Source organism: Lathyrus oleraceus, chromosome 4 (assembly GCF_024323335.1).
Source record: "Lathyrus oleraceus cultivar Zhongwan6 chromosome 4, CAAS_Psat_ZW6_1.0, whole genome shotgun sequence".
NCBI classification, from domain to species: Eukaryota; Viridiplantae; Streptophyta; class Magnoliopsida; order Fabales; family Fabaceae; genus Lathyrus; species Lathyrus oleraceus.
In genome coordinates this window covers 104,198,311-104,270,399 of record NC_066582.1, presented here as the reverse complement: position 1 = coordinate 104,270,399, position 72,089 = coordinate 104,198,311, and the positions used below count along the sequence as shown (strand labels likewise).

Genomic DNA, 72,089 nt, shown 5'->3' with positions numbered 1-72,089 from the left:
AGACGAGGTTTGCATGACTGATATCTTTTAAATGCTAAGTGCCATTTTATAGTTGTGTTATCTTTTACTTGGAATTTTTTATTGCTACAAAATATATTTTCTTTAATTAAATATAATTGAATTGAAATTTAATATGATCCAACTTGAAGCTTTTGAATAAAGTTGATCACCATAAGATATGCTTGTTTATTGTTATTGAATCTTATATTACTGATGTTGGTGATGCTACTCTGTTTGTTCCTAATTACATATCCATCTTTCTTTGGACAATTTTTAATTTTAATTGACATAAGCAGTGTAAACTTGCATATTACAAATTAGTTTGTTTAGTTACAACTTAGAGTTGTGAAGGACTTGCATCTAAAGGGTATGAACATTAGTTTTCTACACTGATTATTTCCTTTTATGTTTACTCGATTATATATTGCGTTGCAAATGATTTACAACTGACTAGGCTTTGAGCGCAGGGTAGAACATATGAATACACCTCTTTTATTTTAAGAGGTGGAAATGAAAATTTACTTTGTTGGCTCGAGGCTGACTGAGTAGGAAGGAAGGGCTGTTAATGATATTTAATCATATCGCTAGCTTGAGAGAATAATGACCAAGTTATAGACTTATAGATTAACTATGCATATTTTATATGTTTGCCGTGCTTGTGTACATTTTTGCCCCAAATAATTTCAGTTAAACTAGCATATATTTATCCATCTAGTACTATCAAAGTCTACATAATTATTCTTTTTACTTTACAGGAAAAGCTTGCATCAAGAAGGTGCTGCTTAGCAATTGTCTTCAGGAATTAATGGAGCTTCACCAGGTAGGTTATATAAAAACTTTTATGTAATCTTTTAAACCAAGCAGCACAGTATATAGCTCTCCCTCTCTTGTTGGTTGGTTCCTCTTGTCTAGGTCCTCCTGTTGCTCATATTTCACAATTGCTTTGGTTTGTTTTAATCATAACCATGGACTATATATTGTTCTATCTCCTAAGCTTTACTTTGAAGCACTATGTTGAGTATGGTGTTATGTGTTTCAGGAAAGTGAAGAAGAAGTAACAGACACAGAACAAGCCGAAAACTGGTTCTCTTTGACTTCTGCCCAACGTATATGTGGTGGGTATCTTACATTGGTTGAGATTTCATGATTTATTTACCTCCAGCTTGAGTGTAGTAATAATACCAATCTGAGGGATTTATTCTTATTTAAATGTTACTAAACATATTTTGTCACTTAACAAAGAGCAAGATGGCTAATTGGCCATGATTAGGTGTATTCAACTGCCAGATAATTGGACATTAATCGTAGCTAATTCCCATAGTGAATCTGCAACTAATTTATAGTTAAGTACAGTGTAGTGAACCTGTGGCTAATTGGTAGTTAAAATTCCGTAGGGAATCTGTAGTTATTATTGGAACATATCATTATCATCCATAGATCACATGTCAGCGCTATAATCACCCAAATATAAGCGGATAGTTGGTAGAATAGAAAGGCAAAAAAGATGTTAGGAGAATGACTTGGAGTGTTTAGGGCCTCGAATGTCCATGTCACACTTGTTTATTTTTTCAATCAAATTATTGTAAATCTGTTTACACTTCACACCATTGCAATTATCACACTGATTTGAGTAGTTGCTGTGATACTATGGGTTCTCCTTATCTTTCTGTATTTACTGATCATGTCTCTACCAATTTACTTTGTTAAATTTCATGATGATTTGAATTCTGATGTTGTATCTATGTGTCCATTTTTCTGCAGACATGTTTCTTGCTCTTGATAAAGATTCAAATGGATCATTGAGCAAGCAAGAGCTGCGAGAATATGCAGATGGGACCCTGACTGAGATTTTTATTGAGAGAGGTAGAAACTATTACTACCATTCTTCAATTCTGGGGTAAATTTTTGTTGAGTAATTGCTAGTAATAGGCCGCCATGGTAAATGCTGTTGTCTGTCGTTCTTTCGTTTTGTATGTGCTATTATTTTCCACTGCTGGATTGCAAACATATTTCAAGCTAGGGTAGCAACACGCGTTGTCTTTCCAAAATCAAAGATTTAAATAAATAAATGCTCTTCCTGTAGTGTACGATGAACATATTCGCCGTGGAAAGAGTGGTGGTGGAAATGTCCGGGAGATGGATTTTGATAGTTTCTTGGACTTTGTTCTGGCTTTAGAAAACAAAGACACTCCAGAAGGCTTGACATACTTGTTTCGTTGCCTTGATCTTCAAGGGAGGGGTTACCTTACTACAGCGGATATTCACTCTCTTTTCAGGTAGACTGTCATGCTGTTGGTACTCATCTATTTTCGTATTTACCTGAATTATTGCATTAGTCTTTGCTTTCTAGACAATTATTGAATATTTTACTACGACTCATGGAAGAATAGAAGGGGAGCATCCATATGTCGAGATGTTGCCTGATACAATCTTCCTATAGAAAAAAACTGCTGTTTCCTGCTTGTAGTGCTTGAGCATGTCCTGCAAGTCTCAAATAAACAGTGACAATTAATTAAATTAAAAGATGGGAGACTGAAACTTCCAATGACTCATTAAATCAACTATCGTAGTAATTCTAGAGCTAATACGTGCAACAAACCCCGACTTTTGAAAGGGATCTATTTATTAGATAAAGGTCGACGCAGGCTCCGCCTGTTGCTTAGATGATTCGTGATAACTTGGATCGCACGGCCCTTGTGCTGGTGACACATCATTCAAATTTCTGCGCCATCAACTTTCGATGGAAGGATAGTAGCCTACCATAGTTGTAGGTTGGACCTTGGGTTAGGTCGAACGGGTCCGTCTCTGGTGTGGGATGCTGGGAATTTTCCACATCCCTTAACTGATAATGTGGTTATATAATTTAATATTACTACTTTTACTTCTCAGTTCTCACGTAAGGTTTTATTGTTACAAATAAACAAACAGAGACGTCCACCATAAATGGATTGAAGGTGGCAACTATGAACTTTGCATTGAGGATGTACGAGATGAAATCTGGGATATGGTTAAGCCAGGAGATCCTCTGAAGATAACATTGGCTGATCTATTAGGCTGCAAACAGGGAGGAACTGTAGCAAGCATGCTCATAGATGTGCGTGGTTTCTGGGCTCATGACAACAGAGAAAATCTTCTACAGGAAGAAGAAGAACCAGAAGAAGAATAACTCTGATCCGGTTCACGCAAACAGAGAGCATCTGCTGTCTTAAATTTAATGCATTTCAACCTAGGATTCTCACATGATGTTGTAACCCTCATTAGATGTGGAATTAGTTGTGTTCATCTAAATATTAACTGTAAAAACACCATAAAGTAGTGTATCTAGTGAAAACTTGTACTTCTTATTGTACCAAAATGTTTTTGTTATTATTGAATATAAACTAATAATATTGGTTTGTATGGTGTACCATATTTTCTCAGTTTGTCTATTAACGTTGAATATTAATGGACGAGAAGATTGTAAAATATATCATAGTCAGAAACATATCTAAATTTGATTTAGTTGTCATAATTACTTTTTACGGCATTTTATTGATGTTGACAAAATTCTATTTGAACTTTATGAATGCTTCAATCTTAATCTAAATTTTTGTGAAAAATTGAACTCTTTGGAAATTAAAATTCGAGCATTGATTTAAGTTTGTGAGAGAAACTTTTGTTTCTATTCTGATCCCGAAGCATTTCAACTATGTTGGCATCTAATTTTTTTTTTTTTGCATTTCTAAAATGATTTTTATAAAAACTTTGTAAAAAATGGTAGAAGTTATTTTAGACTTTTAATTTTAATAAAAAGATTAAATTTGATATTTGATATCATAAATATTTATTACTCTATTCTAAAATAAATGTCATTAAAAAAGTGTGATAATTGAAAGAGAATAATAATTTTATAAGATTATTCTTATTTGTGATTGATGTATGCTGAGTATTAATTAAAGGATATATTTAAAAGATAAAAATTAATATTGTATTGAAAATTAAAAGTGACACTTAATTTTGAATAAAATAATTTTATAAAAAATTAAAGATAACCAAAGTTACATAATTTTATAAAAAAACATATTTTAAAAACAATTTTATAAGGTTTAATTATAATTTTTGTCGTATATATTACTCATTCACATAATTAATTAGTGTTGGTGCAAGGTAGAATAAATGATGAACGGAAATATTCTATTAAGAGAATGACGGCTACAAAACATGATAAAAGTTACAATGATTGCCACCCTATTTATAAGCTAAAACTAGGGTTATTAGAATAGGATAAAATACTAAAATACCCTCTAACAAACTTAGGGGCTAAGAAAATAGTACAACTAATAAATATGAATTACTTCTAATATCATCCCTTAATTCATATTCCACCAAAACTTGTAACACCAATTCCATCCCTTAATTTGAGAAATTGATCAGTCTTGATAGCTTTCGTCAGAACATCTGCCAACTGTTTCTGAGTGTTGCAGTGTACAACTTCTAACACTCCCCTCTGAACTTGATGTCTCAGAAAATGATACTTGGTCTCAATGTGCTTGCTTCTCCCATGCAACACTGGGTTTCTGGCAAGATTGATTGCAGACTTGTTGTCAATCATCAGCTTCAGAGGTTTGTTTACTTTAATCTTCAGATCCTGCAATAAATTCAGAATCCACACAACTTGGCATGCAGTAACAGCTCCTGCAATGTATTCAGCTTCACAAGTTGACAACGCCACAACAGGTTGCTTCTTGGAACACCAAGAAATGGGACCTCCCAGAAATTTGAATAAGTACCCAGACGTACTTCTTCTGTCAACTCTGTCTCCACACCAATCAGAATCTGAATAACTCAGAAGTTCTGACTCATCCTTTCTTCCAGAAGGAAATAATACTCCATACTTCAGAGTTCCCTTGATATACCTCAGAATCCTGACAGCAGCTTGGTAATGGGACCACTTAGGTTTACTCATGAACCTACTAACCATCCCAACTGAATAGCAAATATCAGGTCTGGTATTGCACAAATACCTCAGAGAACCAACCAACTGTTTGAAGGTTGTAGCGTTCACATCCTTTCCATCAGAGTCATAATCCAGTTTCTGATTTGTATCAGAAGGTGTGGCAGCAATCTTACAACTCTTCAGATTAAATCTCTTCAGAAGTTCTAATTCATACTTGAGCTGATGCAAAATAATACCTTTCTCAAAGTATCTGAACTCCATCCCTAGAAAGTATGTCATTTTGCCTAAATCAGTCATTTCGAATTCATTCATCAGAACTTTCTTGAACTTGGCTATCTCCTGTTCAGAACTTCCAGTCAGCAGTATATCATCAACATATAAACATACCAGAGTCATATTTCCTTCAGAAATATGCTGAACATAGACACCGTACTCCATCTCACATTTCTGAAAGCCTTGCTTCTTGAAAAATGAATCAATCTTCTGATTCCAAGTTCTGGGCGCTTGTTTCAATCCATATAGAGCTTTGTATAATCTGTACACCATCCATTCCTGATTCTTTTTCACAAATCCAGGAGATTGTGACACGTAAACTTCTTCTTCTAATGGACCGTTCAGAAATGCAGATTTTACATCTAAATGCATCAGATGCCAATTCCTGTTAGCAGCTATTGCAATCACCATTCTGATTGTTTCGTGTCTTGCTACAGGTGCAAAAACTTCAGAGTAATCCATCCCAGGTTTCTGTAGAAATCCTCTGGCTACCAACCTTGCTTTGTGTTTGCCAATTGAACCATCTGGCTTTAACTTCTGCTTGAAAACCCATCTGACGCTGATGGCTTTCTTGTCTTTTGGAAGTTCTGTCAGCTTCCAAGTCTTGTTTCTCTCTATAGCATCAAGTTCTTCTTTCATGGCCTTCAGCCAGAGCTTCTGCTTAAGAGCCTCTTCTGTACTTATGGGTTCAGAGTCTACTAACATGGCACACTAAATAACTTCTCCTTCAGAGTCTACTTCAGTGTCTTGCAGCATGTCATATTCTGCATATCTTCTGGGGATGTTTCTGATTCTTTGTGGTCTCTGAACTTGTTCAGAGTCTTGAGCTTCAGAGTTTCTAGCTTCAGATGGTTGACTTCCTCCAGAGCTTTGACCATCTTCAGGGGCTGACATATTTCCAGAGTCTGAATTGCCACCAGAATCTGGATTACCATCAGAATTTGGGTCATCAGAGTCTGGATCATCAAAGTCACCTTTATTTTCTGAGTTTTCTCCAGAGTCAGAATCACTATCAGAATCAGAATCAACGTCAGAGTTTACTCCAACTTCAGAAATTCTTAACTCTGACCTTTCTTCATAAGTTCTAACATCAGAATCAGATTGAGACTTATCCCAATTCCAAAATTCTGATTCCTTCACAATCACATCTCTGCTGAATTCAATTTTGTTGGTTTCTGGATAATAGAGCTTGTATGCACCTGTACTGTGGTACCCTATCAGAATCATCACTTTGCTTCTATCATCCAGCTTCTGTCTTCTGGCTTCTGGAACATGTTTATAACAAACAGAACCAAACACCTTCAGATGACTAACACTTTGCTTATCTTCAGTCCACTTCTGTATTGGAACTATTTCCTTCAACTTCTTCGTAGGACATCGGTTGAGTACATACGTTGCAGTGGCAACAGCTTCTCCCAGAGCTTCTGAGGAAGCTTCTTCTCCTTTAGCATGCTTCTCACCATATCAAGCAAAGTGCGGTTTCTTCTTTCAGCAAGACCATTGTGTTGAGGGGTATAAGGAGCAGTAACCCCATGCTCAATTCCATTCTCCTCACAGAACTTCTGGAACTCTTTGGAGTTATACTCACCTCCACCGTCAGTTCTAAGAATCTTCAACTTCTGACCACTCTGATTCTCAGCCTTCATTCTGAACTTCTTGAATTCATCAAACATCTCGTGTTTAAACTTAATAAGGGATACCCATGTCATTCTTGTGAATTCATCAACAAATAACACAAAGTATTTATTCCCTCCAATCGATGCTACTGGAAATGGACCACACACATCATAATGTACAACTCCCAAGGCATGTTTTGCTCTTGGAGCAGTTTCTGACGCAAATGGCAATCGTGGTTGTTTTCTTTCCATGCAAACTTTGCATGACTTTTCAGGCTTCTTAATTGCAGGAATTCCATGTACCAACTTCTTTGAATTCAGATGTTTTAAGCTTCTGAAATTCAAATGACCAAATCTTCTGTGCCACAACTCACTCTCCTTCTCAGCACTTGTTGCACTAAGACATTCTGAGTCTGCAGTTCTGACATTCAGCTTGAATGTTCTATTCCTTCCCTGTTCTGACTCCATAATCAACTTCTGGTTGCAGTCATACAACTTCAGAAGATTGTCCTTCATGGTAACTGAAAAACCTTTCTCAATTAATTGTCCCACACTCATCAGATTGCTTCTGATGCCAGGTACATACCACACGTTCTGAATCAATACTGTTTTTCCATTGTTCAGAATCACTCTGACATTTCCCATACCTTCTGCATTAAGATATTTGTCATCAGCACATATGATCTTTGTCCTCTTTTCAGAGTCAAAGTCAACCAACCATTTCTTGTTTCCAGTAAGATGATTTGAACAACCAGTGTCCATATACCACCAGTCTATCAGATCCATATCATCAGATTCAGAGGCCATCAATAACACAGATTCGTCATCAGAACTTCTGGCTATATTTGCTTCTTCTGATTTTTTCTCCTTGTTTGACCAACAGTCTCTAGCAAAGTGACCAAACTTCTTACAACAGTAACATTGGATCTTCTTCTTGTCATACTTCTCTTTTCCCTTATGAGCATTCTTTTGTCTATCAGAGGTTGAGCTTTCTGACTTCTGACCACCATCAGATCTTCTCCTGGCTTCTGACTGCTTCTGATACCTCATATCAGAAGTTGCTTTCAGAGCCTGCTGCTCTACTTCCCTTTCAGAAGTTCTTTCAGTCAAACGCAACTCTTGCGCTTCTACACTGCTCTGCAGCTCTTCAATTCTCATGGTGCTCAGATCTTTGGAATGTTCTATTGCTACCACAATGTAATCAAATTGAGAGGTAAGGGATCTCAATACCTTCTCCATGATTGTTTCTTCAGAAAGAGTTTCTCCACACGCTTTCATCTCATTAGTGATCAGGATCACTCTGGAGATGTATTTAGAAACTTTCTCATTATTCTTCATGTTGAGATTCTCATATTGCTTTCTCAAGGACTGAAGCTTCACCTTCTTCACTGATGCGTCACCACCATAACATCTAACCAGTGTGTCCCACGCAACCTTTGCTGTCGTTGAATCTGCAATCTTTTCAAACACATTTACATCAACACATTGATGAATGAAGAACAATGCTTTCTGATCCTTCTTCCTTACTTCCTTCTGTGCGTTTTTCTGTTCATCCGTCGCATCTGCTGCTACCGGAACATAACCATCAGTGACAAGATCTAGAACATCTTGAGCACCGAACAGTACACGCATTTGGATCATCCAACGATTCCAGTTTTTACCGTCAAATACTGGAAGTTTGGTGTTCATGTTGCCGTTTCCGTTCATCTCTCTACCTTGCACAGTACACTCAGATTTCTCACAGTGTTTCCCAACCCACATAATTAAAATTCTGATCAGATTTTGTTCAAGATTCAACATGAATCTAAGAATCAAAATCAAAATCAAACACACAAGACCTCACGTTCACTCGTGTTTCCCGTGTTTCCCAATGAATCTGAACCGGAGCTCTGATACCAATTGTTGGTGCAAGGTAGAATAAATGATGAACAGAAATATTCTATTAAGAGAATGACGGCTACAAAACATGATAAAAGTTACAATGATTGTCACCCTATTTATAAGCTAAAACTAGGGTTATTAGAATAGGATAAAATACTAAAATACCCTCTAACAAACTTAGGGACTAAGAAAATAGTACAACTAATAAATATGAATTACTTCTAATAATTAGCTTATTTTAAATTCAAACAATTTTTACCTTACATCTCTTATTCTCTTATTGAAAATTGATAACGTGTGATTTCTTAATATTGTGTAACATATTTTTTATCTTTAAAATTTCTCAAAGGTTGTTTTAAACCATTATATATTTTTGTATTGAAAGACACTTTAAAGTTTTTAATAAGACGTAACTTATATGATAAATTATCATGTTTAACACATAATTTAAAAATGAATACATGATAAATTGTTTGACGTAGAGAGACTAATTCATAAATAAATAAAAAAGAAGAAGAATCAAAATTTTAACTAAAATCATTATATAAAAAATTATTTAAAATAGTCTCAAATAAAAATCATTTAAAAAAAAAAAAAACTGAATCAAACCAATCCTAATATGTTAATATAAAAATCTACCTACTAGTTCAATTCACAAATATACTCTAAGTTAAATACAATCACCCAACTTTAAATTCGATTAATGGTTAAAAGGAAATACCGTATAATTGTTTCACCTCACAATGATGAGTTTGTAGCCGGTATTATTATTTCATATAAAAATGAAAAAACAGACATTGATTCACTGCACAGTCAAAGGACAATGCACTCACGCTTTCAAGCCGTGATAATCATCCCATTAAAATTGGACGGTTATAATTTAAAAATAATAATTTTAAGATTATAAAATAAATTTGTGTTTTGCATGTTTCATTTGTGCTATCAATTTGCGACATCTTAACCATAGATTTTCCTAGTTGTATTTCAAAACTTTAAGAATAATTTCAGCACCCGACAACCGTTCACTTCAACTACGGAATAGTTATTGGAAAAAGAAATAAACTTTAATAGAGAAAAGGATAAGAAATAGACAAAAATTTAATTACATAAAACTAAGAAAGAAGTTAAAATTGACCGAACAAAATAAAAGAAGGAAATAATAGACATCCAAGAAAAATAACAGGAGAAAATATAACCTTTGATATCATATTTAAGAGAGAAATTTTGCATTTTAACATAAAACAGTAATTTTGTAAGCATAATTAAAATTATAAGAGAATATTTTCCCTTTCATCCAAATCTTTCAATTTGATGGATAATAAAAGTGATTTTGTAAGAATTTTGATCTTCTACCCTACACTCAAGCCGCTCTTCTAAAAAAAATCAAACGGATATAACTTAAAAATTCCTTCCCACCACCTTACTAACAAAATAGGTCAGTGATAATCATGACAAAAATTAAAATACTTGCATTAAGAAAAAAATGTTGCAATTAATTTTTCTAACTAAAATCCATTACAATAAAATTTATGGGTGTTATTCACTGTATTCTATATATTCGATAAAGTGGTCACACACCTTATTAAAATTCTAAAATGCTATTTTATATATTTTTTATTTCAAAATTTAAATGCGGTCATTCTACAACAAACATTTTATTTTTATCAAATTTTGGTTAGAATTCTAATCTCTAAATTAATCATATTTATATGTTTTTTATTTTTTCTTAAAATCAAAGTTTTAAATTTTAGTCTTCGAATTAACTTCATGACAAAATTTTACACCCTTTGACATTAAGTTAGAAGAAATTTTTTATTTTTCAATAAACTTATAATTATTAGTCATTTATAATTCAAAGTTTTGGATTCGAATATCTGAATTAACCTCATTTGCGTATTTTCTATTTTTCCTTAAAATTAAGGTTTTGGATTTTAATCTCCGAATTAACACTATGACAGTATTTTACACCATTTGACACATTTAATTTTGTTGTTGCTATTTTTCAATAAACTTACATTATAAGTTATTTATAAATCAATCCCACAATAAATCATACACATTTGACATTCAATAATAATATCAAAATAAAAGAACTTCTACATATATATGAATGCCAAAATGTTAAAATGAAAAATATAAAATGTAAAAATATCATAATAAATCTCAATAAAAACCATAATACAAAATTTTCAAAATATACAAAATAAATTATCACTCCCGCGTATATCTAACGCCATTGTTCCTCCTCTGTTGCTGGTACTGCAACACATGTCGCGCCTCTCCTAAAATAACATGTAGTGTGACCATTTGAGGATTGTGTTCCTCAAACTCGCTCCGAGTTATGGTCTCTGCCAATAGCCACAATGCGGTGACATATCAGTAACACATATCAACAACATGGTTTGTCGTTGCTTGCTCATTCTCTAAGATCTTATGATGAGTTGTCCTCAGAGGATATCCTTCTGCACATGATCTCATGTATGAATGTGACACCTTATAAAACCATTTGATTGCATTTATATACCGTACTCCATGGACAAGGAGTTGGAACACGCCCTACATCCTCTTAAACCAAATAATCATAACATGCTGCAAAAATCTTATCAACATCTCTGTAAAGGACAAGTGATAGAAGCAACAATGGTGGGGTATCTGGGTATACCCTCCATATACTTGAATTGAGGCAAGACTCACTTAGGTAAATATGTGTACATGAGTCGAGACTCACGTACCATCCATCCAAAGTAGAATATTATCACCTCCAAGGTTCGTGTCTCACGGTGATAAGCATACAACATAAAACATATATCATCTGACACGATGTGGTCAAGAGCATCTCCGAATGGCTCGGTCTCCTGATTCCCGCTTAGTAGTATCATTGAGCACACGTGTGGGAAAGCCTTAGAGTAATCTTCCACATATGCCCAACTAGCGAGACGTGGAAAATACCGGTGGATTCATGCCTAAAAATGAAAAAAGATGAAATATTAGTAACTGTGTAACACATGTATTATGACGTTAATATTGGTAAAAATGTAAAAGAAATTATCATAAATATGTAGTTATTTCCTGTCAACTGTCGAGTCTTCTATAAACTACTCCCATCTAGTTTGGATGGAGTAGAGGTAATACTGATAAAAAAGCTCAATTGTACGTGTGAATCCTCTCTAAATCAATAAAGTATATAAGATAGATAACATTGACATAGATCACACTTTTGTCTATAGAAATGGATATGTCGATCAAAACCAATAAGCATTACATCAATGCACAAGCTCCGTGGTATCCAACTAGTGCGTCATCACCATCACCATCCACAGTTGCAGCCAGGTGGTGTCCATATTGATCCACCAAAAATGAAATCCTAGTATGACATCCCATAGTGTCATCTATCTCCTATTATGTTTTTCCTGGGTCAACTCCTAAATATGTCACCATCATCTTCAATGCCTCATGTATGTTGATTCTTAAGTAGTTGAATAATTTTCCTGTGATCGGAAGATATATGAGGCATGACACATCCTCAAGTGTGACGAACATCTCACTGATCAGAAGATGAAATGACGACGTTTTTGCATGTCATCTTTCCACAAAATCAAATAATAAGTCATGATTAATATAACCATATTTAGTCCTGCATAAATCTATAATGGATATAAGCTCTACAACCTAAAACCGCGACTCATCAGGTTGCATTAGTTTTACAACCTTCCTATCGTGGATGATACATTTTAGTGTATCATAATACTGCAAAAAAATAAATACATCGTCAGACAATTCATATATTATAACACAAGTGTTTAAAAGAGGGATTAAAATATTTATGTTATCTTTGTTGGGAGGAAATCCACAATGCAACAAAATATCTCAACAACACAATCTCTCCCAAATAACAAATTCAACGACAATCAACAAACACACACCAAACAACACAACACAATTTTTAGCATGGAAAAACCTCTGTTAATTAGGAGTAAAGAACCACAGACCCATAGGAGGGATAGCCCAACAATCTCCTCCGACCGACTAGTTGGAGGGCAACACCAATCCGGCTACCGTGCCAATTAACAAAATGGAAAAACCTTAGAAAAGGACTCTTCATAAAGAAATAGAATGCTCTGAATCCGATCTCCACCGTTTAAAATGTACTTCTATGAGTGGCGAACATTCTTTCAAAATTTTAGGATGATCAAACGATTGGATTGTGAGAAAACTCCGATCTCGTGGGACTGATATGTGCTGAATTAGGGTTGCAAAAATTTCACTCTTCTCTTAATTTTCTTTTGTTGTTTCTCACCTTATGAATTCTTGACCTAATTCACTTTGTTAAATAATAACAAAGACTTACACAAACATGAACTACAACCCACATTCATTTGGGTCACTCCAAATAGGAGGGATAGCCCAACAAACTCCTCCGACCGACTAGTTGGAGGGAAACACCAATCCGACTACCGTGCTATAAAACTTAAAGTTTCCCATAGGCAACATCTTCTTCAACATATCTGAATCATTGTCATCGGTGTGAATCTTTTCAAGCTCCATCAACTTGGAATCTAATGCATTATGAATCCAATGATAACGAACATCAATATGATTCGACCTCGAGTGAAAGGAGGAATTCTTTGATAAGTGAATGACACTTTGATTATCCCAAAATAAGATATACTTTCCTTGTTTCACACCAAGTTCCATTGAAAATCTCCTCAACCATAACAACTCTTTTGACGCTTCCACAACTGCTATAAACTCAGCTTCGGTAGCAGAGTGAAACACACTTTTGCAACTTTGATTGCCAAGCCACGACTCCGCCGACAAAAGTCACCATATACCCCCAAGTAGATTTTCAATCATCTAAGCTTCTGGATAGATCTGAATCCATACACCCAACCAACATAGGCTTCTTGCATCTCAAGGTTAGCTTTAAATTCTACGAGCCACACAAATATCTCATCACCCACTTCACGGACTCCCAATGATCTTTTCACAGATTTGAGAGATAACAACTCACCATTCCCACGACATGAGCAATAGCGAGTCTTGTACAAACCATAGCATACATTAAACTACCAACGGACGATGAGTACGGAATGTTCTTCATACTCAACTTTTTTTCATCCGTAAATGGACATAGTTTATGACTAAGCTTGAAATGAGAAGCAAGTGGAATGCTCGATGCTTTAGCCTTATCCATACTAAAATGCCGAAGGACTTTCTCCACATACATTTCTTGTGACAAGTATTACTTTTTCTCATTTCTATCTCGAACAATTTCGATACCAAGAATTTTCCTAGCCTTTCTTAAATCCTTCGTAGCAAAAGGTTCACTCAAAGTGTTCTTCAAGTCTTTAATTCTTGAAATATTCTTTCCAACAATTAGCATATCATCCACATAAAGCAAGAGAACAATGAAATCACCTTCATAGAAATTCCGGAAAAACACATAATGATCGGCCTTGGTCATCTTGTACCCATGTTCAATCATCACCGAGTTGAACTTTTTATACCATTGGCGAGGTGCTTGTTTCAAACCATAAAGACTCTTTACCAATTTGCAAACATAGTCTTCTTTGCCCTTATTTTGAAATCCATTTGATTACTCCATGTAAATTTCTTCATGTAGATCAACGTGAAGAAAAGCCGTCTTCACGTCCATTTGCTCTACTTCCAAATTAAGACTAGTGGCTAGCCCAAGAACCACTAGAATAGATTGCATATTCACAACTGAAGAAAAAATCTTGTCAAAGTCAACACCTTTCCGTTGTTTAAAAGCTTTTACCACCAAGCGAGCCTTGTATCTTCTTTGAGAATTAACCTCATCTTGCTTAATTAGATAAACCCATTTATTCTTCAATTTCATCTTACCCTTTGGCAACTTCACTAACTCAAAGGTGTTATTCTCACAAAGTGATTGCATTTTATCCATCCTCTCCTTTTTGTTATCATCCTCCAAAACTTCTTCAAAGCTTTCGGGTTCTCCAACATCGGTAAGAAAACCATACTCGTTCGAGGGGGTATCGAACGAAAGGCCTTTTATCACGAGTAGACCGCCTCAACTTATTAGAAGCAACCAGTTGCTCAACACTTTCAACCTCTTGATCAACCTCATTTTTAACAACGTCTTTCGTAACACATTCATCAACAATATCATTAGGATTTAAAGCATTGTCAACATTCAAATCCATACCTTAATTTTCAATTGGAACATCTTTGAAAGTGACATGGGGAGGAATAATAGTAGTTAATTATGTATCAACCATTTCTTCATCTTCCAAAATCAGATCTTTATTCTCAACTTTGTCGATGTCCTCAATGGTATAATCCTCAATGAACACGACATCACAACTACGAATAAGCTTCTGTTGAACCGAATCAAAGAATCAATACCCAGACTTATCAAGACCATACCCAACAAACACCCATTTCTTCAACTTCTCATCCAATTTTGACCTCTCACCCTTTGGAATATGCATATAAGCCATGCACCCAAACACCCGAAGATGGTCGTAGGTGTTGGTGTAAGCCCTAGAGGCCAATACTTTTGGTACTTGTATCGAATTATTTATTAATAATAAAAAGGCATTTTCTTTATTATGGTTGATTAATAAAGTCCCTGGAATAGATAGTCCGTTTAATGTATTAAGTGTGACTTAATCATGAGAGCACATTAAACATAAGGACACTATTCTTAAAGTATCCGTAGTCGAGCTTTAATGTGAAGTGGGATAACATTAAAGCATTAAGACTATTATGTTTGTAGACTGATGATCACATCTCATGGATCATGGATAAAGAGTTATCAAGTCTTAAACATAGGTATGAATATTAGGAGTAATATTTATACCGGATTGACCCGCTATGAGAATACTATATAGAAAGTTATGCAAAGTGTCATAAGTTATTCTCATGGTGATAATAGTGTATACCACTCTTCGACCTGAAACCACTATGGATCCTAGATGTAGAGTCGAGTGCTTTATTGTTGATCCAACATTGTCCGTAACTGGATAACCATAAAGACAGTTGATGGGTACTCCACGAAGCATGCTGAGGGACATGAGTGTCCTAGATGGAATTTTCCAATCCTGCGTAATAGGATAAATGTCTATGGGCCCAATATTGAACTGGACAAGGGTGACACGGTCTATACCTTGTGTTCAATATAGACATAAGGGCAAAGGGGTAATTATACACATAATTATTATCACAGGAGGTTTTGTCAGATCACATGACATTTTCGTGACTTGGGTAGCAGTGATGTGTTGCTAGATACCGCTCACTGTTTATTATGTTAAATGTGTGATTTAATATAATTGCCAATGTCGCGAAAACCTATAGGGTCACACACAAAGGACGGATTGATGAGAAATAGAGTAACTAAGGAACACCGTAAGGTACAGTGCACTTAAGTGGAAACGAAATATGGTAAGGTACCAAATACTTAAGTGATTTTGGCATATTATGAGATATGGGCAAAATACACTTAAGTGGGCTTTTTAGCTTGAAGCCCACACAAGTGGTTCTATAAATAGAACCCCTTGGGTAGAAGCATTGTCACTCCAATCCACTCATACAGAAATTCAAGTAGAGACTTGGAATTTTGTTTCCCTCTTTCTCTCACTCAAAGCCTTCATTCATAACAGCTAGCACTGCGATTGAAGGAATCCGTTCGTATGGACTGAGTAGAGACGTTGTCATCGTTCAACGTTCGTGATCGCCCCGTGGATCTGTATCAAAGGTTTTGATCATTATCAGAGATCTGCACCAAAGGTTTGAATCGCCACAAGAGGTGACGATTCTATCACTGATCATGCCCATTCGTAAGGATCACTAAATGGAGAAATTTTTAAATTCCGATGCACCTTGGATGGCAATTCTCCAACAGTAGGAAACATCTTTACCACTCCAAACACGATTTGGAACATAAACTTTCAACGAAACACATGGAGTGAGGTTTAAAAGATGTACAAATGTTCTCAATGCCTCTCCCCAAAAGTATTTTGGCAACTTTGATTGAGAAAGTAAACATCTCACCCTTTCCACCAAAGTTTTATTCATTCTTTTGGCTAACCCATTCAATTGTGGTGCCTTTGGAGGAGGCTTTTAATGACGTATACCTTGATCTTGACAGTACTTGTCAAAAGGTCCAACATACTCTCCTCCATTATCAGTTCGAATATACTTGAGCTTTTCCCCCGTTTCGCTTTCAATTGATGCTTGAAACGACTTGAAGGTATCTAACACTTGATCTTTCATCTTCAAGGTATAATCCCGTGTTTTTCGAGAATAATCATCAACGAAAGTCACAAAGTAATATGAATCATTAAGAGATCATGTCTTCATCGGACCACACACATCGGAATATACTAAATCCAAAACTTTTGATTTCCTCTTTGGTTTGGGTGACATAAAGGAAACTCATCTTTGCTAACCTGCCAAACAATGCAAACTCTCTTTCAACTTTACCTCAGAAACACCATACAATACATTCTTCTTTTCCAAAATTCTCAAACCTTTTTCACTCATATGACCAAAACGTTGTGCCATAATCCGGATGAGTTATCATTGTCACAAGTGTTGATGTAGCACTTTTAAACTCCAAGTTGAACGATATACAAGTTTTAATTCTTTTTTCCTTTAGAAACCACCATTGATCCTTTCTTTAACTTCCATTCATTGGCGAGAAAGAAATATCATATCCTTCATTATCCAACTTTCTAACGGATACAAGATTAAGTTGAAGTTCCAGAATATGTTTCATTCTTTTGAGAACAAGATTAGTCCCAGTGCTAGTTTTGACACAAATATCTCATATTCTAATGACATTAGCTTGTCCATTATTTCTCATACGAACAACCCCAAAGTCATCGGTCTCGTAAGTTGAAAAATGATCACGTTTTGAGGTTGCATGAGTAGAAGCACCAATATCAACCACCCAATCCATCTCATCACCTGATAGATTGACATTCTCTATACAACTATCACAAACAATAAAGAAATCATCAACAATATCAATATTTTCATTAGTGTTACCTTTCTTTTTGTCATTGTTGTAGTTCTTCTTTATGTTTTCCCTTTTCAATTTCCAAAAATACCTTTTTATGTGTCCCTTTCCCCGCAATAATGGCACTCAATATTATAGAATCTATTATAACCTTCTTGTGATTTACCACACGACGTCCCATGATTACTCGAACCTCTATTTTGATGTCTCCCCCTCGATTCGGTAACCAACACCTCGGAATATGAAGAAGAACCTTGTGACTTACGCCTTAACTCCTCATTCAACATACTACTTTTATCCAAGTCCACCGATATGATACCATTCAGAGATGACTTATACAATGATGTCCTAAAAGTCTCCCAAGAATTAGGTAAAGTACCAAGAAGCCACAAACCTTGAATTTCATCATCAAAAGTAAGATTCATCACCGACAATTGATTTAGAATCCCTTGAAAAGTGTTCAAGTGACTGTTGATTGGTGAACCATCACTATACTTCAATGCAATCAATTGCTTGAACAAGAACAACTTATTGTTCCTCGTCTTTGTTGCACATAACTCCTCAAGTTTGGTCCAAAGAGAGCGAGCATGAGTCACTCAGTTCACATGATTCAAAATATTATCCACCCATTAATGAATGTAACCACAAACTTGTCTATACAACAAAGCCCATTCTTAGTCACTTTTTCCATCGGGTTTTTCGCTAGATAAAACCGGAAAGTGAAAGCCTTTAACATGAAGCAAACCTTGCATCTTCCATTTCCAAATATTATAGTTGGATCCATTCAAACTTACCATCCTAGATGTATTCGTCTCCATCATTACACAAATCAAACCATTGCTCTAGATACCACTTGTTGGGAGGAAATCCACAATGCAATGAAATAACTCAATAATGCAACCTCTTCCAAATACCAAATGCAACGATAATTAACAAAACACACCTGTCACACCCCAAAATTTGCCTGTTAAATTTTATGATAAATTGATTCATGCATGACATTCATTTCACATTTGCATTCATTCATTAGCATACATTCTCATATAAATTATAAATTTTAATTTATTTATTATGTGATACAAATATAAAAAATAATAATAATTTTGGTTATCTGTATGATATAAATAAATTATATATATATAAATAAAATAGTTTTAATTTAATGATAAATAAAAATAGATTTGAATTTTAATTGTATAATTAAAATTTTCAATTAATTTTATTTGTTAAAGCTCATTAAATTATAATAACTATTTTTTATAATTTAGTGACTCATGTTTCATTTATTCATTATTTATAAATAGTATTTATTTAGTAATTCACGTTTTTTACTTAATAAAATTTATTTATAAGAGTAACATTTTTTTAAAAGACCATAAATTATAAAATAATTTTGGTTGATATAAGTAAGAATAATTTTGATTTTTTTTTAAATGATGAAAGTAAAAATAGAAATAGGTTTAAATTTTAATTCAATTATGTAACTAAAATTTAAATTAATTTTTATTTGTTAAAAGTCATTTAAATTATTCATTATTTATAATAATATTTGTATTTAATAAATATTTAGCAAGGTTAAACCCTAACTCTCCTAAAGTATAGGAAGGGATCCAAATATTTAGCAAGGTTAAACCCTAAAGTATAGGAAGGGATCCAAATATTTAGCAAGATTAAACCCTAAAGTATAGGAAGGGATCCAAATATTTAGCAAGGTTAAACCCTAATCCACACCATTATAAATACTTCATATGGCTGCAGCGAGAGGAAAAAAGAGGGAAAAAAGGAGATACAGCGGAAGAAGATACACAAGGCAAGGCAGAAGCAAGAAGATTCACGGGCAGGGAAAAGAGAAGCAACCATAAAGCACTCGTAGCCTGAATAAGAACAACACACATACAGTGAGCAAGCTAGAAGAATCAAATCCCCAGTTTGTTATATTCACATGAAAGAAACAGCATGAGAAAAAATAAAGTAGCTTGCCGTAAGAGAGAAAGCTGTAACATGCATGGTGGTGTTGTGTCAAAATGGAAAAATCTATGTAGAATTAATATATATTTTAATGAAGGCGAATAAATAACGAATGGACCAACATGGCTTGTTGGTAGCTCCCCCCTCACTATTTTTTAGCTTTTCAGTTTTTTTACTATGTTTACTCCCTTTTCACTATAATTAATTCACCACTATTTTTCTATTATTAAACTAAAACCCATTAATTAATTTTCTAATTAATATATTATATTGGTTATTTAAACTAGGATATAATTTAATCTAGTTTATTAATTAAATTTTCATATATCACTTAATTAATTAAAATGGACTATTTTGAATAATAAAAATCTAATTATATTTTTTTTTCTCTTTTCTTTTAAAATTTCTATCAATTTAGTCTAAGTTTTTTCATAAATTCATAAAAAAAAGTTTCGATTATTATAGACTAAAAATATTCTTAATTCATTCTTAAATTTAGTTTATTTATTTCATTTGTCATGAACTTTCTATGCCCTTTTAATTTTATACTCGTTAATTAAGATTCAGATATTTTATATCCCCTTTTAAATTATGTACCCCCCATCCCGAAGCCATGTAATAGCGTAGTCTTATTTTTCGCACTTTAATTTTTCCATACTGTGAATATAACTGTCTAGATGTATGCTAATAGGATTGCATGGAAAGATAAATAATCGAACTTAGATAAATTAATTCAAGATAATATATCCGAATCCAATCATTTCCACACTTGCACCTCTAGGGTAACCCTCTCTTTGTTGCCTTACGATATTACGGTCATGTCCCGCGAATGTGGGGATACCCTTAGCAAAGACCCTTTCGATTAAATCATCATCATCCCTAAACAGATAAGTCATAGTCCTTTCGATCAAAAGGTCAATGTCCTGATCGCGACTTTATGAGTCTATTGGGGTATTAACTGCAAGTGCACAGTTCTATCGCGTAGTTTTAAAAGATATCGATCCTACAGGGACTTATGAATCGATATACCGTTTTTCTAAGGTTACTTCGTAAAGCTAAGGCGGGTGATACTTTGTTGATTATGGGGAAAGGCAAAACTAAAATAAGATCTAGATTAAATATCAAATATAGCGGATATCGGTATGTAGTTCGTCGTAATTAGGGAATCAAATCTTCGTTAGTTTCTTAGTTTTAAAATAAATCTTTTCAGTAGACGATATTAATTAAAAGTCTTTTCTCAAACTCTCGCTCTGTTGAATAAACTATGACTTTATATTAACGTGCGCTGTCACTAATTAGTTAAGTCCAAAATCACTTTTTGAAAACAATAGAATCTATAGAAACTCCTTTTAAGAAAATACTAACCATTTAAACACCCTTATCTCAAACTCTCGCTCTATTGACTTAGATTATATAATTAAACTTAAATGCTTAACTCTCGTCCTCACATTTAACCTTTAAAAATACTTTTTGAAAATGATTAGAATTTAATTAGCTCTAAAAATTGCTTTCGCCCTGATTTAAAATTAATGTCCAATTTACACTGTCCAGTTAAAAGCTCAAACTTTCGTTCTGTTGATTTTAACTTCTTTATGTCTTTTACTCTCGTACAAAAACTTTAGGATTAATTCTGTAAATTGAGACCATAAAAAGAGTGATTGTATTTTTAAACAAATTTAAACCAACTTAGTTTTGATTCCTTCATTCCGCTTACTTTACATACCGATATCTAAGTTTATTTAGCCAGACATACTAAACAAGCCTAAACAATAATTATGCTTACATACAGCCATATCAGACAGATAGTATAAATAAATAACAGTGCAGAGCATATATAAATTAAAACAATAAATTAAAGAACCTGTAAAAATAATAGAAATCTTGATTGTTCTCTAACTTCGATGTTTGAACACTCCACCACAAGCCGGTTGGATTTGTTCTTCACAATCTTCGATCAGACAGTAAAATAAAGGCGAAGGAATAAAATACTATGATCTAACGTAAGGTTAGACCCAGTAAAAATTACACAATAGTTTCTGGTGTAGAAACTATTGTGAGAAAATTAATTTAATGCTTGAAAGATTGACTGGAAAAGAAAAGAAATAAAAATTGCTAGGAAAGTAAAGTGCTGAAAGAATTAAGAAGGCAGTAAAATAAATGCAGTGCCGAAAACTGGAAAATTGAGAGAAATCCGAGAGAGCTGCAGGGTTGGATTTGTTGGCTATATTTATATTACTCCTATTTGTAACCGTTTCCCTTTGGTAGGTTTCTCACTTCAATTGGTCGAGCGAAGAAAGAGGAGGAACGTGCTTCCGTTGCTTCTGTTACGCGTCAAACCCAAAAATATAGGAATGGGGTGTGACGCTCGTCACACCTTGTGTTACGCTCGTAACACTTAGCAGGGGGCGTGATGCTCGTCACACCTTGTGTGGCGATCGTCACAGCTTCAGCGCTTCTGTCTTGTAATTGTGGGCTGGGCTTTAGTGGAATTTGCTTTCATCATCTTTTTGCACCCCCTTTTCTTCCTTTTTCACTTATGCTTCAAATAAGTTACCTGAGACAAATAGAAGGGAAAATACCACGTAATATCGAATAATATGAAATAAATTGAAACAAATAATAATATAATTTAATTAAATCGAGTCCAAAAATGTGATATTATTTCATGTTATCATGTCCCTACAAGATAAATCATAGTCCCTCGAACGTTGCCTTCGAATATATGACTTTGTCCCTCGAACGTTGCCTTTGAATATATGACTTTGTCCCTCGATGACCCTTCGTTGTAGCTTACGATTAAATGATGATCGTCCCTTAGAATGCTAAGGTATCCTTACAAATGTTGCCTTCAGTGACCAATCGACGACCCCCCGATGTCCCTTTACATCCAAAGGATAAGACTACTTACTTCTCAATAGTAAGGATAGTTTTACCCTCATAAGGATAGGAAATACCTATAAAAACCTTGGTTAGGTATAACTCTTAAATGCTTGCTCACAGCTTAAAATACTTTTCACACCTCACACTTTTCAAAACATCTTTTAGAAAATCACCACTTGGTATACATTCGCACCAGAATCATCGCCGAGTTATATTTTTCTAAACATCTTTCAAAATCAAACGAGATAAACACTTTGTATACATTCGTACAAGAATCATTACAAAGTTAAACTCTCCTTTCAAAATATTTTGTAAACACACCACATTTCTCAAACACTTTCTCAAACAAGGAAAACATAAGTGAGTTAAGCAATTAAGAGCCTATGGATAACCATGGATACAAAGGGTGCTAACATCTTCCCTTTGTATAATGTACCTCCCGAACTCAAAATCTAATCAAGGTCTTTCCTGTTCTTTTCCGCCTTTCCTTATTGGATAAAAGAAAAGTCGATGGCGACTCTTGCTATCCGCAACATTGCTTTTCAAAGCAAAAACACAAAGTCAGTTCACCGTATCACAGAACTGGCGACTCTGCTGGGGAATCTTAAAAAGAGAGGTTACCTTAAAGATAAGATCACTTATGTTTTCGAATTGTTTCTTTGTCTGATTTACTTTTAAGGGATTGTTTGGGTATTCTATGCTTGAGTGAAAGATCCTACACCCGGATCTAGTGTACCTTAGGTAAGTAGCAAGAGATCATCGCGACTGTCCGGCGTATACTGGAATGGTTTAAATGATGGCTACGGTTAATGTGTCACTTTGGATGTCCTGATGTTCCTCATGTTTACTTGAGGAAAATTTTGGCATCTGCGTGGTGTCATCAAAGCATTAACCAGACCTTTAGAACCCTAATTGACTCATCCTAGCCATTAGAAAGTAGTGAGATAACTGACTTCGGTTCCGACTGGGGTTGGTTGATACTCGATACTACACTCTTTGAGATTAGACTTTAGGAAAATTTTGGTCAACCGCTTGGTGTTGCACTGAAGTGGACTTAAGGAAAGGTCAATGATTTGAGATCCTTCTAGAACCCGGTTACTATTCTAGGACAGGTTGAACCAACCAAACTTTAGTGGGGAGGGTACTTACCTATGGAACTCATGCAAGCCTTAAAACCTAGTAATGATTGTGGTGTGACTTGTTTGTGCTTGTTACTTACTTGACATCATAACATCATGACATCATGGCATTGTACTAACCATTTCGAGGACTTAGGGATTTAACTTTGCTCTGTTTTGTAGGGCTATGGCTTCCAGGAAGACCATCCGGATCAATTTTGTAGCGACCTCTCCTCAACTCAAGGATTTAGTGTCAGAACTTCACGATCATGCTCAGTTCATCAAGAAACATGGTTATCTCCTCAATTTAGTTACCACCGGTTTCAAGGAAGATATGATGAGAGTTCTATTCCAGTTCTTCGATCCTAAACATCATTGCTTCACCTTCCCAGATTATCAGTTGGTACCCACATTAGAAGAATTTTCTAGGTTGCTTGGGATACCTATCCTTGATCAAACACCTTTCAGTGGTTTAGAAAAGATTCCGAGGTCTGAAGAGGTTGCCGCGGCTTTACACATGACAAAGTCCAACATTGAAACTAATTGGGTAACAAGAAATGAAGTTAAGGGTTTACTTGCCAAATTTCTGATAAATAAGGCCCGAGAATTCCTAAAAGCTATGAGTGTCCACGCTTTCGAAGATGTTCTAGCATTACTAATCTATGGTTTGGTGTTATTTCCTAATCCGGATCAATTCATAGACATGAATGCTGTTAAGATATTTCTCACTCATAACCCTGTGCCCACCTTTCTTGGAGACATTTTGTATTCCCTTCACACTCGTAGTAAGAGGAGGTATTACTTATAATCCTGCTTTAGCCCTACGTCAGTTTGGTTATGCTCGAAGAGATGGTCCACATGAAATAATTATCCAAGGCACTGTGTTTGACTATGACAACGATTCTCAAGGTCTCCATCAAAGGTTTGTACGAGCTTGTGGCATGGTGAAAAGAAGTACTTTAGGACAGAAAAACTCTATTCCTATGGAACCTTATCTCAGATGGGTACGCGCCAGAGCTCGTGAGCTTATCATGCCATATCTTGCAATCGGACCTCTGATTGTTGAACCAAAAGTTGAAGGGGGTACTCCTCAGATCATTCCTTATCCAGATATGCCTACCAATGTTGAAGACTTGAAGAAATCTTGGATCCAGTTGAGAGAGGAAAGGGATACTTTTGAAGCTCAGTTCTGTGCTGAAAGGAAGAAAGTATTAGAGCTCACCAGCCAGCTTAATGAGGAACGAAGCCTCAATGCATATCTCCGCCCAAAAAGAAGCCGTCCCTGGGAGACTTGAGCTTTCATTTTTTCTTGTAATGAACATTGATTAAAGAAATTATTAATAAAAGTTCCCCTTTTTGGTGGTTTACGCAAAGTTAAATTTCAAAAGTCCTTGAAAACATTTCATACATTGCATTGCATAACATAACATTGCATAACAGGTACGCTAAAGGATCAATGTTCTTACGGTCTTCCTCTCAAACAGAAAAATGGCCCTCGAACAAACTGTCAAGGATCTCCAGGCTCAGAATGCTCAATTCCAGGAGATGATCTTGAACTTATCCAAGGGGCAGGAGGAACTGAAGACTCTATTGCTCGAGAAGAAGAAAGACAAGAAATCTGTGAGTTACATTAACCCGGGAAGAAGGCTTAAAGGACAGGCTCGAGGAGTCAAGATTGGAATTCCGAAGGATAAAGAAGATGAGGCAGAAAATGATTCGGAAGATGAGAATGCTGATCCCTTCAACCCTGAGGACGACTATGAAAATTATGAAAATGAACAGTACTCTCCGAAAGATGATAAGTATAAGTTGCTGGAAGAACGTATGCTAGCTATGAAGGGTTAGAAGGCGCCCGGTCTGGATTTCGAAAGCTTAGGTATGGTCTCTGATGTGGTCATTCCTCGCAAATTCAAGGTCCCCTCTTTCACTAAGTATGATGGTGCGTCTTGTCCTCAGATGCATCTGAGAGCTTATGTGAGAAAGATCCAGCTGTATACCACTGATAGGAAGCTATGGATCCATTTCTTCCAGGAGAGTCTGTCTGGCACACAGTTAGAGTGGTATTATCAGCTCGAGAGCTCTAACATCCGCACCTGGACTGATTTAGCGACAACTTTCTACAAGCACTACCAGTATAATTCTGAATTAGCGCCTACTCGACTACAGCTGCAGAATATGACTATGGGCTCTAAAGAAAGCTTCAAAGAATATGCTCAAAAATGGAGAGATTTGGCTGGCAGAGTCAAACCCCCTATGACTGATCGAGAATTAGTGGACATGTTCATGGGTGCACTGACTGGCCCATTCTACAGCCATCTATTGGGAAGTTCCTCATCGGGTTTCACTGAACTTATATTGACAGGTGAACGTGTTGAAAGCGGCATTCGAAGTGGAAAGATACAGGCGGCTACCTCTGCAAGCACCAAAAAGTCCTATCAGGGGAAGAATGAATCAAATGTTGTGTACGGTCAAAGGGGTCATAACAAGAAAAATCGTGACCATACTGTTGGAGCAGTTACGATTCCAACACCGCCATCTCAAAACTTCCAACACAGACAAGACAGGACAAGAAGGCAGTTTATCAAGATCAATATGACTTTAGCACAAGCACTGCAGGGTATGCTAAAAGAAAATTTAATTACCCTCAGAGATCCTCCTGCAAATCCCAACACTACTTCTCCTCATTATAATCCCAATGCCAGGTGTGCATATCACTCTGATAGCCCCGGGCATGATACAAACGATTGTTGGTTGTTGAAGAATAAGATTCAGGATATGATCGACGCTGGAGAAATTGAATTTGATCCTCCGGAGACTCCTAATGTCATCACTGCTCCTATGCCTAATCATGACAAGACTGTTAATGTTGTGGATGACAATTCTCACATTACTAATGTAGCTGACTTAGCATCTCCTCTCCTGATCATCAAGAAGAATTTATTGCAAGCTGGTTTATTTCCAGGTTGTGCTGAAAATTGCGATCTCTGTATACTCCGACCCAATGATTGCTTGAAGTTGAGGAATGGTATTCAACGGCTGATGGATGATCATACAATTCTCTTTGAAAAGATTCCTAAGGTGGAAAACCCTATTGAAGAACTATCTGTGATTGCTAGGTCCAAAGTTCCAGTGAAGATTACCGCTACTAGAGTGCCTGTGAAGATTACTGCTGAGCCCAAGGTAGCTCCCCTAATTATTACTGCACCTGGCCCAGTACCGTATTCCTCAAGCAAAGCCATTACGTGGAATTACGGAGGTGATGTTTACATCCATGGCATAAAGCAAGATGATAATTCTGCTAATCCTAATGACGTTGACATTGTTGGGACTAGTAAAATTACTCGAAGTGGAAGGATCTTCTCTCCAAAAATCTCACCTCCCGCCCCTAAAACACGAGGAAAGGGACCAGTAATCAATCCTTCTCAGTCAAAGACACCAGTCGAAGTTACTACCGAAGATGTCGCCAAGCAGGAAATGGAAGAAATGTTGAAAATCATCCGTAAGAGTGATTTTGATGTGGTAGAACAGCTGGGGCATACTCCGTCTAAAATTTCGATGTTATCCTTGTTGTTATCTTCTGAATCTCATGCCAGTGCGTTGATAAAATTCTTGAAGACCGCTCATGTACCTCAGGAGACATCTGTCGATCAGTTAGAAAATTATGTTGCTAACTTGGTTGTTGATAATGGCATAGGCTTTTCTGATGTTGACCTGACACCAGCAGGAAATAATCACAATAAAGCTCTGCATATCTCCATTGAGTGTAAGGGGATCACCTTGTCTCATGTGTTGATCGACAATGGCTCTTCTTTGAATGTGCTACCGAAAGTTGTGCTTGATAAGCTTGACTGTAAAAGCATTGAACTGAAACCTAGTGACGTTGTGGTGCGTGCTTACGATGGTGCGAAGAGTGTTGTCCATGGTGAAGTGGTTCTCCCTATCAAGATAGGACCTCAAGTCTTCAACACTACCTGTTACATAATGAACATTCGTCCTTCCTATTCCTGCTTGCTGGGACGCCCTTGGATCCATGGGGCAAGTGTTGTAGCTTCGTCTCTCCATCAAAAGCTGAGGTATCCAATAAAGGGCAAGATTGTCACTGTGTGTGGAGAAGAAGAGTATATTGTCAGTAGTGTGCATACCTTCAGATACGTCGAGATGGATGCTGAATTCTTTGAGACTCCTTCTCAGTCATTTGAAGTAGTTCCTCCGACCAGTCCTGTCCTTAAGCCAACTTCCCGTGTGCCCAAGGTTATTCGTGCTCCTCCTGCTATGATTTCTCTGAAAGATGCTCAAGTCGTGGTTGAAGATGGTGGTCGTATTGGCTGGGGTCAACTGATCGAGGTACCGTACAAGTCTGATAAATTTGGCCTGGGGTTTAGCTCTAAAAAGATAGTCAAAGATCAGATTAATGTTGTAGAAGATGCTGATAGCGATTGCGACTTGGATAGCTGGATTTTCCCAACAATTGGTGACGGACTCAATAATTGGAAGGCTGAAGACACTATCCCAATTTCCTTTAGTCGGGAGTAATTGTTATTGCTTATTTTAGTGTTTCAAATTTTGTAATTTTTATTATGAACAATTGAACTTCTTAAAGCATTGTGTCTATGCCCGGGGCACAATAGCTAATTTGTTAAGGGTTTTGTCATTTTCATAAGCATATTCACATTCAATAAATCAATGGACTTTTTGCATTCAAATATTGCGCTCTTTATCTTTCCTGTCATCTTTCAAATAAGCTATGTTTTCTTACACACACTCACGTAACAAATTGCAGATCCATATCCACTATGGATCCTGTTGATAATAATTCTGCTACTGTTAATTATGGCTTTAAAAATCCGATCTACCAAGCCGAGGATGGAAGTGAGGAAGATTGCAAAGTTCCTGGAGAGATTGCCAGACTGTTACTGCAAGAAGAAAAGACTATACAGCCGCATGAGGAATCAATTGAAATCATAAATCTGGGTACTGAAGTAGACAAGAAAGAAGTCAAAATAGGAGCAGGCTTGGAAAACAGTGTCAAAGAAAGATTGATTCAGATGTTACATGACTATGTAGAGATTTTTGCTTGGTCTTATGAAGACATGCCAGGACTGGATACTGATATAGTAGTACATCGTTTGCCGATGAAGGAAGATTGTCATCCTGTTAAGCAAAAGGTTCGTCGCATGCGTCCTGAAATGTCTGAGAAAATCAAAGTCGAGGTTATGAAACAATTTAATGCAGGTTTTCTAGCTATTACTTCTTATCCTCAATGGGTTGCTAATGTGGTACCAGTGCCAAAGAAGGATGGTAAGGTGAGAATGTGTGTAGATTACAGAGATTTGAATAAAGCAAGTCCCAAAGATGACTTTCCACTTCAGCACATTGATGTTCTGGTAGATAACACCGCTCAACACAAGGTATTCTCATTCATGGATGGATTCTCAGGTTATAACCAAATTAAGATGGAACCTGAAGACATGGAGAAAACTACGTTTGTGACGCAATGGGGCACTTTCTGTTACAAAGTAATGTCATTCGGTTTAAAGAATGCAGGGGCAACATACCAGCGTGCTATGGTGGTTTTGTTCCATGATATGATCCATCATGAAATAGAGGTATATGTGGATGACATGATAGCCAGATCTCATACTGAAGAAGAACATCTCGATCATTTATACAAACTGTTTGAGAGGTTGAAGAAATACAAGTTGAGATTGAACCCGAACAAATGCACCTTTGGAGTAAGATCCGGTAAACTCTTGGGCTTTATTGTCAGTGTTAAAGGAATTGAGGTTGACCCGGCTAAGGTGAGAGCTATTCAAGAAATGCCAGTTCCCCGTACAGATAAAGAAGTCAGAGGTTTCTTGGGACGCTTGAATTACATTGCCCGATTTATCTCCCATTTGACTGCTACTTGCAAACTCATCTTCAAATTACTGAGGAAAAATCAAGAGATAATATGGAATGATGAATGTCAAGAAGCTTTTGACAAAATCAAGAAGTATCTCCAAGAACCTCCAATTCTGATGCCACCAGTTGAAGGAAGACCTCTAATCATGTATTTGACCGTGTTAGAAAATTCAATGGGGTGTGTGCTGGGGTAACATGACAAGTCTGGTCGAAAAGAGCATGCAATATACTACCTTAGCAAAAAGTTTACCGACTGTGAAACAAGATACTTGACGCATCCGCGAAAAACAACCGGCGGGCTAAAACAAAACAACACAGAGCCGCCACCGTGCATTATTTATCCCAAAGAGGGAAAGGAAAAGCTCGAAGTAAACCTGGAAAAAGCATGGTCTCGCGACCAAAGAGAATGGGATCGGGAGTCGGTTATGCGAAGGGAAGGTATTAGCACCCCTATGCATCCGTCGTACTCGACGGGATCCACGCTCTAAAGAAAGAATAAGGTTGCTAAAACAAACATCACACACACACTGAAGACAACACAGGTGGAGGAAAAGGGGAGAGGGCTCGCTAGGATATCGCATCCTATGCCTACGTATCTCGTCTGGAACGAGAATCAGAGCTGCCGTAGTTCGGCTCACGCACGCCAAACAAGACACACACAAACACGGGCAAACATGGAACCCGAACGCCAATCGCTGGACTGACATCAGCTTCCGAACCAAACAAACCCACACTGGAAACCAGATGCCACTTGCTGGACTTATACCGGACTCCAAGCACACAACAAGAGGATACGGAATGCCAATTGCTGGGCTTACATCCATCTCCTACACACACAAGAACAAACAAGCAACACACACAAAAAGAAAAAAAGTGCCCGGAGAGACCTCGCACGGTCTCCTGCCTACGTACCTCATCTGGTATGAGGATCAGGGCGACGTAGTTCCCCTGAACGGGAAAGAAATTCTAACCAGATACAAAGGGAGACACACTACTAGGGAGCTGTACTCGAGCCTAGATGTTATCATGCATCATTGCCCTATGTTATGGTTTCTATCCTAACTTGCACAGGCAGCAAGCTAAACCTAAAGCACAGGCAATAGTAAAGCAAACAATTACAGATAGCACACACTATATACACATCAAGTGGGGCTCAAACAAAGGTGAGGCTGCAAGAGCAAGCCAACTGGAAGGGTAATGTTAGCTCTTAACCTTGACATTGAGAGTCAAGGTGAAGCCAGATGAAAGGTGAGTGAAGATTAGACTTCACAGCTCTTATCCCGGGCCTGGGAGAGCTTTCAGACAAAGGAGTGTGGGTTCAGAAAGTGGGAACCCTTCTACACTCATGACTCTGACTCAACTGATCTTGGGTTTTTACTCACTATGCATCAACACATGTGGTGTGAGCAAGGTGAGTGACTCACAGAATAGTAGGAGATAGGCTACATATGTCTTTTGTCTACCAATTGCCTCATACGAGGTCTTTTCCTGCTTGGGGACAAAGTAAACAATCACAAACATCGCCTCTTAAGGAGGACTTCAGACAGGTGCCTGGCCAAGTAACAGGCCAGGTCTTCCAGACTACATGGAGTTAGTGATTCTACCTTAATGCTTAAGCAGAGCAAAGCCAAGCAATAGCAAGTTCTCAAAGGAACTAAAGCGAATATGGTACCTGAAATCAATCAAATACAGTCAGTATACCAATCACAAAGTCAAAACAACCAGATAAGAACCAACAGACAACACAATCAGACAATGCACTATGCAAAGCACAATCAACTCAAGTGAGCCAAGCATCCTACAAAATAAACCAAGTTAGTTCATAACAAGCATATAAACCAAACTCAATCAACTTGCATTAATCTCCTTAAAGCATTTGCTTCTTCAACCTGAAAATCACATTCAAACGTGAGAAACAAGACCACTAGGCCAAGCCTAGGGTCCAAAGGAGATGAAAAATTTAAAACAGCAAGTGAAACTTAACAAGAATCAAGATAAATCACTCCAGAATAAAGTCCAATTGGTCTCATGTCATAACTATGCACCGAATCCATTTCATACACAAAACATGTCAAACTATGCATTTTGGAACCACATTGGAGCAAACAGAATGATCACAATCAAATCAATATCAAAACAGCTCAATAAATTCCACAAAAATTCAAGCCTAAACAGAACACACTGAATGAGTAGCATATCAAATTTCATGTTATTTGGACAAGTGGAAGTAGGGAAATTAAAATCAGGAAGTCATGGTATGCAAATACAAGCTCAAACAAGGTCATAAAAGGTGCATCAACCTCAAGCAAGTGTAAAACAGTGGAAACAAATGATAAATGGATGGGACCAAAGCCAAAGTGAATTTAAACATGTTAAGAACCACTCCACCAAGTTTCAGCTTCATGTGACAAGGTATGAGAAGTTTACAAGGCATGTAAGTAGACCACTCAAGAAAAACCTAAAAATGACTAAACAGCAAACAAAAATCCCAATCAAATAGGAAATTGATCAACAAATCCTACAAAAAAATCATGGTGAAACTAGACATACAGATGGAATCACATGCAAAAATCCAGGGCAAATGGCATTCAATCAGCATGGAAACAAAATTCAAGAAATGGACATAACATAGTGTGACACACATTGTCACACTCAACTTGATCACATCATATCTATCAAACCAGAAACTCAAAATTAGCAAACTATACATCAAAATCACCAGGAAAGAATCAAGAACATGCATGTAAAATTTCAAGCATTTTGGATAAGGCATCATTGTTTCATGATCAATATGGCAAAACATACACACAAATGACACATTCAAACAATCCCTAGGCATTCTATTTTTCCACACGTGCACAAAAATATTAAAAATCACCATAAAAAACTACACATCACAAGGAGGATGGTGAAAAAAGTCTCATCAAATTTGGATAAAAAATGAAGAACTTATGAATTTTTAAACATGGAGAGAAAAATAAAAAAAAATGAAACAAAGGTGAATACATGTGGACATGTGAGTGGAAAACCTTTGAACAAAATGATACAAGGGGGAATCGAATCCCAGCCATCTCAATGAAGCGCGTTTCACCACTGAAACGCAGCGTTCTCATTAATAGAGTGGCGCTATCTGATTGGCCTATGGAAGCGGGAAACACCAAATTCGAAACAAAGCCCTGCCTAATGGATCAAACACATATCCCAGCGCGTTCTTGAAGCATTCATCAGCAGAATTTCCAAAAAATCAATATGAACAAATCTCAACCAAAATGAGCAAACGATATATCAATGGAATCATCATTCAATGTACATCATGGATATGAACTCAACTGGACCTAATTCTAACTACACAGCATGAATCGACCAAAACAACATTTGAACATCAAACTTTAATTCCAGATTTCTTCCTTAATACTCAACCAAATTCAACGATTCAAAGTTCATGCTACTCTACGTTGAGAGATCTATCAAAGCCATATCATGATTTTGAGAATTATGGAAATCGAGTTCTAACCTCTTGATGATGACAGCTGTTGAATCGTGAGCTTCAAGGTCTCTAAATGCCAAAACAGATGCAGTTTAATGATGTAGAAGTTGATTGGAATGGATGTCTCAGCTCAATTATGCACCAGCTTTGAGAATGATCAAGAAGCCATGGATGAACTTGATGATGACAGTTCCAAATCTCCAATGCTTTGCCACCATTTCGTTGAAACAGATCTTCTATAAGTCCTGCAGAAGAAGGATCAAGCAAGAAACAGCAAGAAGATTGATGAATTGCAATGAAAAATGATGAAAAAGTGTGACAAGATTTGGAGAAAATTGAGAGGTTTTTGGAGGGAAAGTTTGTTAGATCTGAAATTGTGAAATGTGATTATTCATTTTCTGTTATGATTAATGTTTTATACCACATGCTAATCCAAGTGCTAATCACAATTAACAAAATCCAAGTGAAATTAGCAAAGTGAGTTTTATGCATAATTGGCCAAAATGCCCTTTTCTAGATGCATCCAATGTAACAGTAGAAAACCAGTGCAAACAAGTCATATTGGATATTTGGAATGTGTTGGAATTGGTCTTGTATGGAAATCACATGTATTTTGGAAATTCACTATTTTTCCCACCAATTTTCAAATGGTTCACTTGAAAAATGGACTTTTGCTATGATGATTTTTGATGAAATATGATGATGCATCATGAAAGTACATGTCAAATGTGGTTTTCTCAAAGAAAGATCACCCAATTTGGCCATTCCATTCAAAAGTTATGCCACTTTGAAAATCAACTTTTTTTGAAAATGATTTGATCATAACTTGCCAACCACACATGAGAAATGAGTGTTCTTGGACTTTTTGGAAAGATGAGAGCAAGATCTACAACTTTCATGTTGAACAAAATTTCATTTGAAGCATTTTTGGACACGTAATTTTGAGGTGAAAAAGTTTCCATTTTTGGCAGTTTCCAATTACAGGTCACCTGCTACTTTTGGAAACTTTTCATCTGACTTTATTTTCTTCATTCTTGATGTTTGAAATGTCAAATGAAACTTGTCTAGACATGAAAGAAGTGTCTCTAACCCTCTCCCACCTCCAAATCCATCAATTCAGGCACAGTTGACCACAGTTGACTTTTCTGACTGATAGATGAATTTGGCTATGCACCGATCAAGTTGAGCTTCAAACTCCTGATGAAATGGCTCCAAAATGAAACCCTAGCTTCCATAAGCTCAATATAATCATGTGAAGATCCCCATATCCATTGTAGACCCCATCTCCTTGCCAAGCCCTGATTGACCCAATGCAGATGATTAGGGTTGACCAGAGGTCAAAACCCTAATCTCAAGGTATCTGATCAATCTCTTGAATCTCTGGGATGATGACAAAACCATGATGATGATGATGTATCATTTCAACCAATATGAAGATCAATCTCCTGGAGAACCAAGAAACCCTAATTCGTAGCACAATCCTCAGATGGCTAGTGATCAATTCAATGAAACCTTCAGCTTGAATCTCAACCTCTTATCTCCTGACCAAGACCTAGGAGGAAGACTTGCTTGATGTAGCCACATGATATGCAATATGCAATGACTAATGACCTACAAAATGATATGCCATATGTTAAGCTAGTCCCAAGAGAGGAGGGCAAATTTTGAGGTGTTACAATACTCACTGCTTGAGAAAACTTGCTGTGTTTTGGCTTGGGCTGCTCGCCGACTAAGACACTATATGTTGAATCATACCACTTTATTGATTTCTAAGATGGATCCTATCAAATATATATTTGAGAAACCTGCTCTCTCCGGAAGAATAGCAAGATGGCAGATGATTTTAACAGAGTATGATATCCAATATACTACCCAGAAAGAAATCAAAGGAAGCGTGTTAGCTGATCATTTGGCTCATCAAGCAGTTGATGATTACCAATCTATGAATTTTGAGTTCCCTGATGCGGATGTTATGCTTGTTACTGATTATGAAGAACCTGGACCGGATGAAGGACCCGAACTGGGATCCCGATGGACTATGGTTTTTGATGGATCTTCTAATGCATTGGGCAATGGTGTTGGTGTTGTAATTATTTCTCCCAAGGGTTGTCATATGCCTTTCACTGCTAGACTATGTTTTGATTGTACCAATAATATGGCTGAGTATGAAGCATGTATTTTGGGACTCAGAGCTGCTATAGACCTGAGAATCAAGTTTTTGAGTGTGTACGGAGACTCAGCCTTAGTAATCAGTCAGATCAAAGGAGAATGGGACACTAAACATCCGAATCTCATCCCTTATCGAGAGCGGGTGTTGACATTAATCCCATACTTTGAAGAGGTTACATTCGAACATATTCCACGAGAAGAGAATCAGTTGGCAGACGCATTGGCTACCATGTCATTTATGTTCAAAGTCAGATGGGACAATGAAGCTCCCATGATCACCATTGAATGATTAGATGAACCAGCATATTGTTATGAACTTAATGCTGATGAAGTAGAAGAGAAACCTTGGTTCCACGAAGTAAGAAGATATTTAGATACTCAGGAATACCCTGAAGGGGCATCCATCAATGACAGAAAATTTCTGAGGAAGTTCTCCGCTAAATTCTTTTTGAGTAATGGAGTATTATACAATCGTAATCATGATTCGACCTTGCTTCGCTGCGTGGATAAAAAGGAAGCAGAAAAGATTATGGAAGACATGCATGACGGTATTTTTGGGACTCATTCTAGTGGACATACGATGGCCAAGAAGATTCTGAGATCAGGGTATTATTGGTCTACCATGGAAGCTGATTGCCACCATCACTCCAGAACTTGTCACAAGTGCCAGATCTATGCGGAGAAAGTACATGTACCTCCTGCTCCATTGAACGTATTGACAGCCCCTTGGCCCTTTGCAATGTGGGGCATTGATATGATTAGAGAGATTAAACCTACTGCTTCTAATGGACATCGTTTCATTCTTGTTGCTATTGATTACTTTACGAAGTGGGTAGAGGCAGCCTCATTTGCTTCTGTCACCAAGAATGTGGTGGCACGGTTCATCAAGAATGGTCTTATTTGTCGGTATGGCATCCCTGAAAGAGTTATCACTGATAATGGTACTAATTTGAACAACAAGATGATTACTGAACTCTGCACGCAATTCAAAATAAACACCATAACTCTTCTCCGTACCGGCCAAAGATGAATGGCGTCGTAGAAGCTGCTAATAAGAATATTAAGAAGATTATACAAAAGATGACAGTAACATACAAAGACTGGCATGAGATGTTACCATTTGCTCTTCATGGTTATCGCACTTCAGTACGCACTTCGACAGGGGCAACTTCTTTCTCTTTAGTCTACGGAATGGAAATCGTTTTACCAGTGGAAGTTCATATTCCCTCTCTAAGAATTATGAAAGATGCAGGCTTAGATGAAGATGAATGGATTCAGACTCGACTCGATCAGATAAATTTGATTGATGAAAAGAGACTTGCGGCTGTTTGTCATGGGCAGATATATCAGAAGCGCATGACCCAAGCATTTAATAAAAAAGTCAAGAGACAGGTGTATCAAATTGGCGACTTGGTGATAAAGCGTGTCATTCTACCACAAGGTGATCCTAGAGGCAAATGGACTCCCACATACGAAGGGCCATTTGTAGTTAAGAAGGTATTCTCTGGTGGAGCCATGATGCTTGCTACAATGGATGGCGAAGATTTCTCGCATCCCGTGAACACGGACATAGTTAAAAAATACTACGCATAAAAGAGACCCGCTAGGTCGACATATCTAGGCAAAATTAAGGGCATCCCGGCGAACCAAAAGGGTTCGGGCAAAAATTAGGGATAAACATATAAAAATGTACACCCGACAAGTCGAAAATCTGAAAAGGCGGCTTGGGCAAAAAAGGGTATCCTGGTGGACTGAAAACCTGAAAAGGCGGTCCAGGCAAAAATTAGGGATTAAAGCGTATGACTATGTCCCGTTCTCGGTCAGCTTCACCAAAGTCAAAGAGACTGAACAAGCCAATCACTTCTATCCGACAGCAAGAGATGAGATGCTTGAAGACATAATAGCAGTAGTAGAATTAAAATCAATAGGACTTTTTTTTTCATAGCTGTTTTTTCTTTGCTTTCTTGACAATTTCCTCTTACTATGATTTCTGTCTCCTTGTACTAAAATTGCTTGTTTATAGGCCCTCTTTCAAAATCAATACAATTTTATTTCCAAAAAGATACTTTTGTTTTACTTTCTCCGTTTTGTTTGCATAAACGTCCATTGATTTAATTCGAATTAATATATGCATTTGAATATGATTGATGTTTACCGAAAATACATGCATAAAATAGAAATAGAAATTACTAAAAGACTTTAGGATCAAGGATAAGGTTTAACCATGCGTTCTAACAAATCCGGTTGCAAATCCTATTCCCCAGCAAAACCAGTTATTCCCAGAAGAAATTGGCACTACTAGACAGACTGGTCATCTCTTTTATCCCCAGTCAGGTTTTGTTGAATATTTCTACCATCAGACAGAAATCAAATATCCCCAGCTAAGAAAGGGTCATCAATACAAATATCTCCAACCAGAATATCGGGATTTATTTTCCTATGGCAAAAATTTTCAGACGCATAATTCATTCATGCATCATTTCACAGCATATACATGCAGGCAATGTTCGCATGTATTTTCAAGAGCATAAAACATCTCATGCATCATGACATGGCATGAGGCTAACTCTTTTTTTTCCAGGTTAATTATCCTCCTGATACAGTCAAAATAAAGATTCATTCAGACGGATATCTTTATCGATTACATTCAAGATTCAGATACATCTTTCAGATATAATCCATATGAATATTCATTCTGACAAGCATTCTGATATCCTCTTAATGATGGCATCTTTAAGCCCATCCCACACCTTTATTGCAAATACAACATATACAAATATTATCAAATATAGCCCAACGTACGACTCATTCTGATTCAGCCTAACGTATGGTTCCTTCAACTGTTCCAATACGGTCTAGCGTACGACCCATTTGGATATTCATCCCCTCAGATACCACCTAGCGTACGGTACATTCTGAAATATAGTCTAGCGTATGACTACCACTTTTATCATCAGATACAGCCTAATGGACGGCTCATTCTGCTAATCAGATACGATCTAGCGTATGATCCATTCTGATCTTTTATCCTCAGATACAGCCTAATGGACGGCTCATTCTGCAACTCAGATACGGTCTAGTGTATGACCCAGTCTGGCTCTTCTCATCAAATACTACCTAGCGTACGGTACATTCTGAAATGTAGTCTAGCGTACGACTACTTTTTATCGCCAGATACAGCCTAACGGACGGCTCATTCTACTACTCAGATACGATCTAGCGTACGATCCATTCTGATCTCTATTTCTCCAAATACAGCCTAACGGACGGCTCATTCTACTACTCAGATACGATCTAGCGTACGATCCATTTTGATCTTTATTTCTCCAGATACAGCCTAACGGACGGCTCACTCTGCTACTCAGATACGGTCTAGCGTATGACCCATTCTGATCCTTATCTCATCAGGTTCAGCTCACCCTAATATCACCTAATAGATGACTCATTATACGGCCTAGCGTACGACCCAGTGTGACACCCATGTCTTCAGATATGCTCTAATGTACGACGCACTCTGAAGCTCTCATCATCAAACTTTCTGGATGGCATCTTTAAGCCCATCTCCATCAAGACTATCTTTTAATTAACAAGTGCAAATTTTTGGGGCATTCTAAGTGTTCAATAATCTTCCACCTCCAGATCACGAATGGCGTACATACCATTCTAATTCTCTCAGTTTAAGAATATTGAACAGGGGCAGCTGTCACACCCCAAAATTTGCTTGTTAAATTTTATGATAAATTGATTCATGCATGGCATTCATTTCACATTTGCATTCATTCATTAGCATACATTCTCATATAAATTATAAATTTTAATTTATTTATTATGTGATACAAATATAAAAAATAATAATAATTTTGGTTATCTGTATGATATAAATAAATTATATATATATAAATAAAATAGTTTTAATTTAATGATAAATAAAAATAGATTTGAATTTTAATTGTATAATTAAAATTTTAAATTAATTTTATTTGTTAAAGCTCATTAAATTATAATAACTATTTTTTATAATTTAGTGACTCATGTTTCATTTATTCATTATTTATAAATAGTATTTATTTAGTAATTCACGTTTTTTACTTAATAAAATTTATTTATAAGAGTAATATTTTTTTAAAAGCCCATAAATTATAAAATAATTTTGGTTGATATAAGTAAGAATAATTTTGATTTTTTTTTAAATGATGAAAGTAAAAATAGAAATAGGTTTAAATTTTAATTCAATTATGTAACTAAAATTTAAATTAATTTTTATTTGTTAAAAGTCATTTAAATTATTCATTATTTATAATAATATTTGTATTTAATAAATATTTAGCAAGGTTAAACCCTAACTCTCCTAAAGTATAGGAAGGGATCCAAATATTTAGCAAGGTTAAACCCTAAAGTATATGAAGGGATCCAAATATTTAGCAAGGTTAAACCCTAATCCACACCATTATAAATACTTCATATGGCTGCAGCGAGAGGAAAAAAAGAGGGAAAAGAGGAGATACAGCAGAAGAAGATACATAAGGCAAGGCAGAAGCAAGAAGATTCACGGGCAGGGAAAAGAGAAGCAACCATAAAGCACTCATAGCCTGAATAAGAACAACACACATACAGTGAGCAAGCTAGAAGAATCAAATCCCCAGTTTGTTATATTCACATGAAAGAAACAGTATGAGAAAAAATAAAGTAGCTTGCCGTAAGAGAGAAAGCTGTAACATGCATGGTGGTGTTGTGTCAAAATGGAAAAATCCATGTAGAATTAATATATATTTTAATGAAGGCAAATAAATAACGAATAGACCAACATGGCTTGTTGGTAGCTCCCCTCTCACTACAACGTAGAGGTCTTGGGTTTGAGCCCTTATGATCTATTTTTTAGCTTTTCAGTTTTTTTACTATGTTTACTCCCTTTTCACTATAATTAATTCACCACTATTTTTCTATTATTAAAATAAAACTCATTAATTAATTTTCTAATTAATATATTATATTAGTTATTTAAACTAGGATATAATTTAATCTAGTTTATTAATTAATTTTTCATATATCACTTAATTAATTAAAATGGGCTATTTTGAAAAAATCTAATTATATTTTTTTTTCTCTTTTCTTTTAAAATTTCTATCAATTTAGTCTAAGTTTTAAATTTAGTTTATTTATTTCATTTGTCATGAACTTTCTATGCCCTTTTAATTTTGTACTCGTTAATTAAGATTCAGATATTTTATATCCCTTTTAAATTATGTACCCTCATCCCGAAGCCATGTAATAGCGTAGTCTTATTTTTCGCACTTTAATTTTTCCATACTGTGAATATAACTGTCTAGATGTATGCTAATAGGATTGCATGGAAAGATAAATAATCGAACTTAGATAAATTAATTCAAGATAATATATCTGAATCCAATCATTTCCACACTTGCACCTCTAGGGTAACCCTCTCTTTGTTGCCTTACGATATTACGGTCATGTCCCGCGAATGTGGGGATACCCTTAGCAAAGACCCTTTCGATTAAATCATCATCATCCCTAAACAGATAAGTCATAGTCCCTTCGATCAAAAGGTCAATGTCCCTACAAGATAAATCATAGTCCCTCGAACGTTGCCTTCGAATATATGACTTTGTCCCTCGAACGTTGCCTTCGAATATATGACTTTGTCCCTCGATGACCCTTCGTTGTAGCCTACGATTAAATGATGATCGTCCCTTCGAATGCTAAGTTATCCTTACAAATGTTGCCTTCAATGACCAATCGACGACCCCCCGATGCCCCTTTACATCCAAAGGATAAGACTACTTACTTCTCAATAGTAAGGACAGTTTTACCCTCCTAAGGATAAGAAATACCTATAAAAACCTTGGTTAGGTATAACTCTTAAATGCTTGCTCACAACTTAAAATACTTTTCACACCTCACACTTTTAAAAACATCTTTTAGAAAATCACCACTTGGTATACATTCGCACCAGAATCATCGCCGAGTTATATTTTTCTAAACATCTTTCAAAATCAAACGAGATAAACACTTTGTATACATTCGTACAAGAATCATTACAAAGTTAAACTCTCCTTTCAAAATATTTTCTAAACACACCACATTTCTCAAACACTTTCTCAAACAAGGAAAACATAAGTGAGTTAAGCAATTAAGAGCCCATGGATAACCATGGATACAAAGGGTGCTAACACCTTCCCTTTGTATAATGTACCTCCCGAACTCAAAATCTAATCAAGGTCTTTCCTGTTCTTTTCCGCCTTTCCTTATTGGATAAAAGAAAAGTCGGTGACGACTCTTGCTATCCGCAACATTGCTTTTCAAAGCAAAAACACAAAGTCAGTTCACCGTATCACAACACCGAACAACACAACACAATTTTTAGCGCGGAAAAACCTTTGTTAATTAGAAGTAAAAACCACGGGACCCGTAGGCCACTTAAATCTCTACTATAATCAAATAATGGATACAATCAGGGTTCTCTCTAACATTAATTAGAGGTATACATCAACGTCATCAAGATCTACAATCAATCTTGGAATACAACAAGAAACAAGAGATACAATCAACCAAAACAACCACAAAAATCACACCTTAGAAAATGACTTATCAGACAAAATTAAAGTGCTCAGAATCTGATCTCTACCGTTCAGAATGCACTCTTGTGAGTGACGAACATTCTATCAAAATTTTAGGACGGTCCAATGGTTGGATTGTGAGAAAACTCGGATCTCGTCAAAATTTCACTCTTCTCTCAATTTTTCTTTTGTTGTTTCTCACCTTGTGAATTATTGACCTAATTCTCTTTTTTAAATAATAACAAAGGCTTACACAACATGGGCTACTAACCCACATTCATTTGGGTCACTCCAAATAGGAGAGATAGCCCAACAACCCCTTCTTCCCACATGTGCCTAGCAGCATGGTCTGGATGCAAAGAAAGCAATGAAAGATCTGAAGGGCCTTCTGCGAAACCCTCAAGGGCATCTGGAGTAGCAGTGGCTTCTGAGACATAAGGGGACACATGAATCCAGAAAAAGGATGTCAGAGAGGCATGAATCTGGAAAGAAAATCCATCGCCAGGAAAAGAAGTATCCCCAACTGTAGGTCGCAAACGTCTAGCTTTCTCCTTATGAATGGAAGGATGTCGGGTCAGTCAATCATGTCTCAATATTTCCTAGTTGTCAGACTTATTTTGCAATCAAACAAGCACAACAGAGAGATGTCATAACATGAAAACATAAACAAGTACAAATAGAAACAAACCAAAAATTAGATAACAAACTATTCTTTATTTCAATCTTCAGACTAAGGGTCTGGATTCCAATCTTCGAATTGCACTGAAACAGAAAAATGAACCAGAGAATAGAGCATGCACGAACCCTAAGCTCTTGTGTTCAAAATCTCAAAATAATGCAGTTCAGGACAAACACAAATGACATATTTATTGCATCTAAGGCTAAATTTTATATACCTATAAACTATTCACGGAATGCATGCATGTGAAATTAAAAAAGAAAAGTAAAAGAGCAACTTGTCAAATCTATGGAGTAGAATTTCATATTCGTGTAATGCAGGAGAATAAGGATGTGATAAACTTCAATGCAATGGATAAAAGTTCTAAAAATGCTTGAAAATGAAGAGAACATATTCGATTAACACAAATGATCTATGTTTCTATATTTGTGCTCTTTTGTATAAATGACAATGAAAAAGGAGAGAAAGGCACACATTTACTAAAATGGAAAATTGAGATTCCAATCTCCGTAAAGAAAAAAATTAGACTTTAAAATTCATAGTAGTTTTAAATTGTGTGATCTTAAAGTTGGTCATGGGTGAGACATATTAAGCGCCTTCGGAGTTCAATTTTCATAATTTACTATAAAGATTTCAAAGTTCAATTTTTTAATATCTGACTTTGACATCCAAAAATGAGTATTTTAAAATTCATATTCAAAAGTTATTTTTAAAATTGTGCCAGTTTGTGGATACCTCATGATTTGTTTCGAACAATCGACTAATTCATTTTTAATTTGTAGGAGAAAAGGGGAGATTACAATTAACATGCTTTCAATTTTTTACTCAACACTTTTCTTTATCTAGTGCATATATTTTAATTTATACCGGACATTACAATTAACATGTTTTCAATTTTTTACTAAACACATTTTTTTGGTCTATTTCCTAATTAAAACCCGGCATTATAATGAGTTTTTATTTCGAAATGAAAATATACTGCGAAAGAAAGATTGTTCTCTAACCCTATTCTAATGTCAACAAATACCACAAGTGCCCCTACAAATTGTGTGAAATTTAAATAGAATCATCAAGAAATTTAGTTTAAGTAGCTCGTTAATGTTTTCTAAAGCTAATATACCAATTCAAGTGGGCGTTTGCTTCGGTAAGATCAAATAAAAGTAAAGACCAATCAATTGATTTCATTTTACATTCATTAAAAAAGTAATAAATTTCTAGAAATAAATATTTCATCACCAACCTATAGCATCTATTCTGTGAAGAAAATCACCTAAGACCAAGTTGACCCTGGCAATTTTGAATATTGCTTTTAAATTACTTCTGCATGCATGTTCCGTATACAAAAAATTCTATAGTTACATAAAACTGAATAAAACCAAGATGGATAGGGAGAAAAATAAACTCCCAATGGCAGACCAAATTGACTACATCTTCTTGTCGAAATCAGTTCCAAGAGCCTATTAATTTCAGAAGCAAGCTGCTTTGCATTGTTACAACCTTGGAGTACAGCATAAATCTAATCGCAAAAAACAAAAACAGGTTTCTCCGAAGCCACCATGGTTTTCGCTGGCGTAGTTCCAACTATTCTTTCCAGCTGAAATGTAATCCCCAAAATGAAAAGAAAGGAGAAATAATGAGGGAAGAAAATCAAAAGGAACACAAGATTACTAGAATTACAAAGATAAATTTAATTAACAGGCACTGCAAAAGACTACTACCATCCATCCAATAATGTAAGAAAATAAATCAGAAGGACAAGTTACCAAATAATTACTGTATGTTTGGATGAGAAGTAGGTTTGACAAAATTAGGGTGATACCGTGATTTTGCTAAAGCCACAAAGTGTAGCTTATGGCAAAATCACTATGGCTCAATGTAATTCTGACAATCCCTCTCTTGAATCAATCACCTTTCTATTCAAATATTAACATAAATCCGCATGCATTGCATTCTATTAAGTAGCATAATACTGAAGGGACATCAAAGAGAGTGAATCATTACCCGAAACTTGTCGAGGGGCGAAAAAAGAACGGTACACGCAGTGTTTTCAGACCCATCAAGCACATTTACAATCTGCAATGGAAATGATGAATGTCAGTGGAAAGAATAAGACCTGAGATTTAAGAATTTGTTTACACTGTCTCATTCCTAAGGGTAAAAATGAGAAAAAAATAGTACAAAGCAAATCAACAGAAAAAAAAGAATCCCTAAATTTAATTTTCTTCATTAATATAGGCTATATAAACAGAATAAAAAGAATAAAGTGCTTTTGGTTGTAATTTCTTAAGAGTAGATCAAAGAATTAGGCTGAGGTAATTCCAAGACTTTCACAACCATGAGAAATATACTATTTTATTACAAGCCTGCTTACCTCAGGATAAAGCTCCTTCCTCTCTGGGAGAGAATACATGATTAAATTCTTAACCCCGCGAATCTGCGATGAAGAAGTAAACTAAATTTGTCAATTTTGCATCAATATAAGGGTTGAGTAAGAGGAAAGTAAGAGCATTTAAGAATAATTTTAAAACCACCAAAACATACCACTATTAAATACTAAAGAAACTAAATATAAGAAAGGGAGGGAGAAAAAAAACTATATCACTGTACACAACCTTATATCTGTGGTAAAAATGAGATCTCTCTGTGTAAAGCATGATTTTTCTTTTCCCTTCAAAGAACCAAAGACGTGCACGAGAAATATCCTTTTGGGTTGAATATCTAAATCAAAAAGATCCACAAATAAATTACAATGGAACATGGGAACTATATTTTAAGAATTTGCCAAGAATGCATTATGAAGTTATGATTAAATAAAAATCACACTGATAAAATTAAAGCTATAATGGCACAATAAAAGAAATGGCTCCTTACTCCCCAAGCAGACAGAAGGAGGCATCCTGCGACTTTAAAAAATTTCGGATTCGAATAAATTCGAAGTAAGAACTGATAAATAGCATGGTCCCTCCCTGCATCAAAGATTTCATTAAAAAATCATTAAATATCTTTATATAAATTTAAATTATCACATGCATGCGCAATAGAAAAAAAATGAAGCTTATTAAAAACCTAACCTCATCAGAATCTTTTATTTTTGGGAAAACCTGCAAGAATGATTCACATAATATATCAGTACAATTTAATGTGTCATAAATTTTAACTAACAAGCACATAATCATCATTTATTTAAGCCTTCTGAACCATCACTTATTCAATTTGATTTGCATGTTATCGCTTATGGAATTTCAGTCTAAAATGGTACAAAATCATGTCTATTTACTTCAAACTTGAGCAATTACTCGACAAAGACTAGTAGCGATGACTGCAAATTGCAAAAAAGAAAGAATGGGCAACTAAATTACTTGAACACAACATAATTTTCAAAAGCATGATTCTAGAATGCATACCTTCTTCACAAAATAATCAAAACGGTTGTCATCAGCCTCTACTATTGAGTCTATATTAAACCGTACATAAACCTACAAGATAAGATATAGAATAAGTATTATCTGAATAGAATAAAGAGAATGACCTACAGAGATATATCTGAATAAATATTGATAAAACAGGACAAAGAAAAATAAAAAGCCTGAACTCTATTAAATAAAATTTAACAAAGACGGAACATTAGTATATTAAACAAATTAATTATGACAAGAATGAACATTCAGCCAACATAGCATAATTATATGATGTGTTATCAAAAAACAGTCATTGTCCAGTTATATGTCAGGTTTAACTACAAGCCACAACCAACAAACCAATTAATTCCCCATGGACTTATAAAGACTTTGCGAGTACCCCTCGACAGACCCCCATTATGAACAAAAGACAAATAAATCATGCAAGTAATAACAATATGCAATAATTTAAAAGTTATGTGTAATTTAACAGAACGAAACTTTGATCTTTAAGTTTAGGATTATTTATTCTCCATCGGATGGGCACTGTTTAATGCATAACACCATGGTTTAGGGTGGTGAACATTACAAAGGGATACATTAGCAAGTCTAAAAGTATTTTAAGCTCCTAACTGTTTTCAAATCACAATAATTACCCCGTAATCTCTACCCAAACCTGATCACAGCTGTAACAAAGACAAAAACCTATCCCAGCATCATGAACCCATGCCGCGATCATTCAACCCCAGCCACCTCCTTTTGACCCTGATTGCCGCTACACGTCTGGTACACTCCCTGTGCAGCAACAACAGCACCCTCCTCCAACATCCATCTGTCCACATTTAGTTGTTATCGGGCCACCCATATTTGTCCACACGCTAAATGTCAAGCCCAAGGCAAAAGGGTGCTGTTACAGGATCAACCGTAAGACCCCAACTTTTAACATTATACTACTAAGTTATTTGATTAATGCAAACCTTGTATTGTTTTTTGGCTAATGATGTGTCTGCGTAAGTGGTAAGTGCATATTTAGGCTGGAATAGCTTTGGAAAGGGCAGCTGTACTTTGGTGAGTAAGAAACCATATTTTTTAGGATTTTTTTTCCGATGAGAATCAATTTATGAAGACGATGGCGGAATAATTATTTCGTGATTTTCAAGAAATCCTTACCTTTTAAGCTAGCTTTTGGGCGTGAGTTAGGCTTAGACCACTAATGACCATTTTTTAATGAAAAATCAAGTAATAATACAACATTGAAAATAATTTTACATGAGATCAAAGGAAATTGAGGTGTAATAATATTGCCTACTAGATTAGTGAAACAAACCTAGACCCCTAAACCCTAAACCCTAAATTTGCTTCCTTCCAATATGAAATGCATAACATGTATCAAATAGAACTTCAGTGCATTGCAATAGCAAAAAAGCACCAAATGCATATTACTTTCACAAATAGCAAGCATTTTTAAGAAAGCATACCTGTTGAATTTTAGGGAGCACTTTGTGTAGAACACCTTTATATTCACACATCAACTTCACCTGCAAATAACAATTAAAAAGACTAATTACATTAAGATATAAAAAGCAGAAATATAATTATTTTAATTGGTCCAATTGCTTCAAACCATACACTATATTTGCAATGTTCTCTATGCATAACAAGCCATATCAACTATGCCCTTGAGTTGAATTGTATATATAATATAAGAATAAAATAACACATAAGAAAAGACCAGGAAAACATTGGGATATTTTGATGTGGTGAGAACTTCTCAGCCTTGACATATCTTAATCATCCTGGATTGAAACCTTGAACTCAATAAAATAAATAGAAAATGCAACCAAATATGCTACATACCTTCCCTTCATAATTAGAACATTGATGATTGAATGAAGCGTTTATATCTACAAATAAATATGGAGGTTATAATATGTTAGGCCATGTTTCCATAATGCAAGTAGAAAAGGACTCTAGCAATACTAACAATGAATTAGTCCATGTATAACTTGGTTAAATAAACCACAGGTTAACCGACAATCCCCCTCAAGGTGGCAATTTTGCAATCAAAATTGAAGACAAAATAAAAACAAAAGATTTTCTCTAGCCAAACAGGCCCCCAAAAACATTAACAATATATAATTGGAAATAGACTATCATGATGATTGTTGTGTAAATTCAAATGGATGAAACGAATCTTACAAAAAATAACATATGGATGAATCACCATGTGTAGAAAAGAAATATTCATTTTTCAATCATATTAACATCTACCACAGTTATTCAAAAGCCTAATTAAATAAGAATGGGAAGACCCTTGCCCAGGATAACAGTTGCATGGTTTTCTCCAAAGAAGGAAAAAACAGGAAAAATGTGAATTGTTCTTTAAATATTTGCCAACAAGAAGGAAAATTCATCACCTGGATTCGAGAAAAAACCCAGAATTATTGTTTGCCTGTAAAATCTGGCATGCTCATCAAGATACCTAAACAAGGAATAGAAAGTTATGTATCTCAATATTTTTAAGGGAATGTATTTCAATTTTCACTTCAGACCCCATCATCTATAACAATCTGAGTGTATCATGCAGTTCATGCAATACATAAGCAAAGTATTGAAATTACGAGTTTCTGATAAAAGAATAAGAAGAAGAAATAGGATTATCGTGTAATATGATAGATTATAAATTAGATACACAAGACTAAACACTGACCCGTATTTAATATATATAGGCATACAAGACTCCTAAATTCCTAATCCTAAATAAATAGAGAAATCAAGAAACAAACCATGATAATAATAAATAGAAAATTAATCCTAGGAGATAAACTAAGATACTCTAACATGATATCCAAGGTATCATGAGATATTTCAGATAGTCCAACACAATGAATTAAAAAAAAAAGGGCAGTCCTTTATGTGCCACCCAACTGAGTAGAAATCATAGAGAGAATACAAATAGCATGCATAACAACGGGCATGAGATCTTTTGTACTAACCCAGCTTCAGCCAAAATAAATTTTTCACTTAAACTAAATTGCATTCTTTTGACCCATAGTGGCATATACACTGCATACTTGTAGCTTTCCAATTCCCAGAGCTTGTGACACATCTACACGAGTGCGTGAGTGCAAGTCTTGTCTCTTGGGAAAAAATAATACCGAGATAACACACAAATAGTGTTTGTTTTTTACTACAGACTTGTGTTTCAAAGCAGTTCTAATAAAAGCAAAAAAAAATTGTGGACTTGATAGACACCCGACCACTTAATATGCCAACACGAACACCCTATAGTGTTTAAGGTCACCCATTCATCCCACTGTTGGGGATTGATAAACACTTACTATAACACTTTTCGTTTATTTTATGTGTAGAAGGATATCTTATCCTCCTCCCTTATTTTAACTTTTTTGTTTTAGCTGTAAGATGATTTATTGTTTTTATAAAAGAAAAAAATAAATAACTGGTCTCACAATTTTAGTCAGTGACAATAATTTTGCCATATGCCAAATTTAAATAACAATGCAAAACAAGCATGCATTTATATTGATCAAGGAGGAAGTGGGAAACACAAAAAAAAACAGTTTCAATGAAGAAAAGCTAAAATAGAATATACCATGGTCTAATGCGCATAACATCTGTTCTGGGTTGCTTTGATGGTAAGCGGTTCAAGTGTTCAATAACTGTATGCACATGAGACCAATTCTGACAAGTTTCAACAATAATGAGAAACAGAATTCATACTGTAGTAAAATAATTGGTAAAGTGAGTTTGTTGCAATACAAAATACAAACCTGCATTGCTATTACATCTGCATGATCAATAATGAGAACCTGCTTAGAAAAACACACTTTGTCAACTTCATTCGATATTATCCATATAAAGAGTAATCTGCCTATCCACATATGGAGTATAATAGAACAATTATGAGTAGGGCAATCACCTCTATAGACGAAAGAAAATCTACATCTTTTTCCTTATTGCTTCCGGTCTCTTCAATTTTCTAAATTCAGACCAATCTCATGTTAGATTATATAAGCAATACATTAAAAATTTGTTCAGCGAAATTGCACAAGATTGAAGGGATTATTAATAAAAACCAATTTAAACTCATACGGAGGAACAAAATATACGGCAAAGTTATTGTTGAGATATTTCTATAAACTTCTCATTGTAATTTAACGGGAACTCATTCTAATTACTAGGAATTTCTCTGTTTGGTACCGGTTTCTATCATTATTCTTCTCCATGACTACTATTTGACACTGACCTCTACAAAAACTCGATATCAACATGATTTTTCAAAACAAAACTTGAATGAATCAATCACAACACTGTAAGAATTGGATGTAGGGTTCATACTCATAGAGTGATGAGCAGAGAAAGTAAAGAAACTGAAAAATAGGGAGTCATGAAGTGGTTTGGGAGAGAAACATAGGGATTGGAGTGATAAGGAGGTCATGGTTTCAACTCCCCCCTCTAAACAATTCACAACTAACAATGGCTATTTCAAAACAATACGAACAAAAAAAAAAAGAAAATGGTGCAAGTTGAGATTAAGTTTGGTAAAATGTTACTATGAACTGAATAGGCTGAGAACGCCTACTTTAAGTACAAAGAGGTAGTAAACAGTTTGTGACAGCTGTCAACAGTTGGCACTAGCCTTAGTACACATTAAGCTACACATCATATACACGGGATAAAATAGAAGCTAGAACTATACATTAACAAACTCTAATATAAAAAAGAGCAAAAATAAGTCAACATAGTCAAATACGAATTAAAGGAAACTAAAAAAATCAAAAAGGAAAGAAAAAATTGGCTTACATTAACCAAACAAAGTGGTGAAGCAATAATTAAGTCAGATGTATGGAAATCACTGAACAACTTGATCGTCTTCCTGCAAGGATCCAAGCATAAAACATATATTAAAAATAAGATAATAAATGCATATTAAATTAGGTTGCAACAAATATAAAATTTGAAAAAAGAAATTTCCATTCATCGAGATAACACTTTTGAGTATGAAAAATATATATGATGGGAGACGGTAACTTTTTAATTGGTTTGAGTAAGTAAACTAACTCAGGTAGAAACATTTTTGTTTTCAATTTCTAATTCCACTTTTAATTATAAAAAAACACCTTGATTTCCTATTGTTTCTTGTTTTTTAAATATTTGAGTAGGAAATAACAAACAATAAAAACTATTTTACTATTTCCTACACAAATATTTGAAATTAGAAAACAAAGTGAAATCAACAAGGCCTCTTTCATAGTTAAAGGTGAAAACAGAAACTTAGAACGAAAAACTTTTCATAAAACAAATAGGCATAGAGATTTTGCATGTGACAGTACCCCAAGGCTGCATTAAGGATCTTTTACTATTTATTGTAGTGTTTATATATGATATACTTAAGCAGCTGTAGGTCTTCATACATTACAAACATGACTACTGATAGAAGTTATCAAAATAAAAATTTACCAAAAATAGTTATAAAAGTAGATCAGCCACTGATATAATTTAGACTTTGGAAGACGAACTATGCTTACACCAACAATCACATCACCATCATCCATTAATCAATTGAAAAAATAACCACAAATAACAAGTATAATTGACTATAATTATAGATGTTGACGAGGGACTTCTACAAGCTTTCACAGTATGTCTTGGAGTAGGAAAGAGAATAAACAATGTTCATCGTGATAGGAGTGTGATTACCTAGTAAATTTGATGCCAATCATAAAGTCATCCTCATTATTGCCTTCAAAAAGTAATTGAAAGTCGTCCGGTTTGGATGACTTCTGAGCGTCTGCATTTTCAGGTTCTTCACCATTTTCCTTGTCACCTTTATGTTCTTCAGCTCCAAATTTAGTGGAAAATCGATCCATATGCTCAACATTGACCTGAGAATACATTAGAATAAATAATATGCATTGGCGTTACAAAATGCAATCATAAGCACAACCATGCATTCACATCAGACGTGGTAAAATTGTGTATATCCCCTTGTGATTTAAATGAGGCTCAGTTTCCTACCCCGCTCTTTTTCCTACCTCGGCCATATCACATCATCCTCCACTTCAACCAATATTCTTGCCACCGTATCTCAACGCATGTGCTTGGCTTGGATGTCTGTTCTACATTACTTAAGTCTGGTTTGAAGCTAATGTGGTCTGTCTGTTTTCATCAATTCCAAAGTACCTGTTACTTTGTAGTTTAGGTTGATGACATTATTTTCATCAATTCCAAGATACTAGAATTGCGATCCAAGCTCAAGGTGACTAACTTCAAGATATCTTTCCACCACCAATACTCTTCTGATCTTTTTTACAGGTGGATATTGGAGGATAATGCAATAAACTGATCAGTTGTACAGTGGCCTCGGATATTCATTTCTAGAAAATTTTATATTGTGCATCAGTTTTTTTTTAATGACAAATGTTAGTATATGTTAGTGTTATGGTGTGGATAGGGGGGATAGAACCCTCAACTTCCTTATTACTCCACTCCTTAACTCCCCCACCCTAACCACCGAACCAACTTTATATCACATCATTATGCATCAGTTATTGACTGCTAGAACTGTTATAAGAGTATAACCAACTCTAATTGTTTTGTCACAATTCATTAGGAAGACTAATCTGAACCTGGATGCATACGTAATAAAAATTAAAGTTAACTCCTCTCTTTCTCTCACAACAGCACTATTTCATTACAACAACAAGCAGTGAAAGCATTTTGTATCCCGAAATATAAGCACAAATGCATTACAATCTAACCAGTAGACCATTTCATTAAAATAACATGCACAAAAAAAGGTCAACCAAATGCCCAGTTTAAGTGTTGAAAGCAACACCTCAGAGTCTAGAACAAGCGTCGATATTATGTCATGTTCAAGAGCATAGTTAGCTTGACATCCTTAGAAATATGTTTTAAAAGTAGAACACAAAGTTACCTTGTAAGCTGAAGGTGTAAGTTGTATAAGCCTCTTTACAACACGGTGCATAATACTTGCCAATGGCAACAAAATTAAAACCTGGATCACGCAACAGAAAAAATATTTGTTAGTATCCTTCAAATTAAGTAAAGCTTTTGAGTTCATTTTAAGAGAATATCAAGGGAAGAATTTAATTATAATAGAAAATCAGCCATCATAAGAAAACAGTCAAGACAAAAGATCCTTTTACCTTAGGACGAAGAAACCCTTGATCTCGGAATCTCTCACTATCAGCGCCCTCTTCAAGCCTAGACAGTTCAGCATCATTCTTTTTAACACAATCTCTAGCTCTGAAGACGTGATTTAGCTGTGCAAAACAGTTATTAAGTAATTATGTAAACAGACCCCACATTTTATATAGAATGAAATGAAAATTTGCTTACAGAATGCATTATGTATGCATCCATGATGCTTATGTCTTCAAGGCCTTTTAAATAGAATGGTCTCTTGTTACAGTGAAGTATATCACGGTAGCTGCTGCCTAGAACCAAGTCAACATGACGTGAATGTCCAAATAAGGATTAAAAAATCAAAGTTAAAATTATGTCATATACAAATGTGCAACATTATGCCTGAATCCCCTGTAACAGGCGACAATCAAAAAAATAATGCAAAAAAGGAACATCAACTCAACTTAGTGAAGCTTGCTATAACAGAGCATTATACAAATAATATTTCAACAACTTACAAAGTGAGAAAAACATCTGCTGTTTAGGTGAATTAATATCCTTGCCTCCAGATGTCTTGGACACTTCCATCCAATGCTCATGTAACTTTGTCTTCAGACCAGGACAGGAGTTGATATCAAAATCCTAGAAGAGAAAGCAGCAAAGAATGTAATATGTACTTGAGGCAACAGAAGTTGAAGGAAGAACATCTTTATAAGCCGATGATTTTTCTAGGATGTGTCAAAAAATGAATAATATAAAATTTCAACAAAGCAAAGATGTGCATAATGTTAATGACAGGGAAATTTAAAATAATAACCAACAACCAAGTCCTTTTTCCCATTAGGCGGAAAAGGGAAAAACTAACATTAAAAGAAAAATTGCATCCGCCAAAAGATGCTTATTCCATTTGAAACAAACCACTGCATTGTTTATTTAGACAGCAAGGACAACTAATCAAAGTCTTTTAAAAGGCAGTAAACAACAGGTCTTTGGTTCAATTTATAAAACTGTGCTATATACCTCCAAGATATTTTCTCCAGTTCCTATCCATTTGCAATTTGAGACACCAATAACTGGTACATCCCAGCTGAATTTCAAATTCTTTTGGTTGTCAATTTCCTCTTTTGATAAATTATGTTGCAAATGTAAATCAAAAGAGCTGCGTGAAAAGAAACAAAAAATAATGTCAGATTAAGCAAGCTAAGTGAACATAGTATTATCATGACCTACATATGATGATCAAGAAATACAAAAAATAACAATATCAACTAGCTAGTTAGAATTAACCAGATTCATTAATAAACATGGAAGAGATTTCAAAATCATAAATGTTACCTTTTCAGGTTGGAAGAAGTAGGAGGGGCGTGTTTACACCTCTTCATAGTATTAGGGTTTGGTTTATATGATTTCCTCTTCATGGTATTAGGGTTTGGTTTATATGATTTCTCTGCATACACAAAAAGGAAGTTAGAAAATACAAAAAAAAAAAAAAAAGAATACAAGTAGAGTAAGGAAGAAAAAAGGATTGCTGAATGAAATTAAAAATGTGGATTCAAGAGTTCAACCATCAACTAAACTCACCGCCGTTGGTATTTTCCGGTAGCACACTAAACTCAGCGCCGTTGGTGTTTTCCGGTAACACGTTTGCAACTTAGGATTGGAGCACCACACTGACTGTAGTGTTGGAATCGACGGAGGAATGAACGTGTAATGGAACGGTAGTTGGTGAGGCGGCGGAGGGATGAACGTGAAGACGTTCGGTGCAGATGACGATGAAGGAGCCGGAGACGTTAACGCTGTGAGTGAAGTGAACACTGCCGTTAATAATGAATAATATGGGGAAAGGATTTTTAAACGTTCCTTATTTATATTTTTTTATAACTTCAACAAGTACCTTATAAAAAGCCGTTCTGTTTTGTTTGTTTGTTTTTTTTGTCAACCCTAATTCTTTAGTTATTATTTTTTATCCTTGTTCAATTTTAAATTTAAAAATATTCAGATTTAAATGATCAATTAAAGTTATTGTTAAGATTTATGCTTTATCTATAATAAATTATTTTAGATTTTTTCAATTTTTAATTTTCATTTTAAAAATAATAATAACTTTTATGCATTGCCAATATATTTTTTTGCGAAAAATAATTAGTTGTTATGCACGGTTGATATATATCAATTAAAAAAGATTATTTATTTAATATATGCAATTACATGGATGGATATATATCAACTCACATGTGCAGCATTATTATTAAGGAAAACGTGTCACCAAAATTAATAAAATCTCTTGTTTAATAAATAGCCTAAAAATTAAATTTTGAAATAGAAATAAAACATTAAAAAATTAAAATCAAAAATCAAAAATACATTTTAAAATCAATCAATAACAAAAAAATAATTTTATAAAAATTATAAAATTAATAATAATAAATTTAAAAAACAAAATATAACAATTAAATCTTTTTGACTTTTCACGATGACGGTTTTACTAGTAATATTTGGATCCACACTATTATGAAAAAATATAACCTATAATTTTTGTTTATTATTATTACTAACGTTCAAACCAACACGGCGTTTATCCATTTTTTTTATTATTCAAACGCGTAAAAATATAAGCGAATATTTTTTATTTAATTCTAATTTTAATATAAATTGTTTTTTAAAATACTTTGTGTTACTCTCTCACACACGCACATCAACTTTATAATGGAAACAACTTATATATTTCAAAATTGAATTGTTGTAGTTATTTTTTCAACTTGTAACAATAAATAATAATTTATTGTATGCGGTTATTTAATAAATTTTAAAATAGGAAAAGGCTACAATAAAAACTTCTAAGCAGTGTCCATGAAACCATATACATGGTTGCGTAATAATGTTTCTATCAAAAATAAAAGAACAATTCAATTAACTTTTAAAAGTGACAATAATATTTCATGTACACTATTTGCAACATAGCAAGAACATCAATCTACAAATATATATATATATATAATATATATATATATTTATATTTATATATATATATATATATATATATATATATATATATATATATATATATATATATATTATATATATATATATTTATATTTACATACATATGTATTTCTCTCACACACCCCGATCTACGATAAGTGTTATCACAACATCACTTAATGTTCTATAATCTATTATAGAAAAATCATAGATGGAAGAAAGAAACCTTGATATTTGGCAACAACCTCTTTCTCTTATAATCCAAAAAAAAATCCAATATATAAACTCACAAAACCATATATCTTTCACAAAACATCAATTCCACTAAGATCTATTTCCCTTTAATTGTTACATTGCATATATTAAAAAGATGCATTTCAAAGGTCTAAAATTATTTTGACTTTTTTATTTGATTTCATTGAGATGATTTTTACACTACAATAGGATCGGTCCAATCATATCGGAGACCCCGTTCTAATTATTAAAATGGTCCCAATTTTTTTAAAAAATATAATTATAATAATTAAAAAAATATATCAAAAATACAATTATTTATTAATTAAAAATAAATTTAATTATAATTATTTTGAATTTTGATCAATAGTATGTATTGAGTTTTTATCATAATATTTCTTTTAATTATTGAGTTTTTTTAATAATATTTTATTTATTTTTATTAATATTTATGAAAAAATTAAAATTTTCAAAATTTGGGACCCTCTAATATTTAGGGTCATGTGCTGCAGCACATGCTGCACTTGCACAGGGCCAGCCCTGATTGAAAATATTGAAAAATAAATATATGAAAAATGCAACTAAAGATGGAGAAAAATCTAAATTAAGTTGAAGTATTATAAAGAAAAAAGAAAAGATAGAAAGTGACAAACCTACAATTCTTTAGACATTATCTAAAAAATATTCTCTCATCAAAACTCTCATCTATCATTCACCTGTTTCAAATAAACAATATAAGTAATCAGAAACAACAACAATAATGTTGTTACTTCACTTTTGATTTTCCAAATGAAAAATAAATAAAAGTTTAAAAAGAGATAAAGTAAAAATAGAGAGATAAAAATTATTATTATGTTCAGGGAGAAAGAGATGAAATTTATAAAAAGAAATAGAATATTCTTAGTTTCTATCACAATTCAGTAGTTAATGGAAGTCATTTATATATTTTTTTTTTAGAGATGGAAGTTAACTTTTCAATGGTAACCAACAAAAGTTACCAAACATTAAAATTCTTTATAAGAAAGATAGAGGATAATTTTGAAATAAAAATAATCCACTCCAAAAACATATATTCACATTATATATAGTTATACATTATTATTATTATTATTATTATTGTTATTATTATTATATAATCAGACTAATGATATTGTGCTAGTTAGAAGTACGGGGAGGGAGATACATTGGAATGGGGGCTGCTACCCCATTTGATTTTAAGTTTAGTTATAGTATTTTGTATATATTTTTTATACTGTTTATTTAATAATATTTAATAATTTAATATTTATTTTAACTTTTAAGTATAATTTAAAATAATCCTTCTTATAAATTAATAATTTTAAAAAAATATTAGTAAAAATATTTTGTATTAAATGATTTATTTATTTTTAAAATAATTTTTATTTTGTTTAAGAAAATTATGATAAATAAAATATGTTTTCAATAATAATTTTGTGAAGAATTAAATATCTAACAATATAATATATAAAACATTAAATAAATATTTGATCACATGTATAAAAATGAAAAAATTTAGTAATATTTGAAATAAATTAATCTTACAAGAATTTAATTAAAATGTATATGCCCCCATAGGTTAATATTCTCGGCTCCGTCCCTGGTTAGAAGTGAGTACAAATCGGAGTTAGAGTTCAAAAAAATTATCCCACAACCGGTTAATTATTCTCATTCCCCTATAATTCATACAATTTCATTAAAATACTTTTAAATGAATAATTTATGTTTGATAAAAAAAATAAAAAACACATTTTAAATAATTTTTGGTAAAATATTTGGTGAGTCTAAATCAAAATGGGTTTAGACAACACAAAAAAACTATGATATAAAATAAACAATTATTGCATAAAGCCTTTGTGATTCATCTTGTACTTTTTACGAATAACTTCATTTTTAGCCACGGTATTAAATTGTTGTCTAAAGTTACAAATTTTGAAAATAAAATCCTGCGAGGCTAACACAAAACAAGTTTATGCAACATAAGAAAACTATGTCCTAAAATGAACAATCATGCCTAAAAACTTATATAATTCAGCCCACGATTTTACAAATTACATCACTTTTAGCCACAGTTTTAAATTGTTGCTTAAAGTTAAAAGTTTTGAAACAAAATAAAACATCAAAAAAATTTAATCGTTATCCGGTGAGTATATAACACTACCGGAATACTTTATTTCAAGTTGTTCGGTGGACATATAACCTTATTAGAATACTTGATTCCAAGTTGTTCGGTGAGCATATAACCTTGTCAGAATACTTGATTTCAAGTTATCCGGTGAAGATAAATTACATATTGGATTCTTACGTAAATTTTCCGGATAAACTAGTGTAAAGAGTACAAAATTCTTCAATTTTGAACATTTTAATAATAAATAAAAGAGTATAATTGGAATATTTTGATAAATATTTTAGTGTAGGGATAATGATAGGAGTATAAGGTAAAGTTTTTTTTAGAGTCAGCTCCAAAATAACAATTCAATGGTCATTCAAAGTTGGTTAAAAGAAGCCCACTTTCGACCATTTTTTTAACATTTAAGTTCGGTGATCAATTTTATAGGCAACGATTTGATCAATTCAAATAGTTCGGTTTCTTATTCTTTGAATCAAAAATATAAAGATTTAAGATTATTACGTGTATATAAGAAAATGAGTTATTTACTAACATTAAAAAAAAATATATCCATTATGATAATGATGAATGAGACAAAAAAAAGTATAACAGAGAAGTTGTATGGGTGGGGGTGATGGTGAGTAAGAAAAATAAATGAGTGTGAGAGGAGTGGTGGCTTCTAAAAAACATAGAAACATTATACGTTTAAAAAAAATACATAACTAAGTATAATAGTAATAATTTTTTAATTTTAATAAATTAAATAACTGTGAGAGAATGAGAGATTAGACTTATGATAATGCTATTTTGAAGGTTACATCATAAAAAAATCACAGTATTCTGCATTTTTCTGACTTATCACATTATTCTGCATTTTTCTGACTTATCACATTCTTCCTTTAGTAATTAATAGGATAAAATAAAATTATAAAATGAAACTATAAATGGTTTACATATATTTAATAGGTCGGTTTCATATTTAATTGGATGAGAATTTGACATCTCTTTCTGACCAATTGTACTTCTGTAAGATTGAAAATCGACCCATAGACTTATGGATTGGATTTGATTTAACCGAATTTTTACGTTTTTTTCGATTGGACCGGATTTCACTCGGTTCAACATTTCTTGCCATCCCTAGCTAGTAGTGAACTTTAAATGTGTTCTAGTATCGTGGTGTACTTTAATAAGTGGCATTCAACATTAAAAAAAAATGGTTTAATATTCTTTAACATTTTAAAGTTAATTGGCCAAAATAAATCTCGATACTAAAATACCAGACAAAAAATATTAATCCAAAATATTTCTCTGTCGTTCATGCGTCTTTTTTTTCTTTCAAATAATAGCATGTTTCTTTTGTTTTTAATGTATTATTTATTTTAACTTAAATATTCAATTAATAATAAACAATGTCATGGACCATATGGAAATTGTTTGTTTTTATTTAAAAATTAATTGTCACTATCTTCTTTCTAAAAATACACAAGTTTGTTTTATGTAAGTGGAATTGTCTTTATTGACAAATAAATAATCATACATTTTTATCTATATGACTCTCATGAAAAATCACAAACATGCATAAACAAAAAGTCTCACTCTTAACTAAGTATAAGTTGATTTAATAGTGATTGACCATGGACTCAGTATGAAGGATGACTGTTTAATTCTCGCAATTGTAGTCGGGAAGAGACTGAAATCACTTGATGCTAGAACTAACTTTGAATCAGATTAGTCGAACTAATGGGTCGGATACTGATGGTGAAAACAAAACAAAAAAGTCACGCTCTCTTTTAAAAAATTGACAATACTGACTGAAGTTCTTCATCACTCTATATAAAAAATCTATCTAAAAAAGAAAAATAATGATGAATGTGTCATATGAATAGTGGTATGCACATGTTTATACCATAAAATGTACCTACTTAAAAAAAGACAAAAGACAAAGCCATGAGCTTTGTATTAGGCCCTTGAGCCACTAAATTGGTAAATGAACATCAAATCATGTCCTAAACACCAAATTCTCATTTTTCAACTTGTTAACTTGTCCTTCATCAAACTCTTTGTTTATGATAAAATAATGCATGATATAAAAATAACCTTCAAGACCAAAGGTTGACCTTGAACATGACTTTAGCTTTATTCATGAGGAATTTCATGCATGAAAGACCAAGAAATTATGTAAAAATGCATGGATAAACATAATAACCTCTTGTATCAGATGAAAGTTGAATGCTAATAACTAGATTATATAAAAAAGGGAGGGAAATTTTGGGGTATGACACTACGCATATGTCTGTGATTTATAAAACTTTGTTCCACAAAAAAGTATTAGAGGAAAAATATTAACTCGTACCTAAACTCGCGTGGTGTTGGATATTTTATTTTCAGGCGACCGGTGTTAGACGTTGATATATATATGTTGGAGTGGATGCTTCCGATTTTGTACCTTGACCCCTAAGTCTTTTATGAATTCATGTATGGTTGTTTCACTCAAGAGCGTGTTGTGTTAAGACGCATGCATTATCTTGATGGGATGTCGAGGTAGCAGTGCAAGGTTGTGCTCGAGATATGCTTCACATTGAGGAAATGTTAGTATAGTTTGGCGTATTCATGTGCAATATTGAAAATTAATGCAACATGAATTTGGATCGGAGTAATTACACTCCTCGTTGTACCTGTAAGTATTTTATGTAGAACCAGCTAGACGCGGTTATGCCTTGATCACATTTATGTGGATAAGGTATAACCGATTAATCGTGGCGGTTTTTCGAATTGTACTTACAAACAAGGGTCATGAAATTGGATAGATGCGACTATGTTTTGAATTGCGCTTTGTGTCATAAAGTATCTTATTCGATCGGAGGTAGATGATCCATGTCCATGCCCCGATTCGATAGCTCAGAACGGGGTGGACGTCTCCAGACTTCGTGATGCTCGCTCTTTGATTGGCTATATCAAAAGGGGTGCATCAGCTATGCGTGAAAGCGTGTATTTATTTAACATGGGGTATTTGAATTATATATTCGGACGTGCAAAGTGTGTCCAATATCACCCCTTGGGGGAATTGGTTCCTGTAGCCAGACGTGCAAAGTGTCTTTGATAGCTCTTGTGGATTCTGAAGGCGCGTGAGGCGTTGTAGGGAATTAATTGTTATAGTCGGGCGCTCGAAGCATATCCGATAACACCTTTAAATTCTAAGGACAAGCCATGAGCTATAGGGAATTGGTTGATGTAGTCGGGCACTCGAAGCATATCCGATAACACACCTTAATTCTTGCTTCAGACGTCCACTGCATTGGTTGCGCCTCGTTTATATTATACTTTTTTTCTTCTTGGAGTGGATGCCAATAATCATAAAGGAGCAAATAGTTCAAACTTTTAGCGACTGTATTCATAGTGGGGAATTGTATGTTTAGGATACATTGAAGTTTATACGTGTAAATTTTTGTATATGAATATAATAACGTAATAAAGTGAAACATAACCAAGCGAGTGTCCTGCTACTTATTTCTCGTGATGAGGATTTCGCTGCTTAGCCACGTTTCAAGGGTATGGATGTTTAAGCTTCGAAGTTACCATACAAGGGAGGTCATGTTGATCTTCATAACGGTATTTTCTCCTTGATCTCGTTAAAGCGTGTTGTGTATCATCATGGTTGCCTCAAGATCGGTAAGAAAGACAATCTCCTCTCCATGGAGGTTATGGTAATTAAGTCTGAGGTGCATGGGTGAGGCCATGACATCCAATGTTTACGTGAATAGTCTACCCATGATGCAATTGTAAAGGCTATTGTGTTGGATAACTATGAGTTGGGTCAGGACAAATCAAATGTTTATGCCTTCACAAATTGATACCATCAACTCTATATAGCCCCAGGGGCGAGTGATCGTCCCGTTAAATGCCTTCAGATCCGAACTACTATACAGTATCAAGCTTCCTCGGTCAAAGTATATCTTCTCAAACAATCAGAGTAGAGAATGTCACATGAGCTTCTTCCGTCTATCAGAATCCGTGAGATGTCAAATTGTCCCACAATATCCATGATTACCAAGAGGAGTAACTTCTTGGGATTCCTCTATCCTTTTTGGGGTCTTAGAACCCCTACATGGTCCATTTTTAGGTGTTAGGCAAAGATTTGCCTCCGCCCTTGTAAATGGCCATCATCTCAGCAATATTTCTCTTGATCGTTCCTTTGAAATGGGGATTTACACAAGGCGTTCCACCAGTGATATCGAAGATATACAAACATTTTCCTTTGCTAGTTTCTCCTTTTTCAACATTATGACCGGACTTAGGAACTCTAACGGGTGATCTATTTTTTAGGATCCTTCTCGGCCATGTCTACTGCCTTGGACATATTCAGATGGTTGTCCCATTTTGATTAAATATTCGAGCGTATTTGAGTTACATGCAATCGTCATTATTGTGGCCATGTCCCTTATGGAAACAATAGTACTTGGATCTATTCGTCTGGTCAGACTCTTGCATGGTGTTAGAGGGTTGAATTCTTGCTTTTCTAAACTCAGTATTCGCACACTCTTGGTAGATTCTTCTTGGGGAATTTTTATAGGAGTATACCTATCATACCAGTTGTATGTTCCTTTATCATTATCCTCTCTTCGCCTACGTGGATCCTTTCCCAAAGGGCGTGATCAGAAAAATAGCAAGTGTACTATTTTTACCGATGTAGTAATAAGGAGTTTTATTTCCAAGTATCGATCTCAGCGATTGCGTAGGAAATACTTATTTAACTTTGATTCTATCAGAACAAAAATATAATGGTTTGGTTGTTTTAGGAATTTCAGCAATAAACACAAAAGACAGTAAAAATGTAATTGATTAAGTTAAAGCATGCTAGGGGAAGTGGTTGATTTAACCAGTTATGAATTCAGTCAAGGTTTCCTTAATACATATGACACATTCAATTACCTAACCTCAGAATGTTCTTCCTTAAGTCCGTAAGGAAGAAACTATTAAACTACCAATTCTTACTCAAATGTCCATTCAATTAATCATTGGTTTTAACCATAAACAATATCAAGGTTTGCGGTGGTTTACAAAAGTTACTAGTCCTAGATGATGCAATCATAAACCTAATTGTGTGAAAACCCTAACAATCACAATCCTGTTATTGATAGTCATAGATCAATTTGTATTTGTCCGATACAAATGCATAATAACATCACACAATTGAATTGAAAGAAGTAACATAGTAATAAGGAAATAATTTGTTCAAATTCATAACATACGATCAAATCAGGACCACCCCCCTAACATAGGGGGTTTAGCCTCTCATAGTAGGAAACGAAATCATAGTATGAAAATTAGACATTACAAAGAACTAGGAGATTTGGATCTTTAATGGTCAGAACCCTTGAATCTCGCCGTCTTCGAATCCTCCGTAGTAGCTATCTTCTCAATGCCGTGTTTTCTTTCGTACGTCAAAAAAGTGTTTTCTCTTTTCCCTTCCAAGCCTTCTAATAGCTTCAGATGAATCTCCTCCAAGCAAAAGGTCCAAACTACCCTTAATGAGCAGAATAGGTTCACAAAGCAAAAATTTAGGTTTCCAAGCCGCGCCCAACAACACGGGCCGTGTGTGTACACACGGGTGCCCGTGTGTGCTCTCCAAAATGGGCATCTTCAAATCAAGCTACAGAGGCAACAACCCGGGCCGTGTTCCTCCACACGGGTGCCCGTGTTAATGCACTGTTTTAAACAACATGGTCGTGTGTCACCACACGGGTGCCCGTGTTGATCTCTGTTTTTCTTCTCCCATTTTGCTTTGCCTGACCAACAACACGGGCAGTGTTGTAGCACACGGGTGCCCGTGTTGACCTGCTGTCTCTTCATATTTTTGCCTTTCTGAGTATCCATAACTTCATTATTAATGCTTTTAAACCTGTGCAATGGCCTGTAACAATAACACTACCAAACGAAGCGTAAAAGAAATCTTTTTGACATAAACTTGTAATCAAATGCAGTGCGATACCAAACCAACAAAACATGATAAATGACTCTGAAGCAACTATAAACAAACATAAATCTTACCAAAGTAATGAAAATATGTCGGATTAACGGTGGGAATTCAATGGAAATGGTGACCGATCACAACCCCAAACTTGTCTCATTGCTTGTCCTCAAGTGATGTATTGAGTCCAAACAAAGGTCACCCACGAATTCATTTTCCACAATGCAACCTAGTCTTTCACAATTTGTGTTATTCCTTTCCAATTGAGTTTCAGGTCTCCCCGACTCAGGCAGTTTGCCACATTTCCACATCAGAAGCCTCGTCACCTGCAAGTTTTTCACACACTCACAACATCTCTCATGGTTAGGGGTGTACACTCACAGCACAGTATGCAATACCAAACTCTTAAATTTGAATACATTCTAATGTCACGACAACAGCAGATTCCACACACTTTACGAGGTCTTTTTGGGTTGTAACGGGGCTTGGGTACGGTGGGATAAACACAAAAAAATGGATAACAAAGGGTTTTGAACTCGGCAGTCATGTTGTGTGATTTTTCTTTCTCCTTTTCTCGTGCATCACGTATACTCTGGGGGTTAATTTCACTATTTTGACTCTTTTTCTACTCAAATTTTTCGAGCATTTTATAGGTGTTAGAGTCTTAAGTCTCGGCAAGTGCATTTTTTCTCTTTTTTTTTTCTTTTTTTTTCTTTTTTTTTCTTTTTGGACATACACAATTCTTTTCTTTTTGTATGATCTCTTATTATGCATTTGCCTTATCTTTCTAGATTACTACCCCAAACTTAGCTTTATGCACATCTTGCAACTCACAACAATCATGTCGAGTGATGGAAGGAATGAATGATTAATGGTTAACATGGGTTTATGATGAACAAAAGGCTATGGCTCAACGGGGTTCACGAAGGGAAACATACAGATAGGGATGACTAGAAAGGCCCTGGCTAAACAAACAACTTGCCTCAGTGTGTGTTGTCATGCTGTGACGTGTCAAAAGGACATACGCAAAATCAGAGTGATAGAGTCATACCTGGTTGAACTCTCATGCTGATATTCAGTGTTTGACTTTTTGTGATCTCACCATGTTGGTTAGCTTTGCAAGCTCTGAAGCCTCCTCGTGTTATGTGGTTCTTTTCTGACTTGGTTTTTCCATACCGCTCTCTTGGTCCGGTGTCCCCAAATTGTGTCCGACTTTATTTTCTCAAGGTTGCATCCACTACGCCAAAAACTGGAATAGACAGCGCACCTTAGAGGGCGCTTTATTACAAAAGCGCTCTCTAAAGTGAAGCGAAAAAATAAGGAGCAATAGACAACGCACTTTAGAGGGCGCTTTTGTAATAAAGCGCCCTCTAAGGTGAAGCGAAAAAATAAGGAGGAGATAGAGGGACAACAATACATGGCGCTTTTTAGAAAGCGCCCTCTAAGGTTACCCTTAGAGGGCGCTTTTAATAAAGCGCTGTTATAAGTCCATGTGCATTTCCAGCTTATAAAGCGCTTCTGGAAAGCCTTAGAAAGCGCTTCCATAAGCGCCCTCTTACGCCCCCTTTAGAGGGCACTTTTTTAATAAAGCGCCCTCTAAGGTGAAGTGAAAAAATAAGGAGGAGATACCTTAGAGGGCGCTTTTAATAAAGCGCTGTTATAAGTCCATGTGCATTTCCAGCTTATAAAGCGCTTCTGGAAAGCCTTAGAGAGCGCTTCCATAAGCGCCCTCTTAGGCCCCCTTTAGAGGGCGCTTTTTTTCCACAAGCGCCCTCTAAGGTCCCCTTTAGTAAACATTAAAATTATAACATACTGCGCGTTTTGTTATTTCACTCTCTGTTATTTTCGTTCTTTTTCACGTTAGGGTTCTAAGGCGTTTTCCTTCCACCTCTGTTAGATCTACATTATTACTGTGCGTTTCATCCTTCTACCAATCAAAGGTACACGATGTTATTGTTACTACGCGTTTCATCCTTACTATTGCTTTGTTTTAGCTTTGCCCAATTTCAATTTTATGTTATTGTTTTACTATTGCTTTGTTTTAGCTGCGCGTTTACTATTGCTTTGTTTTAGCTTTGTTTTAGCGCATGCAACGGGACTACATTACCCAGTAGTTAGGGTTATACGACCTATGAACATCTGATTTTGTGTCAACACCAGTATCATTAGAAACCTAGGTCCGAATGTGTTTGAACTCTTCTGAAATTGTTTTTTATTTATTCTAATTAGTAATGGATAATACATGGATGTCTTCCAATCGATTGTCGAGAGAGTACGAGAATGGGGTATCAGAATTCGTTAAGTTTGCCGTTGCGCACGCCGAAGACCCCAGTAGAATGATATGTCCTTGCTTGGGTTGTTGTTATGGGAAACGGGTTGACGCAGTTCAGTTGACATCGCATCTAATGAGGCATGGAATTGATCGAAGTTATACATGTTGGAATTGGCATGGTGAGAAAAGTAACGAGAATGTTGAACCGGGTGATAGTACGACCCATGCCTCAAACTATAGTGGCGCAGATACATACGATTGTGATCGAGTTGAAGAGATTGCAGAAGCACTTGAAGGAGATCTTAAGGATTGTCCCGAAATGTTTGAGAGGTTGGTAAGTGATGCAGAGAAACCTTTGTATGATGGTTGCACTAAATTCACAAGATTGTCTGCGGTATTAAAGTTGTACAACTTAAAGGCGGGCAATGGATGGTCGGATAAAAGTTTCACAGAGTTATTAGCCCTTTTGAAAGATATGCTTCCTGAGGATAATATTCTTCCCAATCGAACATATGAGACCAAAAAGATGTTGTGCTCTATTGGCATGAGCTATGATAAGATACATGCATGTCCAAACGATTGCGTTTTGTTTCGAAATGAGTATGCATCGTTAAATGAGTGTCCTAAATGCGGTGTCTCGCGATTTAAGAACAAGTTGTCTCCAGCAAAAGTCTTGTGGTATTTTCCTGTTATTCCGAGATTTAGACGCATGTTTCGTAGTGAAACCGATTCAAGACACTTGACCTGGCATGCAGATGAAAGAATTATAGATGGAAAGTATCGACATCCGGCAGATTCACCACAGTGGTTGAAAATTGATAATGATTATCCTGAATTTGGAGAAGAATCAAGAAACCTTCGCTTGGCATTATCTACTGATGGAATGAACCCACACGGTATCCAGAGTATCTCACACAGTACATGGCCTGTGATTATTATGATTTATAACCTACCTCCATGGCTATGTATGAAGCGTAAGTACATGATGTTGTCTATGTTGATTTCTGGACCTAAACAACCAGGGAATGACATAGACGTGTACTTGAAGCCCTTAATCGAAGATTTAAAGATTTTGTGGGAGACCGGTGTGGAGGTTTATGATGGATATAGGAAAGAAAGTTTCAACTTGAGGGCGATGTTGTTTGGCACAATTAATGATTTTCCAGCATACGGAAATCTATCAGGGTATAGCATAAAAGGTCAATGTGCGTGTCCTATTTGTGAAGATAAAACAGATTGGAAGCGCTTGGAGTTTGGTCAGAAGAATGTCTTTCTCGGTCATCGGAGATTCTTAAATTCAAATCATCACTACCGTGGATGGAGAAAGGCGTTCAATGGAGAGACAGAACAAGGCAGAGCTCCACCTATATTGACGGGTGATCAAATTTTTGAAAACGTGAAAGATTTGGATACTCAGTTTGGCAAGCCTTTTGCCCACACACTTGTCAAAAGTGGGTGGAAGAAGAGGTCAGTTTTTTTTGAATTACCGTATTGGAAGTCCTTGTATGTGAGACATTTTCTTGATGTTATGCATATTGAAAAAAATGTATTTGAAAGTGTTATTGGCACGTTACTCAATATACAAGGAAAGTCTAAGGATGGCCTTAAGGCAAGAAAGGACTTGATAGCGATGGGAATAAGAACTGAATTAGGACCCTTGAAGAAAGGAAAACGAACATATCTACCGCCTGCTACTTATACTCTATCTAGAAAGGAGAAAAAAACATTGTGTAAGTTTCTAAGTGAAGTTAAAGTTCCAGAAGGGTACTCTTCAGATATTAGAAGACTTGTGTCTATGAAAGACCTCAAGTTAAAGAGTTTAAAGACCCATGATTGCCATGTTATAATGGAACATTTTCTCCCAATAGGTATACGTTCTATTCTTCCAGAAAAAGTAAGAAGCTCTATAACTAAGTTGTGTTATTTCTTCAAGTCAATTTGCAGTAAGGTGATCAATCCTGCGATCTTACCAATGTTGCAAAAAGAAATCGTTATTACTTTGTGTGGGCTTGAAATGTTTTTTCCTCCATCATTTTTTGACATAATGGTACATCTAGTTGTTCATCTTGTGAAAGAGACACAATTGTGTGGACCAGCTTATATGGGATGGATGTACCCTGTTGAACGTTATATGAAAATATTAAAAGGGTACGTGAAGAACCGAAGTCGACCAGAAGGTTGTATGGTTGAAAGATACATTGTTGAAGAAGCGATTGAATTTTGTACTGAATATTTGTCTAATGTTCAGTCAATCGGACTCCCCAAGTCTCAGCTTGTCGAAAAGAAAGAAGGAAAAAATCTAATTGGAAATAAAATCGTGGCAGTATCAAGGGTCGAACGGGATCAAGTGCATTTGTATGTTCTGCACAATGAGAATGAGGTTGAGCCGTATGTTGAAATTCACAAGGATGTTCTCCGAGGTTTAAATCCCAATAGAAATGAAAATTGGATAGTACGAGAGCACAATCGATGTTTTATACCTTGGTTTAAGGATCATATTTATTCAAAGTATTATTCAGATCCCGCTTCAATAACAGAAAGGTTGAGATGCTTAGCATATGGTCCAAGTTTCCATGTTTTTTCTTATAGCGCATACGCGATTAATGGATACACATTTTATACCAAAGAACAAGATGATAAAAGTACTATGCAGAATAGTGGTGTCACCGTGGTAGCTGAAGCAATGCACATATCAAGTGTGAAGGACTTAAACCCCAAATTTGCAAATCTGTCGTATTTTGGTGTTATCGAGCGCATTTGGGTGTTTGATTATGAGAAGTTTCAGATTCCTATATTTGGTTGCAAGTGGGTTGAAAATAATAACGGCATTCGAATGGATAAGTCAGAATTTTTGCAAGTGGATCTTAATAGGGTGGGATACAAAGATGAGTCTTTTATTCTAGCCTCTCAAGCTAGACAAGTGTTCTATGTCAATGATTCGAAAAGTACGAAATGGTCTATAGTTCTTTTTTCCAACAAAATAGTTGATGAAAACACTGGAGATCAAGGTGATATTGATGTTGAGATTGAATCGTTTACCAGAAATGATCAAGATGAGAATATTATATCAAATGATTCATATATTAGAAATGATCATAATGAGGGTATTTGGATCAATCCAACCGTCCGTGTTGTTAAGAGACATGTAGAACATATTCCAACCAAGAAAAGAAAGAGAACTTAGTGAAAAAGGTACAGGTCAAATGATTTTAATTGTGCTCTTTATTACAGGTAAAATGACTTTTATGATTTTAATTGTTTTTACATTTGTCATATGATTTTAATTGTTTTCTTTATTACAGGTAAAATGGCTATTATGAAGTCAATCATTCGTGCAAGGGGCAAGGGATACTCGAAGACTGCTGCTAGCAAAAAAAACATACATCTCAGAGATGCTTTTGCTACTTAGTTTTATTTCTTTTTAAGTTATGAATTGGTTGTATATAGAATCTTTAGAAGTTAAACGATTATATATCAGTGGATTGTTGTATATGTATGGATTGTTGTATATAAGGCTTGTTGAATGCAATGTGTGAAAAAGGGCTTCAAATTATATAGTTTTGGGTGTACTGCTTCAATATACAGGTTGTCTAAAATAAATAAAAAAATATAGCGCTTTTTAAAAAAAAAAATTTAAATAACCACCCACTTTAGAGGGCGCTTTTACTGGAAAGCGCCCTCTAAAGTGGAAACATTTAGGGTTTAGAGGGCGCTTTTACTGGAAAGCGCCCTCTAAACCCTTAAAAGTTTCCACTTTAGAGGGCGCTTTCCAGTAAAAGCGCCCTCTAAACCCTTAAATGTTTCCACTTTAGATGGCGCTTTTTTTAAAAAGCGCCCTCTAAAGTGGCCCTTAAAGGGCTTAAAGAGCCACTTTAGACAGCGCTTTCACTAGGAAAAAAAGCGCTGTCTTTACATATGCCAGCGCCAGATTAGAGGGCGCTTTAAAGCGCTGTTATAGGCCAAAAAAAGCGCCCTCTTTTCCCTTATTTGGCGTAATGATCAACTTCCGGGGTGCCTTATCAGCCTAAGTTTGAGGGGTGTCATTCATCCACTACCATTGATCCCGGGATCGTCCAACCGTTTCTCATCACTCTGTACACACAGTAAGTCCAAAAGAAAAGAAAACAAACAAAACAAACAAACACACTAATATAACGATAACAACAAAAACAAAACAAATTGAAAGAGAATTAAAACATGAAAAGAGAAAACCCCCTCACACTTGAACTAAACATTGACCTCAATGTTTAAATTCAAAAACGAAGGGGACTTATAGTGATCACTGTTGTGGAGGAGGTGGAGGATCGTGCGGGAAATGCAACATCAGACGTTGCATCATGGCTTGCATGTCATCCATGACTGTCCCTTGTCGGAACAGTTCCACACCCTGTCTGTCTAATTCCGTACCTTGTCTGGTTTGCTCGGTGCGGAGAGTTCCCATCTCAGTTTGGAGCCAACCTCACTGGTCCTGAGACATAAAAGAGGATCATTCACCATGTAGGCTCGAATCATGTGGGGGTGGCATACCATGGGTAGCTGGCCTCTCATGTTCTTCCATTTCCTCACCTGAAAGGTCATGGTCAAACTGAGCATCATCCCTTACAGATGGGGCTGAACCTGTATACAACCAGTTAGCAACATTTGCAATGCTAATGGAACCAGGTGCTGGTAGTGCGAGCACTTCCACATTGTGAATCACCAGAGAGTAATGAGTCGGTATGATGGCAATCATTTGCTGATTGACTAGAGTGTGCATGTCGATCTTAGTCTTTCCCACCACTGCAGTTTCTTCCAGCAAGAGTTGATCATACCCAAAGTGGCCCGCAATCTGCGTGATCATACCACCCACAGAAATATCACTGGTAGTTGCGTGGCCAACTTGCTTCAAATGATTGGCGGCGAAAGCAGCTGCATTGATTCGCTCATTGTGGGCCATGCAATGAAGAAAAAATAACTCTCTCTTAGCAGCGACCCCGATACTATCACCCCGTCCGAACAAGGTGTAGGCTAACCCTTTTTGTGCATATCTGAAGCAAGGGTTATGAATCCCAGAAGCTTTTCCCGAGTTAGGGTTATAGCCAGTTTTACCTGTAATAGCCCTCTAGAAATCAATTGCTGAAAAAGTGTCTGGAGGGGTTCCGGGTCCAGATACCGGGAGTCTCAGAATACTCCCAAGTTCCTCAACAGATAACTCGTGATCTTCATCGAACAATCAGAAAGTAATTTGACCATAAAATTCCATCTCTGAACCTGTCCACCTTCTCCTCATCTTAAACTCAACCGTACTTAAGAATTCAAGTGTGATACGAGCGAAGGTCGGTGCTTCGAATTGCATGAATTCTAACATACCGATGTTGTGAAACATGCGGTGCACCTCTTCCTTTAAACCTAACTCATCCAGTGTAGCATCACACATATATTGTGTCGGAATGAGCTTACGTTTAGCGAGA

The 72,089-nt window shown here is 35.3% G+C and overlaps 2 protein-coding genes and 1 non-coding gene across 3 annotated transcripts in view; 2 read left to right on the top strand and 1 right to left on the bottom strand.

The window, feature by feature from the left end:
• Positions 1-3,406, top strand: part of LOC127073729 (probable serine/threonine-protein phosphatase 2A regulatory subunit B'' subunit TON2) — a 6,476-nt gene extending 3,070 nt beyond the window's left edge. The window contains exons 7-12 of the mRNA XM_051014923.1: positions 1-7; positions 756-820; positions 1,040-1,115; positions 1,762-1,863; positions 2,084-2,276; positions 2,929-3,406. The exon at positions 1-7 is cut by the window's left edge and continues 129 nt beyond it. Coding sequence (XP_050870880.1) covers positions 1-7; positions 756-820; positions 1,040-1,115; positions 1,762-1,863; positions 2,084-2,276; positions 2,929-3,166 — 681 coding nt within the window. The 3' untranslated portion in view covers positions 3,167-3,406. The remainder of the gene's footprint in view (positions 8-755; positions 821-1,039; positions 1,116-1,761; positions 1,864-2,083; positions 2,277-2,928) is intronic.
• LOC127077621 (small nucleolar RNA snoR104) lies at positions 2,393-2,510 on the top strand. The gene has a single exon (XR_007787411.1). It is a non-coding gene; the product is annotated as a small nucleolar RNA snoR104 (small nucleolar RNA).
• A 40,242-nt stretch (positions 3,407-43,648) lies between the features above and the next one.
• LOC127073728 (protein NUCLEOLAR FACTOR 1) lies at positions 43,649-54,919 on the bottom strand. Its single transcript, XM_051014922.1, has 22 exons — positions 54,637-54,919; positions 54,391-54,502; positions 54,076-54,214; positions 53,574-53,697; positions 53,269-53,366; positions 53,076-53,192; positions 52,844-52,924; positions 51,607-51,791; positions 50,710-50,782; positions 49,826-49,885; positions 49,677-49,715; positions 49,499-49,587; positions 48,303-48,367; positions 47,743-47,789; positions 47,364-47,423; positions 45,892-45,963; positions 45,559-45,588; positions 45,359-45,453; positions 45,100-45,205; positions 44,859-44,921; positions 44,489-44,560; positions 43,649-44,081 (listed from the first exon to the last, which is right to left on the bottom strand). The coding sequence occupies exons 2-22, from the start codon at positions 54,471-54,473 to the stop codon at positions 44,004-44,006; spliced, it is 1,776 nt and encodes a 591-aa protein (XP_050870879.1). The 5' UTR covers positions 54,474-54,502; positions 54,637-54,919; the 3' UTR covers positions 43,649-44,003.
• Between the last annotated feature and the right edge of the window lie 17,170 nt (positions 54,920-72,089).

Excerpts from the sequence above, each read along its gene's own strand:
- LOC127073728 (XM_051014922.1), bottom strand. The coding sequence starts at position 54,473 with ATGAAGAGGAAATCATATAAACCAAACCCTAATACTATGAAGAGGTGT. Across the intron at positions 45,964-47,363 it reads TGCTCCCTAAAATTCAACAG|GTTTATGTACGGTTTAATAT; the intron begins GTATGCTTTCTT and ends CTTATCTTGTAG. Across the intron at positions 44,082-44,488 it reads CGCCCCTCGACAAGTTTCGG|CTGGAAAGAATAGTTGGAAC; the intron begins GTAATGATTCAC and ends ATTACATTTCAG.